The sequence below is a fragment of the Dermacentor andersoni genome, chromosome 1 (assembly GCF_023375885.2).
Source record: "Dermacentor andersoni chromosome 1, qqDerAnde1_hic_scaffold, whole genome shotgun sequence".
NCBI classification, from domain to species: Eukaryota; Metazoa; Arthropoda; class Arachnida; order Ixodida; family Ixodidae; genus Dermacentor; species Dermacentor andersoni.
Window position 1 is genome coordinate 61,416,524 of NC_092814.1, and position 72,089 is coordinate 61,488,612.

Here is a 72,089-nt window from a genome sequence, read left to right on the forward strand (position 1 = left end):
TCTTAATCATGCCAGCATTGTGACAGCGAGTGTTTGCGGTCATTGGGTGAGATCTGTTCATGTTTGCCTGTGCATGCATGACACCATGCTTGTCCATTTAATTAGTAAGCAGATGTTTACTACAATTAATGCGGCCAATAAAATTACAAAACTTACTTTATGTAGTTGCCTAATACTTTGCTATCGGTATAATGCATTGCCTTTCAGGCAAAACTGCAACATTTTATTTTCAATGGAACAATTAAGTAAATGCCGTAATTAAATTCAAAATAATTTAGAGGAATCTCGCTTGCGGTGGTCTTCTGTGTACAAAATTGCACTGTAAGCAAGGCTGTGTACAACAGAGAAGCGTTTGTATGCATGTCTCCATAGCGACGCAATGAAGTGCATGACGCAGTTCTAGTTTATTTACACAGCAGCGACGACAGTTCAATTTTTAACAAATATTGTGAACTGCAAAGCAAGATCATTAAGGCATAAGTTGACTCCTGGGAAGCAGCCCTGCACATGGGCAGCCACAACTATCAAGGAAGTTTGATTTGTGGTAGCTTTTCGTGACACCTGCCTCACGATTGACTTGCGCCGCACTCTCTGGGTGCTATCCATGACATCCGCAAATTTCAACATATTGTCAAATTCTCCATCTTGTCAGCACTGATTACATCAGAGGGCTGCTACGGCGTATCTGAATAGCTCAAAATGCCGCCATTACAAATTTGGACAATATGGCAAAATTCGCTGATGTCTATAGCACCTTCGACATGCTCTCCATGCTCGAGGCGGCTAGAAATTGCCACTTGGCTATTATATGGTGAGGGCACATTTCCCATTAGCTTTGCTATTTTTTTTAACTACTCTTCAAAATTGTCACATGATGCTCCCTTTAGTGTGTTAAAGCATTATCTTTTTTTAGCTCGTTTCTCAGTTTCGTGTTGTCAGCGTCGGCATAGTCGACTGCTGAGCAGATGTTGGCGGCATGCCAGAAGGCGCTCCTATTCTTCTAGATCATCATCAGAGATGAACTCCGCAAAACTATTTTACAAATGTTTTAAAGTCGTTACGATTGCACTATTGTCATCGTACCACAGTTGCCCTCATCATCAATGTCATGCTGTTAACAGTTCTGAACAGTAATTAAATTTGCACTATCTTATTTTTATATTTATTCATTACGCTTCTTTTAATTTCTTTGCAAATCGTTTCTGTTGGACATTTGCTAACTGACCTTTATATTAAAACAAGTGCACTGCTGTCGGAACCACAAACCACAACAAAGCTGCCAGAAGCTGCTCGTTTTCATTACTTTATAGCAGCTTAGGTTTATGTTATGTTCTTTCTTCGTATGTCGGGCCCAGGTATTATGGTTTAATTTTTATCAACAATGTGTGCCAGTGAGCGCAACCGTGCTCTGCGTAATCATACAATAAATCATACAAAATGTGTACATGGTATCACGTTGGCTCATGGGCATCTCTAAATCCCACAGACCTCTTAATAGAATAGCGCATGATATTCAGTGATTCCATTGATTTTCCTAAATTTCTTATATTTGGGTTACCCCATTCTTGAGCCACTGGGTATGTGTCCATTGTTGACCAATCCGCCAGCATGGGTGTACATGTGCAACTGTGACACAGGGGCAACAGAAGTCTTAAATGTATTTACATATGTGTAGTACATCTCCGTGTGTACTTCTTCCTTCGTGCCACACACCTCTCCTCACCATTCTTCCCTTAAGAAGCATCACCTTCATCTTCATGATATCTATGCATCGATGTTTCACAGCGTGTATCCATCTCAACAGGTGTATGCATTTCGGCATAGCTTCTGAGTGGTGTAGTGCATAAATATAAACATCACATGAGATTTAAGTTGTGACATGTGCAGTGCATAAACATTGCATGAGATTACATGTTTCATAGGATGAAAATAAAGGAAATTGTATGCGTCACATTTAGTTGTATAGCATTCAGTTAGCTGCTTCATGAAAGCTTCACTTTACATAGATTCGAACATGTGTATTGGATCTGCCTAATTTTTGTCTTACTTGACTGGACAAATAATTGAACAATAAACAACGCCCAGGTGGCTGATGACAGCTGCGTGCTTCGCATTATGTGTGTAGATGACCTAGGTATATGCCTTCCTTCGTTGTTTTCACTAACATCAAATCACTATAGCTACCTACTAATATGAAAAAACAAAAGAATTGTTTCACAAAAAGTTGAGTCTACCGTAAAAACTGGAATATAGGTTGAACTTTTTTTCAAGAAACCGCAGCAAAAAGTCGACCCCCGTCTTATATACCAGTCATTTCTCACCGGTCTATATCATTTTTTTTTTAAATTAAAGTTTGGGGGGTCAACCTATATTCTGGTCCGACCTATATTCAGGCTTTTACGGTAATATGGTTTCTGCACCTAAACATTTGTAGTTTGCAAAATCATCACAACGATCTTGTTGCACTTTACTTAATAATCCATTCTCTATCACGTTTGTCTCGGACATGGTTATTGGGCAATAAATATGACTTATATGGATTGCCGTGTAAATACTAATCTGAATATTGTAATGGCATTTTGTGCCGCAGTAATGGAAGTGCTGACCTCATCGACTTGCCCTTGACCTGCTCGTCTCTTGATATTTAACATATTTAACAATCTTCTGTGCAAATCCATTTGGCTAGAATTTCACCGCAGTGTTCTATCAGTTCATAGTTAAAACCACCATAGTGACATCCATTTATTGAGCGCCTTCAATTTGCCTGATATAAATTGTCACTAGCAAAAAAATAAAAAATAAGAAATCTTTCTTTATTGTTTTATTAGTGGCACTTTAGATCAGGCAAGTTTTTCAACATCTCAGGTGTCTTCAAGGCACTCTACATTTGGAATAGATTATTTTATTTCTGTACCCCTGAAATACTTCTTCAGGAGGGGGATACTTCTTCTAGGAGGGGGAGCGGTTGAGGTGTGCATTTCGCATTTATGGACCTACTGAAAAAAACTATAACAAAATATGACAGAAATATTTACTGCGTTCTGCTTTGTCTGTTTTTGAGGATGCCAATGATGAATGAAATATGTTAGCGTGAGCATAAATTGAAACTCGAACAGGAAATAACTGCTCAGAACAGCTGTTATGTGTAATTACATGGAGGTGTGGTATGTAATTGCTCAGTAGCCGGTTTCTAAGCACGGAGTTGAATTAAGCAAGTGTTACAAATGCTGGTTAACCTGGAAATAGAACAATGCATTGTAATAGTTTCAGACATTCACATTTCAAATTACGCTGCCATTATGTCTTGTAGTAACAGCACTGTCAACTTTGCATCATGTGCACCTTGTCTATGTGAAGCATTCAGTTGAACTATGAAGAATCCCCACATTGGTAAAGACTTTCAATAATGGTTAGTACATGCTAGATAGCATAGATCATTTGTCTTGGCAAATAACAGCAACAACAACAGTTGATTACCCTTACTTGCATCAAATGCATTAGCGTCTTCTATATGGGATGCCCAGCAAACTTTCAGAGCTAGATGCATGAATAAATGGCAGAATGTGACAGATTTATTAAATTATCCCCTTTTTGTTCTTTCTATCACAATGCCAGATCCTGTATGTTGGACATGTGCGAGTGCCTCCCATCAGACAAGTGTTACTGTGACTCGCTCAATGCCTATGCGCGGGAATGCAGCAGGGCCGGGATCAAGATAGACTGGAAGAACACCACAAACTGCGAAGGTAAGGGTACACGCGTCCTGCCTAGGATTAGGCTGGCCCAGCTGGGAAATCATTAAAATGTCCTGTAAAGACACATCGACCATCTGGAAAATTATATTTCTTCTCATGAGGAGTACTAATACACCACAAGTTTCGTTGTTCTTGAAAATCTAAAACTAACATCCCTTAAAACAGCAGTCGATCAACACACTTTGCGCAGACATATGCTTTGAAATTTAGCACATGGTGATGGAGAGAAAAGCTAGCTAAAGATTCATCTATTCCATTGCCCCAGGACCAAGAATTCTCTGCTTGTGAGAATGCAAATGTAGTAAGTGCTAAAAAGCATGTGTGTTGTCCTGTATACTTTGGTGAATAGTGAACCCCAAGTGGCTTCCCCAGAACCCCAGGTAGCTTCCCCAGAGTATATCTTTGCACCACCCTGTGTATAACTATAAAGTTACATGTAAAACCTGAATGAATTGACATTCCTGTGACAGCACCTGAAACATGGAGAGCACCACTGAAAGTGACATTTTTGCAATGATTACTGCATATAATATGGTCAATCTTGATATGTGAATCACAGCGAGTTACACCTTGTCAATGGCATCTAAATTGTATTCCCATGCAACTACCAATCAAAATACTGCAAGTCTGTGTGCACAAATATGCAATTCTGTGTACAGCCTTCAATACCGTCCAGCCTCATGAAGATTTGCATGTACTGTACATGCATGCATGCATGTGCGAGTTTTGCATTCTGACAACCTATGCAGGCAGGTGAATGAGTGTTCACATATGCATTTTTCTTCTCTCAGAATACCACAAAGGGCTCTCATTTCATGAAATTGAACCACGCCACTGTGCCAAAACAGTTTAAATTAACTCACATGTACAGCTCACTGAATGTGCCACATGGCTAAAAGCTCACTGCCACTGTGTGCAGGAATGCACTGCCCCAGAGGCTCGGACTATACGCCATGTGGGCCCCCATGCCGGCGGACATGCAAGAACCACCATCTGGAGCGGCCCTGCCGACGGAAGTGTCAGCCTGGGTGTCAGTGCAATCCAGGCCTCGTCTGGCACAGAGATCGCTGCGTTCCACCCAGCGAGTGCCCTGTGGCCTCGTGATGGGCCAGTTTCCTGGCCAGCAAACCTCCCCCCCCCCTCACCCCACTCCAACTCTGCCCCCGCCGAGGCCTGTGCACCGCCCCAAGCCATGACTGCAAGCTAGATCCAATCACAGGCTGTGCGAATACATACCCTGCTTATGGCTTTGACTTGAAATGCAAGTTGACGCATTAATGGGATGCAAGAGTAGTGCAGGTGCCAGTGTTCTTGGATAGAACGCTGCCCCACAGCTGGCAATTTGTAAGGCATGCAATGAGAGCCCCGTTTATTGTCTTGATATTGGCAGCACAGTGTACTCCTTGGTTGCAGAATATGCTGCATAAACGAGCAACATTCCACCGACACTATTCATCCGATGTGCTCGCGATGTTTCCTTCAAGTTAACCCCACCAAAAATTAGGTGAACATTACCTTGTTTAGAGATTTTTAACAGCATCAACAAAAGTTTAAATTTTCCTAGCAATACCTCAAAGACAACAAAACAGCATTAAAGAAAAATAAGTGCAGTAAACTAAGTTGTGTGTCTATTTATATCTAATTTCCAAGCATTCATGGTAGTCAAGTAATTCATGTTCCACCAACCAATCTGCGCAATGTGGTTTAGAGAGGAAGGGGGAATGCTGTGTGGCGTGGCTGCTGTTGGTCATACAACTTAGTGGCATGTTCAAGCCTCGGTGGGGCAGTCATAGTCTGTTGTTTGGTTCCTATCATTTCAACAAAGGTGCGTCCAGGTCCAATGCGAAAACATCAGGTCTGACCGCATTCAGACATTGGCATCAGCATTCTGGTCCAATTGACTCGGAGCAGCTTAGCTTGTTATTCACGTTCCGAGCCTGTTGATATTTATGTCTGTCAAAAGCTGTGTACTTGCACTGTTCTATGTGCTATTTGTTCTTATTGTACCTCATCAAATGTCATGTGTGTTTGTGGTTGGCTAGTAGCTGTAAGCATATGTACTAAGATTTAAGCTACCATACGTCATTTGTTTCATACTTGCACAATCAGTTTCTATAACCATTATGCTTGTGGCATTTGTTCAGTCTTGCATAAGTTCCAAAACAAAAGCTGTAAATATATGCAAGGCGAAAAATCAACAAATTCTAAGACCATGTTTCATTCTATGAGCGCTGTGTTCTCACTCTGCTTTATGTCTCTCTGAACCTTCGTGGTCCGCTCACACATATGAGAGATCTGAGCTAGTATCCACAAGATATTATTTTGTATTCACCATTCCTGTTTTATTATGCACCTAGGTGATGCTAGTGAATGTATTGTTTAAGCTTCAGTACAAGAAAATATTTATTACATTTATCATATTAAATGCTTACAGCTGAAAATATTCATGTGAATTTGCATCATGTCAGTTAACATCATGATTTTCATTTACAGAAGGAATTAGCAAAAAAGTGTCTTTAGTGCCAGCTAAATTGTCAGTATTGAAAAGTCTGAAAAATTTATTGTATGCTTCCTTTCGCACATTTTAACATGATCCATGTGTGCAGGGCATGGTATTTTAGCTAATTACTATGGCAGCTGTTATATATATTGCTGATTTGGTGATGAAGTATTGTTAATTTGTATTAGCCTACACCAAGTGACAACAGAGCTTTGGGTGCTGTAAAAATGATACGACACTGTCTCTTTAGCATTAGCTGCAGTGCTGTGCTAACTTCGTAATGTCAATGAGTTCACACACCTCAGTTGTTTCATTGTTTTGTACAGTTAGTTTTGCGTGCTACTTTTGCAGCATCTCATATGGTGTCCTTAAAGCTTTCTTCAGTTGAAAATTGTAAAACATCTGCAGCTGCCTAACTGTGTTTTAACAGTTATATATGTCATTATCTCAGTCCTTTCTATACGCATTCAGTCATCATACTCATTGCTTCCAATTGCCAGTATGAAATGCTTTTTTTTAATTATTATTATCATCATTTGCATTCATTAAAATACAGAAACCTCAGACATTGCATGAGCTAATAAAGTTTAAAGCTCTCTACATTATAATGTGATGACTTCAGCCCATTACAAAACCAGCTGTCACAATGTGGGTTAAATCAGAGATACTGAAACATAAAAAAGAACTCCTTTTAATACTACGAGCATAAACACACCATTATTTTTTATGTAGATTTTGAGGCTTGCCAATGACAGTGGGCTGAAAAATGCGGACAGAAATGCATTTCAGTCGGGCATACTTAGGCTACGTGAGATTGAAATGCTCTATTTAAAAACATAGCCCGTACAAAATTGAACAAATGTTTAAATTGGAAAAACTTTTTCTACTTGTCTAGGAAATGGTCATACAAATTGCTACCATACAAACAAGGATGTTCCTCCAATATATATCCTCCAAAGTGAAGCGCAGGGTCATACAGTGCAACTTTTCGCCTTTGAGTGACAGTGCCACCGCAAGGTGGAAGTGATAGGCATCAAGGTTTCTTTTTGTGCTCCCATTGGCACCATCCACCTCAGGACAAGTCTTTCCACGTGGTTTAGTCACTTGAAGCATCTTAATGCCACCTACAATGCAGCCTCCTATAGATGGCAATGATTAATTCAAGGTTATCAAACAGAACTTTTCGTTTGATTTCTCAATTCTTTGAAATATTCTTTTTATGGAGAATTACTCTTCGCAACATATTTACCTGACTTTTATTATTATTTTTGTAATCTAGAGAAGTGTCATCTTGTTTTCTTGAGGAAAAGAATCAAAGTATAAAATTCAAGCCAACCCATACAAGAAAGAAGTTGTATACTTAGCAAAAGGAAGTATGTGTAGGTCTGACGGGTTTGAAGAAACAAAAAATCGCAATAAGCCAACTAATTTTGGTGCCACAGCTTCAGTGTTGAGGAATTTGATCTTGCAATATTTCTTGTTAACCAAGAGGGCAACATACACGCTGGTTTTCGTACGTGCTTAAACTAGGGTGCCCCCGATCTTTGCCTCATGGGTACTCTTACCTTTGCTGTTGTGACACTTCAGTATTATAACAGATTGTATTTGTTGTCTACTAAGAAAAGTTTATGCTGCATGTTGTGGTTATACAGCAGACTCATTGCTTTTAAATGCATGCTGTGGTCCAGTTTTGGTGTCCTTCAATATCTTACCCTTGACTCTTCTTTTCGACCAGTTTGAGTTGACAAGCATTAGTCCTGTTTTTATGTGTACTGTTGTGTCAAGCACGAATGTTGTTGTGGCCGTATAATTTATTTAGGTTCTCTAGCACCATCTTTATGTGTATGTGTGTGCTTTGATCACAGTTCATTTTTATTCAGTGGAAAAACTTTTCAGTTATATCCATTCAAGCGATTACATTTGTTTTGCATTTCTTGCCTGCCAAGTGAAAGCATCATCCCTACTTTCAAATGCATCAACTTTGGTACCAATGTCTGCAGTGGCATTATAAAACCCATTTATGAGGTAGTGATGAGTTGCATTCATTTGCAGAAAGAGAGTTGAGAAAATTACTACATAAGTTTGCCCTGTGATAATATGCATTGTACTTAATGTTCAATCATTTAACTTATTTCACACACATTTGTGCATTTCGTAAAAATCTTAAAGGTGTCATACAAGCTGTTTTACACTGAACAACAGGTAAACTTGGCATTTTTCACATGGTTCTAAAATATGAGATGTGTTCAACTTGTTTGGCATCAATACGAGTTTGTTTTATGGAGTGTGACTCATGAATTCAACAACAGTTTAATGTATAAATCTGGCCATGTTTAGGAGGAAAGTGATCAGTAGCTTTGAACAATGTAAACTTGTAAACTGTGTTATTACACTGGACCAATTGGCATCGTGTACGATTGATTGCACAATCCTGTTGTGACAGTATAGTGTTCCTCACCATCTAAATGTGCACCACTAGTGTAGAAAATCTGTCTTTCCGCTTCATGCTTCTATAATAAATGCTTGCACAGTGTTAGTGCCACTTATATGTACATAATAGTTGATATAAAGAATGTTGTGGTTTCATGCTCAGAAATTCTGTCTTTAGTTTAGTTTACATTTCTAGTCTCAAGTATGCCATATGTATTAAAATGAAACAGCATTTTGAGTACACACATCACACAAGTTCTAAAATGGTGCACCAACCTTCTTCACTCCTTGGTGGTCTAATGCTATGTGGAGCAATAAGAATGTTTGATAGGTGCGAACCCCATAAATTCAGTGCAAAATTGAGGACAATAAAAAAATTCCAGCAGAACCCATCTCGCGATGACTTTCAAAGTTAATGCGATCATTATTCAAGCAATATGTAGTGACACACCGTATTGCCACCAACAAAACGCTGCATGTATGAGCCGTGTGCTGCAGCCGGGCGCCTCTGTCATGCTTCCCTCTGCACATGTTGTGCCATCTGGCGATACACTTGCGAAGCTCCTTTTGCATAGTGTCCAAGATTCTCCTTTTGTGTGGCCTGCGAGATTGCACCAGTGGTGCACCAGTGCGCGCAAACACAAAGAATTAATTCCACACTGCCCAGGGGTTTTTGTGGCACAGCACTAAAGCATCGGGCTAGTATGCTTGAGAAATTCGTATGACGTGGGTTTGAATCTGTCCTGCACCAGAGAAAATTTTACAACTTTTTTTAAAATTTAAGGCAGCACAAGAAAAACTAGACAGACAGACACAAAGTGGCTGAAGTAGGCTACGAATGCTAATCGCATTAAAAGGGTGACAAGATGAGATATAGAATCTCAGTTCTTCTGTGCTGAACTGACCAGATATAACAGTATGTACCAACTTGCCAAACTGTCTACCCTCTTCAGCAGGCATGTTTAAAACAAAAGCTTCAGTTTCATAATGGAATCTAGTCCCAAAACACACATGTCAAAGCTTATACACATCCAAGACAAATTCCAACTGCTTTTATTAATAGAACCTACTAAGCTTCTCTCTCAGTTCTGGTATGGAATTGGGGCATCGACCACCAGTTTTCTTATCTTTCTTTATGCAGAAAAATTGGAGGAATGCACTACCAGTTTGATAAGTAGAGACCCGATATTAGGCAAATGCCTATTTGTTTTTACACGCCGGAGACCCACCCTTTTGTTGTATGAGCATAAATTATTGTTTAAATGGTGGTTTAGTACCCACTTTATAGCATCTATTTCTGTTTTTTTGTGCCTATATATACATATTTTTACTTTTAGCACTTGAAAATGCTTTTTTGGGGCACTCTTCTTGTTTTGGAAGCACATTCAGTTCTTCTCAAAGACTTGGCAGCATTGGCATACATTGTTGCTAATGGCAACACACCTGTCAATGTGACCTAGCAAATAAGCGCTCGCATTGTCAACATTCGCCAAGCTTTTCAGGGCCTCTCACCATCTGCCTGACACTTGTTAGCAATGCCAGAGAAACAGATTATAAAATGTATTTCTCTTGAGCAATGGACTCCATGTTGTGCATTGCTGGCTGGGATTTAGGAGAGCAATTAAGGCACAGAATCTTGAGAAAGGTGTGTATAGTAGGCTGCAGATTGGGAAGAATGTTGACTTATAACACATTGGGCTACATATGTGTTAAGTGGAAGCATGCAAAGCTCCACTGGAAGTACTGTCAATTGTAGTTATGCAGTTTGCTTTTTGGAGCGCAGCTCTTAGGCGCCTCTTCCTGCGGTGAGTGTCGGCATTCCGCATGTAACTGGGCGAATGCGGCGTGCAGCAGGGGGATGAAAAAATAAGAGGCGCGAGGTAGAAAGTGGAAAGGGGGTGTAGCGGAACCATGAGGCGGAAGGCGGAGAAGGGTATGGCGAAAGCGTGAGAAGAAAAACGTAGTGCAGCGACGGTTGCTACGAGATGGCGCCAGAGTAGCACGCATCATCTGGGAGGTTTGTCGGCGGCAGCTTCTGTGAATTGCACCCACGCATAACCCATGCACTGGCACCCCGCAGTGGCTCTCGCGATCTCCAGATTAGCGAAGCAGTGGCGCTACGCTTTGCTCCATTTGCAACGAGCTGCACAAGATCAATTGTCGACGCCAGCCAATACATTGCGAAATGAAAACATGTATACAGCAGTATTCAAATTTTGCATTAAGGAGTATCGTAATAGTTGGTGAATTTTTTCGGTACGTCTGGTCCTTTTGTGGGTTTACAGACAAACCAGCCAATGATGGCTCGTCTAAACTCTGCAATAGAGGAGTAATAAACTCAGCTCCTCACTCTGCTCTCCCTCACTCTTTCTATTTAAATAGGTGTATGTGAGGAGATACATGCTCATGTGCTCCAATGTGTGAGAAAAAGATAAACATTTAGCAAAGAATAAAGCCATAGCTATATACAAAAAGTGCTAAAGGAAGAGTTATTGTGAACAGTTCACAAGTTGTGACACAGCTACCACGTCATAACACAAGTTTAGTGCATCCCATGTGTGTGGCAGCAGCTGCTGAAGATTGTGGAAAGGCATGCAGCCTATCATAGACAAAAAACATGGATTTTTTTCCGCTAAAAGAAATTTCTGAGGTTCTTGAAGGTGAGCTATCAAGAATCCGAGAGTGTGTACAAACATACGGAAATAAAAAACACCCCATTCACCTCTGTTAACATTGAGCACTCTTTTTCAGCCTACAAGCTCCTTCCAAGTGAAAAAAGGCACAATCTCAAACCCCAACACCTAGAGACAACAAAGATTTGTGAACATGCACTATTCAACACTTTTCTTACTGGAACATTTGTTGACTTCAATCCATTAGACACAGAGTTAAGCTTCTATGATTAACCATTTAGCAGATTTCCTGGCGTATTTCGTGTTTTTTCTGCTTGCTTTACTTAATGTACCATTGATAAGCAGGAAAGTGTTGGCTATTAAATGTACACTATCTACTCATAGTGTCAGAACAAATGTATTAAGCGTGCTGGCAGCAGTATGTGGATTGACAAAAAAGCGGCCACTCATGCACCGCAAAGCCCTGTCAAGTGATGGCTCGCGCAGTATCATTGCTGCCCTTCAGACCTCACAAGTGAACGCTATGCAAGTTTTCGACCCCAAAAATAGAGCTATCACAAATTCAATACATAAAGGGGTCATTTGCGAACAGGTTATATAACCTATTTCGAACCATGTCATGCCTAGAATTAGGTATTTAAGTGCATGATTTAGGCGCCCAAAGTCAACATTTTTAGTGCCTAAACATAGCATCTTGCGATAAGTATGGCAAGATATAGAAACAAAAATACAAGCACAACACCCTTACAACCACAATGAAAAAGTGCCAAATGGTAGAAGTAAAGGCTTTCAAGTACATGGTGTATGGCAAGCAAGGAATTGCTAGAGCAGTCTACAAGTTTTAAAAAAATTCTTTTAAACTTGAATAAAGGCGCTGCATATTACACACGACCACAAAAGCACAGGCATAAAATAGCAGTAGCCTGCAATATTATGATGACTGAAGTCTCAACATGTTTTCTTCTCTAGAGCTTACTTAGCTTAATTGATCAACAGAAATTAGCAATGTGTTGTTGCAGTGGCATGCATATAAAAAGCTGTGCAAATGCTTAGTTGGCACATGCCAAGAACATTGTGAAAGACCCATAAGCATCTCCAAATTCAAACTTCAGCTGACGGAGCCTTCATAAAGATCACTCAAGTTAGCAGAATTTTTCATGAAAGCTGTTAGAAACGTTGAGAAGGCTCGTTGCTGGCTGCACCAGAGCCTGACTGCTTTACCAAGGTTCATTGCAACTGGCATTTAATTTAGGATGCAACCACTCTCCTTAGAGCATTCACCATTATGTATGCAAGACGTGCTCATTACAGTGTAATAGGGTTCGAAACAAAGTAAGACCACCAGGTCAGAAAAGAGTGTGAAGAGGGCTCACTTCACTTTGTTTCATGTCCTATTACATCGAAATAAGTATGAACCATCCCAGCAACAAGTGGTGAAGCCATGCTCTGTGCCTGGAGAGTTTCACATCAATATGTCTTCACATCTGCCTGTGGCAATCATATTTTAAAACTGCCAGCAGGACGCAAGCTTAGGCAAGTTCTCAACAGCTGATGCTGCCACATGCCAAGATAGAGATGAACCCAAAGGGGACAAGATGGATATGCACTGAAACTCTCTTAACAGCTGATGCTGTAAAAGGAGGAACATGTTCCCCATTCTCCTTAACACACTTATCCCTCAAGGTGGTTTTTGCAGTGATGCAAGTGGAATCCAGCACCAACGATAAAGAATTAAGCCTGCTCTCGCTGCACCAATTCTAGCAGCTACTTACTGGAAAAAGCTCTTATTTCTATTATTTCATAAAGTGAAATGACAGATTGACAAATAAAATTTTGGGCCCACCATTCATCAAAGCCTTCACTCCTGTCACACAACAGTGATAGTCATTTGTGTGTATTTCCTTTCACTGCTGCTGCATACTCAGTACTTTCCTGTCGGGAACTCCCTGCACATCTAAGTGTCCTGTAACATTCTTGACAGGAAAGTGGTAGGTGCACAGTGTTAAGAAAATAAAATGCAGACATGATTGATGTTGGTTGTTACTATGATTGATGTTGGTTGTTACTGACGTGTGACAAAAATTTTACACTAAAGGCTGCACAGTAATGGCACCTACAGGGCAAATTTTGCTTTCCCAAAACTTGCCTGTTCTTGATGCCCTTATGGCCAGTCACGGCACGATCAATAGTAAACGGGTCGCTATATGCAGCCAGGCAGCCTGTATGAGCAATCACGTGTCAGCACACATAATGAAACAAGGCTCCTCAGTTGCCATGCTACAGCGCATATGTCACAGGAGGGTAAATGAGCTGCCTACTTTGGAGAGAATTAGGGGTGTGGGTGGAGGAATCGAATTAAGATGCATGAGTATTTACAAGGGGAATCTGAACAGCCAGAAAGGAAATCCAGGCACCTAAATACTCTGCAGACTGCATATGGGCTATGTATTTAAGACCCCTAGCTGAGGCCATGTTCTGGACATATCACTTTTGGGAATATCACTGGATGCTTATTGGCTAAGCCTGTGGGCAGAACGCTCATCGCACCAGACATAATTTCATGCAAAAATGAAAGTATCCCTGAAAGCTATCAACAAAGAATATAGCCCCAGCTACAGAGCTTTAATACAGTGAGGAAACCGTTCATCCTCAGTGTGTAGTTCCTTGGTGCACCAGGAACTTTAAGGTGCAAAAACAGGCTTTAAGCCACAATACACTGCAACTACTGTGGTCATGCATGCAGTTGCCTGCATATTCTCTTAAAAAACTGCATGTGCATGACCTAGAATGTCTATTAACAAATGTGTGTCACCACTTATTGTTAATTGACATTCCACGACATGTACATACAGTTTTTTAATACAGCATGCTTGAGTATTTGCTTGCAAGTTGGGGTGTGCAAGTAGCAATCTTCTAATAGTGCCAGAAGAGCATCAAATTGAATATCGAATAATTTTCTAATAGTTTTTGAATGAGGAACACTTATTTTCACAATAAAAACTATATTCACATTCTAGTATTCATTAACATTAGCAAGTTTCTATCATTACATTGTATGTTAAAGTGCTTATTACTAAAAGCAAACACATAGCATTAGAGTTTGTTCGCATGCACAGGCCTCTTCAGAGAGCACAGATGGGTGTACAGCCTGTAAAATGAATAAAGGGAAAATCAGACATCCACCCGTTCGTAGCAATTGCTACAAAGGAAACCCATACGGGTTCCTCGAAAGGAAAGCCTCAAAGTTGAAGAAAAATTCGTCCTGGTCCGGGACTCGAACCCAGGACCACCGCCTTTCCGGGGCAGCCGCTCTACCATCTGAGCTAACCAGGCGGCTAGCAGATGGCAGAGCGAAGTCGAATTTGTCGACAACACGAAGCAAAGGCAAGTGTTTGACGTAGTAGTTCTGCAGAAACCCGCAAGGTGGAGAGAAGTAATGAATAACGGGAAAATCAGACATCCACCTGTTCGTAGCAATTGCTACAAAGGAAACCCATACGGGTTCCTCGAAAGGAAAGCCTCAAAGTTGAAGAAAAATTCGTCCTGGTCCGGGACTCAACCCGGGACCACCGCCTTTCCGGGGCAGCCGCTCTACCATCTGAGCTAACCAGGCGGCTAGCAGATGGCAGAGCGAAGTCGAATTTGTCGGCAACACGAAGCAAAGGCAAGTGTTTGACGTAGTAGTTCTGCGGAAACCCGCAAGGTGGAGAGAAGTAATGAATAAAGGGAAAATCAGACATCCACCCGTTCGTAGCAATTGCTACAAAGGAAACCCATACGGGTTCCTCGAAAGGAAAGCCTCAAAGTTGAAGAAAAATTCGTCCTGGTCCGGGACTCGAACCCGGGACCACCGCCTTTCCGGGGCAGCCGCTCTACCATCTGAGCTAACCAGGCGGCTAGCAGATGGCAGAGCGAAGTCGAATTTGTCGACAACACGAAGCGAAGGCAAGTGTTTGACGTAGTAGTTCTGCGGAAACCCGCAAGGTGGAGAGAAGTAATGAATAAAGGGAAAATCAGACATCCACCCGTTCGTAGCAATTGCTACAAAGGAAACCCATACGGGTTCCTTGAAAGGAAAGCCTCAAAGTTGAAGAAAAATTCGTCCTGGTCCGGGACTCGAACCCGGGACGACCGCCTTTCCGGGGCAGCCGCTCTACCATCTGAGCTAACCAGGCGACTAGCAGAACTACTACGTCAAGCCTGTAAAATGTCGCTTCCTGAGCAACATAGCTTGCTTTACTATATAATTCCTCATCAAAGTTAAACACTCGGCAGATATGCCTGGTTGGGGACAATTGTATTAAAGAGATGGAAAACTCCAACCAAAATTTATTTTAAAAACCCAATGTTTCGGAGCCCGACCGGCTCCTTCTTCAGGGGTGAGATGGCATGAGGCATAGCAGTGCTTATATACATTTTTGCCATTTTGACAGGCATGCAGACACTTTTTCTATACCTTGCGTCTTCCGGATGTGCCAAGATTCTGAAAGGAGCCGCCTCCGGTAGCTTTTTCTCTCTCCAAGACGACAGCACCGACGGGGCTAATTTGATGATCAAAAAGCTCGCAATGTTCTGCCACAGCACTGCATTCTTTGTTTAGAGAATGCAGTGCTATACCAACAAAAGTTATGAGATATACAAAATGTATTGATGTCTAATAGGCACTATCTCCGAAAAAATCAAAATTTTTCATCGAATAGGTATTCCACTACAAAAAGTTAAGTGCAAGCATTACAGTTTAGCTTGCTGGGCAGCGGCCACCGATGTTCGGAGGTGGCTAGCGTGGTCGTCGCTCTCAGGTCAAACTCTGACGAAAAGGCGGCATCTTCAGGCTCGCTGCTGCTCAATCCATTGATAAAATCAGCCGCAGACACAGCGGAATCACAAGATCTGCGAACTTTCGAGGCGCCATTTTTGCTTTCTACTTTGACGATCACGAAACATACAAAAAGCACTCAAACATTAACACCTGGCAGGGAAAAAGTGAAGTGCTTAGAAAACAAAAATATAGTTCTCCTCCTTAATGTCCTTTATGGCGTAGAGTGTCCGTGAGCGGTGCAGAAGGTCTCGAAAATGGCATTCTAAACCATCGTTAGCAGGCTAACGATGTCCAATGGGTGCAGTACGGAAAGAGTTAACAAACACGAAAAGCTTGGAAGCAGGATGTAACAATTGCCTACATGGCTGTCTCGGCTTTCCAAAGGGGTCATCTTGCACAGGAACAATAGCTGAATCCCACTGTCCATGTTGTGATCTGTTATGAGTAAAGGAAGCAACCAACATACATAACAGACGTGGTTCAAAACAAGGATCACTTCTTGAGTGGCCATGAAAACACAAATTTAGGATTTTAGCAAGCCCTTGGCAAAGTTTGACTGACTGTCACAACGCAGGCACCACAGGTGATTCCACTACAGATCCTTCTGTGGATGCCATCTCCTCTCCAAATTTGGAACTGCATCCCTGAAATAGACTCCAAGAAGAATATACTTCAAACAGCTGAGACAGCACTGCCCAACATGAACATGAAGTACCCTACCACAAGGCATATATCTAATGATGGCTCCTCCAAACAGCATAGTTGTTCCTGTACATGGTCTCTTCATTCATTCGACAGGTCAGATGTTTTCATGACGTTAGAGAGAACAATGTCACCAAGGTTGGCCAAGCTATATGCAATGAAACAGGCAATCAAATACATGTTATGGCTTCAACATGAATAGAAAATTTTCACACTCAAAAATAGCACTGCAACGCCTTCGCCTTAAAAAGCACAAGATCAAACAATTACATTTTCACCTATCAGATAGCCGACCTACACAACTTGGCATCTCACATTGGAAATGTAACATTTCAGCAGCTTCGAGGACGCTACAGTATTACAGTTAATGAGAAGGCAAATGAAGCAGCTCACAAGTGTCATGATCGCATAAGATTTATAAAAGTGTTCTTCACTAAGAGTGAGGCTTCAGCTTTGGCAAAGCATAAAATGGAACAGAAGCCTTCACTTTTAAGTAATTATTAAATTTTTACATATACTTCGACTTGAAACTCGTATCAAGGCTACCGCAGTGTCTATCATGGTCATTGGAGGCCCTATATTACCAGTTTAGACTCATCTTTGCATACACGAACAGTCTTCTTTTTTGCACTGGCCAGACTACAAGTGCACGTTGAAACAACTGTGGCACTGTGGAGTCTCTCGAGCACATCTTGCTTGAGTACGCAACTTGCAAAGACAACTAAAATCAATATCAGCTGAACATGGAAAAGCTCTACTAAGAGCCCTTGACTTTGAAGTTGATGCTGGGTCCCTGGCCTTGCTAATCAAAATAGCGCAAAGCCCTCAACTTCTTGTTTTAATACAACAAATCAATGGGTTTGTTCTACAAACTGTGACCCATCTAGGCACACACTCGTAATTGCACAGCTCTCTATTACCTTGCCTGCATTTATTCATGACAACGAAATTCCACAACCATTCTGCACGGCACGGCATTACATATTATGTACTCAACCTCGATTTAACTCGTGCCATGTGGGCAAGAATAAAGGAAAGCTGACAGCATTTCCTACTATATTCATTTTTTGCAAGCTGAAGGAGCAAGCTGAGAGGAGCAGAGTGTCAAACTCTTCACCTTGCCAGGGAATTTTATGGATATGTAGTATAACTGTATACGATACCAATGTCTTCATAAGACAGGGAAGAGCCTGTTGGCTTTCCATGGTGCATATTCTTCTTGGCCACTATATGCACCCACCCATGGGAGTGGGGTTAATGGCAAGTAAGCTATTTGGACAGGTAAGGGAAACCCCTTTCCTAATATTTTTTTCAACCGACTTGTTCGCTGGGCAAGCCGTTTCCTCAGTTTCCAAGCCTGCTGATCTGGGCCGTTTGTGTGTGTGGCACATGACCACAGCACACTCGTTGTTGAATTACTGGGGTACCTCCTATTCATGCTGGCGTGATATGCAATGGAACTGTTTCTTCAAGTGCACAGGGATGAGGGGCAGGTGCACCTTGCTTTTTCGGGCAAAGGTTCTCCTGAAATCTTAATATGTCACTGACTATACTCAAAACACAGGTTTCAATCATGTTAACAGAGAGGCAAGAGGAAGCCCTATTAATTAGCACAACTTAAAGTTGACTGAAACAATGTTTAATACAAAGCAGGGCACCATCTCTGGGGCACTTGTAAATTTTAAGGCCACGCACGAAGTGTATACACAGCGACTATGATACAACCTGTACTTGGCCATAGGAGGCACCTCCAACTTCACTGCAACATAACTTTATTGCAGAATGGCACCAACCCTTATGATGATGTGTAGCAAAAAGCCCAAAGCACTGCAGTGCTGCCTACTTAATTGGCATACTAGACAACATGCCCATGACAATATGGCACTGAGAACATGATCAATGGATAGACATTGGTTAAGCAGACTGCAAATTAAATTCAGGGGTCTCACATGCCAAAACTTAAAAAAAAAAAAAAATCTGATTATGAGGCATGCTATAGAGGAGGACCCTAAATTAATTTTGTCCACCTGGGGTTCTTTACGTGTACTTAAATCTAAGTACACAAGCATTTTTGCATTTTTCTCTCACTGAAATATGGCTGCTACAGCCACGATCATACCCTTGACGTCAAGCTCAGCAGCACAACGCCATAGCCGTTGGGCTGTCGCAGCACGTTAAGCAGATTGCAATAACTATTCTTACCTTGGTAAGCCAGAGAGAGAAAGCTCAGCAATAACAGGTAGCAGTGCAACCGCTGGAAGTTCTGGCACCAACTCGCAACGACATCATGAATTTTGACAGCATAACTCATGCCCAGTTAAAAGTCAGTCTAGTTTTGAAAACTTTTCTTATACCAAAAAAGCCAAATATAAGAAAATACCTAGAAATATTACATGACACCGACATATCAGTGCAAAATTCAAGGAAGGGAAATGTAGCCTTTTTTTACTCCAGTAATAATCAACCTTCTTCTGCCAAATGAATGAAGATGCAAGTGACGGAATACTTTACCAGTATAAACTCATCATTTCTCTTTGTGCCCCTTCAAGTGATTCCCAACTACTAGCCATGTAAACATGTATGAACATAAAACAGTATATTTATATCAATGCATTTACTTCTTGGTACTCTCTGCATAGGAGGGAACATACTATTCTGAGGTCAGCTTTAAGCTTGCCCACATGTTTTTTTATTTCATTTCACAGCAGTTAGCAAAGTATACAGTAGACTCCCTTTAAGACGAACTCGAAGGGACCATGAAAATTTGCTCATCTTATCAGAGGAATATAATTGGCAACATGACCAGGTGCATCCAGATATCTTACTTCAAAATGGTAAATGAAGCAGACTTACAATGGGGGGGAAAAATGACATAAAAAGCATTTATTTAGCTGAAAATAGAAAACTGTCTTCAAGTGGTACTCTTGCTTTGTTTCATCCAGACCGTGATGGATGTTTGGCGTTTCTGTGCAAATCGGCGAGCAACCACAAACAATGCCATCTCATCTAATGACCTTAAAAATTCTTCTGTGCCTTATTACCGCTGGAAAAAGTTCACTAGGGAGTTCAAGCAGGCATCTGCTGTCTCACAAGTCATCGGTGCAGGTTCCAAGCTAGCGTAAGTATGCAGCAGCACGCTGAGCGTGCGGCAAAGCAACGCAACCTAGAGGAAAGTCTAAGTGACATTGAGCGAAGTGGGGAAGGAGAAACGAGGTGAAGCATCGCGGAGGAGGAAGGTAGGCGGAGGCACACTGGGTTGACCTCCTCTGGTAGTTGCTGCAGGTTTTGTTTGCGATATGGACGTACCAGGTTCGTCTCGTGATAACATCATCTTTGCGTGCTGTATGCTGTGTATCATCATCCTTGTATCATCATCCTTGCGTGCTGTATGCTGCGTCACACGCTGTGTAAGCGTGTGACGGCGAGCAGATGATGGCAGTTCAATCTCTCATGCGCAAAGGCAGGAAAAGGGGGTGGGGAGGCGCACAATCTTCCGTCATGTGCGTGGCACCGGGGAGGGGAGGGAGGGGGTGTTGTACTTTGGTCGCATGGGCTTCATCTTGAAAGCAATCTGCTTTTGGGGCACAGTTTAGGTGGGCCGATACCTCATAGCTTTGTGTGTGTTGTGTTCTCGTTGCTCAGTTTTGGCTGAAGCAATAGACAGCGTGAAGGTAACTTCGCTTGCTGCTGCTGCCACGATTCCTCATGCCAGCATTTTGACAGCAAGCATCCGCGGTCATCGAGTGTGATGTGTTCATGTTTGCCTGTGGGTGCTGACAGCATGCTTGTCAATTTAGTTAGTAAGCGAATGAAAGAGGCGTTCTACTGCAGCAGCTGCTGTGTAGGGCGTGGCTGCGCGAGCCCTGTCTTGAACACGATCTGCAATGCGGACAGTCCAGGCGCATCGAGGGCCAATAGTTTCGTGTGCGCTATAGCACCCATACGCTCGCGCGTCACCCGTGTTCATGAAGTGAAGTTTCACTGTCACTGTCTAGATGTGCTGCACCCCCAGGCGCAGCACATCGAGGTATCCTAGCCTGCAGTATCAGTAGCAGTGGCGGTTCATCTTGAGCAGATTTTTTTGCCATCGAGTCAATGGAAAACCAAACAAATGTTCCCATGTTGTTTATTATATGCGAGAATTCGGCTTAACCGAGTTCGTCTTAACGAGAATTCACTGTATAGTGCTCACTCGGAGCTCTCAATAGTAGCCTTTACAGCCATGTGAACCTGCAAGTTTGCAATGGAGAGATGTCGTTTCCATATTTTCCAGTCATCAAGCCCTTTGTCATGGGTCACCTGTAAATCGTTCTTTTCATAATAACCAAAAACACCGCTCCACCATCATGACTGTGAAATATATGGTAACTAGTGCTGGGCAAGTGATTAAACTTCAGATTAATTAATTAATGCATTAAGCAGAATTAATATATTTGATAATAATTAATATAGTGAGGCGACATGAGCAAAATCAGGCAAACGTCGACCCTGATGTCCCCGCTTTACTTTAACAGCAACGAAGGGAACCACATAGCCAGTGTTTCAACTAACAGAGCATCTGCATGCATGTCGCTCAGGAGTTGGAATAAAAGCCAATTGTGTGCTGCATTTTAAGTCAGTGGGACAAGTGGTCAAGTGTATAGTCTAACATGATTTTGTCAGAGTAAGCTTAATATGCTTGATGCATGTATGCTAAAGGTGACACTGACATGTATGTCAGTGTCACCAACGTGACACAAAACTCTGTTCAAATAGTAAGGTTTTTTTTTCTTTTTGTTTATGTACAAGTTTACAAAGCTTATGTACAAGGTTTATGTACAAAAATTATAAGTTCAATGTTTTTGCTTACTAGATAAATGTTTTTGCTCACTAGATCTGATTAAGTTAAAAGGCTTCAACCAAACATGTTAGAATTGTTGATGAATTTTAGTCTTAATGGCAAGTAATAAAATGGACTACATGGGTTTCTTAATGAGACTGCATGATGTGAACCTAAGGCCAAAAGCGTTTTGTGCATTCTGCGTAAGCGAAATGGAGTTACTGCTGCCGCAAATCATACCTTTTTTCACACTGCACTTGGCAGCAGAACACTATATCCACTGAACCACCAGTTTATGCACCACCAGTTTATGTTCATTCATGATAGAATGTGACAATTCGTTACCCTTTCCCTTTGCTTACAGTTCCAGGATGCCTCACTTCTGGCTGGTTCACACATCTGCGAGGCTTGAACATAATGAGTGAATGCATCAAGGCTGTAGTTTCAACTGAAGACTTGTACTGCATGCATGATGTCAAATTGTGGAATATGTAGAAGTACCTTTCATGAGAATCTGGTATTTGTATCCCAATCAAAATCAATTAGTATTTAGCAACAACAAATGTAAGGCCAGAAATAAATGTGGCCATCTGTGGTGTGCCCCACAGAGTTGCTAACGAGTATACAAGGTAAACATCACAGAGCCATAAACGAACGGAGTGCACTGCCTTGCTTACTATATACCATGCAGCATGTAAATTTCAATCATGCAAACCAGCCTTAGGAATAGAAAACGACAGCGTACTTATTAAATTTTACTTTTATTTCTCTATTGAGAATCGCAGGCTACTAATTACGCCTTTAAAATTGAACTAATAATCACTTACAGGGGCAGACACTGTGGAACTATGTTTTCTAGTCAGCAGCCAAAACAGCTCTTCGGTCTCTTCCCGCCTCCAAGTAAAATTCGGCTCCACTTGTGATATGACAAGGAGGTATCATCGCGGCAGCCACATTTCTGTCTTCCACGTTAAGAAAATTGAATGTTGAGCATGCGATGGCCGTAGGATGCATTTCGACGGCGATTTTCTTTTTTTTAAGGTGTTGTACCACCTTCATGTCTAACGTTTCACCGCTGTCACCAAGGCCTATAACCAAAACGTCAAGCTTCGGTTCAAGCAAGGTGAACAACGAGAATGATTCTTCAATGATGTCGTACGAAGACTTCACTCGCCACTGCAGGACACTTCTCGGGAAAAGAGCGATCGGACCAACAACAAACAAGCCGTTGTTTAGGCGGAACCCAGCGGTTGAATACGAGTCCACAAGTAACATGTCAATCCTCTCTTTGTTGAGTACAGAAACCGTCGTCTTTCCGTCGCCTTCATATGATGACCAGCGGACATGCAGACGAGGCTTCAACGCCTTGTTGAGAAGAGTCCTGCTCCTAGCCAACATGTTAATCTTCTACGCAGTCACAAGCTAATGAGGTCAAAATGTAATACAGAACTTCGTTTACGGTGCCCCACGCTTCAGGCCACGAATGAGTGCATTAGACTGTATTTGTACACATGCATAGGCACATGGCACATTTTGGGTCGTGTTTCGGGCACTGCACATCCCTGCATCCTACAAGTCAGATCCTCCTGCAAGAAACGTCAATCTTTCCACTTTTACAGACGGCGCTGCATTCAAATTGTTATATCTTTGTTATTTTTTTTACTTGTGACGCTGATTCTTCCTTTGTCTAAATGTTTAATTTTTCTAGCCTCACAACAAAATGTTGATGCTTGTATTTTTTGTGGCAATACACAAGAAATCAACTTTACGAAGCATTAAAAATTAAACAAATAAGCAACTTGTTTACAGCTCTCGTCTGTACCCACAATGCATTTGCGAAGCAGATAAAGAGAAGCGTAGCTCGAACGCGGTGCGTTTTGTGCGCTCTCTTGTTACTTTGTTATTACTTGAGAGGTAGTACGAAGCTACTCTAGCAGATACCTTGTTGTACATCAGAAAAGTGAAGGAAATGTCTGCTGTCGAAGAAGCTAGTGAGCTGAAAGGCGGCCATCCTCCTGCAGGTAACAAAGCATCTAGCAGGTTTCTTGTTCGCATACATATGGTCCCTGTGGTCGACACGTTGCAGCGCAGTGTGCACGCTCACAATCTGTGTACTTCCCTGCTGCGCAAATACTGATGGTGTTTACTACGTTCGTCTTCGTTTCGTTTGTCGCGTAACACCTGTTAAGATCTCTCTCCGCGCATCTTCTTTTGTATAGCAGTGCAGTTGTGTGTGCGCATGTGCGGCGGTGTTGTCTACGAGCATGGCGTAAACGGCCAGTGGGAACGCCTGGCGATGCCGTAGTTGAGGGAAACACCCTTCGTGTCATCCAAAATCTCGCGCATGACACATGCTGGCACCAATGTATTTTGAGTCGTGGCCCACTCAAACTTGCGTCCGGTTCCGCATGCTTTCAGTGTAACCTGTTCTGTCCGAATATGCCTTCGGTAGCCCTTGCCTGCCCACGTGGTGAAGAACCAGTTTCGGCGCGACGCGTTGCCTAGAATAACGGCACATCGCGCTTCGATGACCTTGAAAGTTGGGTGATTTTCAGCTGTCAACGCATTAGTAACAGGACGACCGCACCTTGAATACGTTGCATTGCGGCTAAAACTACCAAGTGACAGTCGACACAGAAATCTTGAGCGTTATGTTGCAGACATACTACGCTGCCTTTTTTTTTTCTTTTTCTTTCCCCAGCAGTGTTCGCCGACACATCAATTTCAATTGGTTGATTTACACGTAATTGATTCGTGGTATAAAAAATCCGTAATTTGCCATGGCAGCACTGGCACATAGTCATAATTCCTCATCTTATGACTAACTTGCTTTCATCAATACATGATAGTAGGAGTTACCATTAACCTTATGCACCCAAAGTTATGTGCTGGCATGCTTTAATTATGTGCTGGCACGCACTCTAAACAGTTTTTGTGACCGACACAGGCAAGATGGATTTTTGCTGAAGGCAGGTGCGTAACACATTCATGTTACATGCCTGGCTCGTAGTGTCGGAAACCAAGGCTTCAAAGCATCGAGAAGCCCTGCATACTATTCAACAGCATATTTGCAACTTGCAGATCTTGTGAAGTTGCCGCAGCAGTTCACACATTTCTAGTTTCTCATTCTTTACTAATTGCTAGATCAGTACCGTATATTTTTCCCGTGAACTTTCGATGCCAATTTATAGGCCATTCCATGCCAAATTCACCAATCGCTGTGCTCTGCAATCTTTGTTTATATAGGTATATATATATCATAAAAAGGCAACAGACACCAAGAACAGCAAAGGGGAAATTACTTGTACTTACTAATTAAATCAAACAAATGATAAATTAATGGCAATGAAAGTGGATGAAAATCTTGCCGCAGGTGGGGAACGATCTCATGTCTTCGCATTATGCGTGCGATTGCTCTAACCAATTCAGCAACCGTGGCGCTGTTTCCCCATCCATTTTCTTGTGTATTTATGTTTTTACTACTACAACTAACCTTTGAAGTGTTAACCAGGGTCACCACTCGCAAGCCTTGGTGGCAGATGTGGGACATCCTTTCTGCTGCAGCTGTCACGAGTATGTGATCTTTTTGGGTGAAGGCAACTGGTCAATAAACCCACACATGCTGCCTGAAGGCACCAATGTTACCGGATTCAAGACTCTTGTTATGTAATGAACAAGAGGAAAGGGAGTTAACTGAGGGGCCCGATTTTTATTAATCATATCATAAGAAGCCAACAAAGACACCAAGGACAACATAGAGGAAATTATGTTTATTTACTAATGGAATTAGAGTGGTAAAGTAATGGCAATGAAAGTGGATGACAAAGCAACTTGCCACAGGTGGTGAACGATCCCACATCTTCACATTTCACGTGCGATGCTCGCCATTTGAGCTACTGCGTTTCCCCATTCACTTTCTTGGGTATTTGTTTTTACTACTAGGACTAACCTTGGGAGTGTTAGCCAGCACCACCACTCACAAACCCTTACAGCAGATGAGGAACACCCTTTCTGCCATAGGCGTCACGAGTAGGTGACCTTTTTGGGTGAAGGCATCAGTGTTGCTGGATTTGAGACCCTCGTTATGTAATGAACGAGAAGAAAGGGGGTTAACCGAGGGACCTGATTTTTATTAATATTAGAAGCCAACAAACAATGACACCAAGGACGACATCCGCCACCAAGAGAGGCTACAAGAACTATTGCATCAAACTTTTGCGTTTGCTTCTGAGTTGATAAATTCGACTTCGCCTGCAATCTGCTAGCCGCCTGGTTAGCTCAGATGGTAGAGCGGCTGCCCCGGAAAGGCCCGGACCAAGTCCGGGCCTTTCCCAAACCAGGATGAATTTTTCTTCAACTGCGAAGCTTTTCTTTCAACGAACCAGTATGGGTTTCCTTTGTAGGACTTAGTTACGTTTGGGTGGATTTCTCATTTTCCCTTTATTAATTACTTCTCACCACATTGTGGATTTCTGCAGAATTATGACATCAAAAAAAAAAAAAAAGACATCCCTTATCATGGGACCTGGAAAGGTCTCGTGAGCTAACCTAATTGATTTCTCTTGACACACACCCCAAAACACTTCCAATATGGCCACGCAAATAATGCATCGGAATGCAAGAGGTCTAGTACACAATCTTGATGACATTATAAGGAACTCCTACACAAGTTTAATCCAAAGTTGCTGTGTGAGTAGGAGATGCACCTCAATCCTTCACACACTTTCTCAGATGGTATGTCATTTACCGCAATGACGCTCTCGCCTCATCAGGCGGTGTTGCTATAATAGTTGATAAGGGTGTCGCCTGTCAGCATTTACAGCTGCAAACTCCCCTAGAGGCAGTTGCATTCAGAGTAGTGCTTTTTGGTAAGCTTCTGACTGTTACTTCTTTATACAACTTGCCCAGCTATCAACTTTCCAAAACAGAATTTGAAAGCTTTATTGCACAGCTTCCGGAGCCCTACATTGTCGTTGGAGACCTAAATGCACACAATACCTTGTGGGGCGACTCTCGATGTGATGCCAGAGGACTCCTGATAGAAAGTTTTTGTACAGGTGCATGTTTGTTAAATAAGAAAACACTTTTTACAGTGTCGCAAACAAGACATTTTCTTACATGGACTTAAGCATTGCATCAAGTACAGTCGTGCCATACTTAGAATGGAAGGTTGTTAAAAATCTATATGGATGTGATCATTTTCCGATTATTTTAAAATTTACCAAACGGGACAAATGCACCCCACTTGTGCCCCAGTAGGAAGTCGGCTCAGCGGACTGGCAGCGATAGAGCTGACATGTTTGACTTGGGATGACATTCGTATGGCTACAATTGACAATATAGTTGCATATTTAACAGCAGTTATTGTCAATTCAGCGTCTATATGTATCCCATAGACAAATGGATCTCCTTCTAAACGATGTGTTCCCTGGTGGAACGATGAATGTAGGGAAGCATGAAGGAGACAGAAAGCTTGGAATCACCTCCGCGACTCTCCAACCACAGAAAACCTCATCTCCTTTAAGAAAATTAAGTCTGAAGGTAGAAGAACCCACCGCCGTCCCAAAAGAGAAAGCTTGAAAAAATACATCTCCGACATTAATTCTTATACAGACGAAAGAAAAGCCTAGAACAGGGTAAACAAAGTAAAAGGCCTAGGAAGTCATCCTCTGCCACTAGTAAACACACAAGGAGACACTCTTGAGGACCAGGTTGATTGTCTAGGGGCACATTTCAAGCAGATTGCCAGTATTTCCCATTACACTTGTACAATTCTAAGATATCAATGTCACCCGCCGTGGTTGCTCAGTGGCTATGGTGTTAGGCTGCTGAGCACGAGGTCGCGGGATCGAATCCCGGCCACAGCGGCCGCATTTCGATGGGGGCGAAATGCGAAAACACCCGTGTACTTAGATTTAGGTGCACGTTAAAGAACCCCAGGTGGTCGAAATTTCCGGAGCCCTCCACTACGGCGTGCCTCATAATCAGGAAGTGGTTTTGGCACGTAAAACCCCATAATTTAAATTTTTTTTAATATTAATGTCAAGTAGACAGACAGCCCCTGGGTCGCAAAGGCGCAGGCAATGAAGCACACAATCGCCCGTTTAGCATGGCGGAGTTCCAGGCTTCACTGAATTTAACAAGTCTGCTCCAGGAAGTGACAGAATACTATATGAAATGATCACATTTGTACCCTGAAACCCACAGAACCCTACTGTCTCTTTAAATCCCATGTTCTCTACCGGCTACATTCCGTCTGCCTGATCAGAAGCAATTGTAATTCCTATTCTCAAGGAGGGCAAGGGCCCTTCCTCCGCCAGTAGTTACAGGCCTATAGCTCTGACAAGTTGCATATGCAAACTCTGAGAAAATGATTAACTGGCACCTCATAGATTTTCTTGAAAGCAACAAAATACTCGGTCCCTTGCAGTGCTGTTTCAGGTAAGGTAGATCCACACTCGATCACCTTGTCCGCATTGAGACAAATATCTGTGATGCCTTTGTGCAGTTGTCAGTATTTTTAGACATGGAGAAGGCATACGACACATGGCGTTTTGGAATTCTCGGTGACCTGGCTGGAATGGGAGTTTGAGGCAACTTGCTTAACGTGATTCAGAGTTACCTCTCCTATCGCACTTTCTGTGTTAGAGTTGGTAACGTTCTGTCTTGTCCTTTTACGCAGAAGGCTGGTGTTCCATAAGGTGGTGTTCTGAGCTGCACTCTCTTTATTGTCAAAGTGAACTCGATCCAGACTGCCATACCACATACTGTTTTATTCCGTATATGTGGATGACATCCAAATAGGCTACAAATCATGTAATCTAAGTATCTGCAAGCGACAAGTACAGCTCTGTTTAAATAAGTTGTCTTTGTGGGCGGAAGAGAACGGTTTCGAACGAAACCCCCAAAAAAGTATGTGCGTCCTTTTCTCCAACAAGAGAGGCGTGCTACCAGACAGACCAGACCCTCTTATAGACCTTCATGGAGAACGACTATCTGTGAGCTCCGAACATAAATTCTTGGGTATTAGACAATAAACTAACCTTTATTTCCCATCTGAAGTATCTTAAATACAGTATGCCTCAAGACTAAACCTGTTTATGCTCCTGTCATGCACATCATGGGGAAGCGACAGGAGATGCCTCCTTAGCCTATACAAAAGCCTTATACGGTCACGCCTTGACTAGTATATAATTCTGCTGCACCTAGTGCTTTGAAAATGTTAGATCCTATCCACCACTTGGGTATCCACCTTGCAACAGCCTGCCTTCCGGACAAGTTCTGCACAAAGCCTGTATGTTGAATGTAATGAGTGATCTCTACACTTCCAAATGACATTTTAGCTTCTCCTATGCCTTGAAGGTACAGTCAGGTGTAGATCATCGGTTCCATTCAATTATTCGCAACTTCACCATGTCCAGGCTGTTCCATAACCGCCCAGCCACCAGGCCACCTCTATCCCTCCGATTGGAAACACTGTCAGAAGAAACGGGCGTCCCTCTTTTAGAGGATGTTCTAATGGCTCCTACTCGGCTTCCACCGCCCTGGTAGTGGCAGACTATCCAGTGTGACATCGTTCTTAGAAATATCAAAATGAGCACCTGAGGCACATATCCACTCTCATTTTCTTGAGCTTAAGGAGAAATATTCCTGTGCTGAATTTTACACAGGTGCTTCGAAGTCTCCTGCTGGTGTTGCTTACGCAGCTCTCGGACCCTCATTTTCAACATCTGGGGCACTAAATCCACAAACTAGTATCTTTACAGCAGAAACATACGCTCTACTCTCAGCTATCCAACACATAAGGATCACAAATGTCGCCAACGCTATTGTCTTCACAGACTTATTAAGTGTAGTGAGAGCCCTAATTAGTCTAAGAAAACACAAGAACTCTGTTTTGAATGAAGAATTATACAGCTTGTTGTGCTCTGCATATATGTGCAATCAAGTGATTCTTATGCTGGGTACCTGGCCACAACAGTATAAAAGGCAACGTAGCTGCTGACAAAAACACTACTTCAGTGAATTTTAGTGACGCAGATGGAAATATCCCCATTCTTCTCATAGACCTAAAGTCTTATCTACGCTGTAAACTGAGGAATCATTGGCAAGGAGAGTGGGATACACAAGCATTGAATAAGCTACACATGATAAAACCAAAGCTAGGGAACTGGATAAGTGAGAAAACAGCACGATACAAGGAAGTACTTCTTTGCCGATTAAGAATAGGACACACGTATGGTACTCGCTCATACCTTTATACTGGGGGGAATCCCCCCCCCGACTTGTAGTAAGTGCGGCAATAATCTCAGTCCTCCATTATTCATTGCCCTGCAATAGAAGCAGAGAGGAAAGAGTGTTTCCCTTCTGCATATCGCAAAAATATACCTCTTCACCTGGCATTTTTTCTTGGCAATGAACCGCCTTTTAACCTGAAATTCGTCTTATTTAGCTGAAACAGACACTCTGAAAATCATGTGGCCACATCATTTTTAGCACACGATTAACAGCCCTTGTATTCAACGGCTCCTTTGGAGCTCTAGTGTCACTCTTATGTTTTACTGCATCATATTTTAACGAAACCCAATTGTCATAGCCCACGTCACTAACGAGTCAGTCTCATTATATTAGTAACTATATACTTTACGCCATTTACAGCGACAGGTTTTAGGCCCTTTTACAGCCATGCCACATCTACCATAAGGAATTCACTGTCCACGCCATCCGCAATTCATCGTTACCATTTGTCATGGCACTCTTTGGCAATACCTGGCCCTTGCGCCATAAAATACCACATATCATCATATCAAATAATTGCAAAGAATTTTACTGGCAAGTTATTGCGGTTGTCATTAATGTAAAAGTGGCTGTTGGATGGGCAGTCACTTGTTCATTAATAAGTGAAAAAGATTGTGCAGCATCTTGGGCAATTATAAAATAAACTGATAAAAGTGACAATCCAGTGCAAAACCAGGTGCTCACAACGCTACTGCAGGTAAAAGCATGCCACTAATTGACTCTCTAAGCAACACCAAATAAGATACCAACAGTCAGTACAGAATTGCTTGTCGCAGCATGGTAGCGTGAGCACACAAAACAAATGTAATTAGGTGATCAGTGCTCAATTGAAAGTGGGAATTGGATGAGCCAAGAGATCTTAAGATTTATGGGCAGACTGCAGTGTGCTATTAAGTAAAATGTGCTGTGGTTCAATCACTCCAAATGCAGTGGTCAGCCAAGTTCAAAAATGTCTTTCCTCAGGGTGTCTACCAACCGGGAAAACCGGGAATTCTCAGGGATTTTTAGTAGTCTGGAAAAACTCGGGGAAAACTCGGGGATTTTGTGCCTCTATCAGGGAAAATTAGCTTTAATTTTATTGAAAGGGTCGAAAGTCGCGGTAATGCTGGCTCGAGTAACAGACAGGAATCGTAACGAATCATCTTTGATGCCCTGTCGTTGGCTGGAGGAGTTGCCAGTGTAGAATCAACGACCGACTTTCCGGATTTCCGATAATTTGAACGGCTTCGCGGCACCACCACGTACCTCATAAAGTCAATGTATCAGAACGTCTGAAATTTCGGACCCAAGAACTCTTTGCCGTCCGATTTTCCGGACGTTCTGCGTGACCGCAGGTAGACAACGGCATTAATCAAAGCCACCACCGCTGCCATTTTGATTACCTCGCCGCCTCGAACCGGCGCTATCGCACGCAGATCCGCTAGAAGCCGTAGCCACCACTGCGGCAACGCTACGCCTAGCTGCTTCGACGTTCACTATTAAGCTTCTTGCCGTTTGGTGCCGTGTTTCTTCATTTCTCCGCTGTCAGCAATAATTTTGGCTTCGAAGCTCGGAAAGCACGGCGCATCCATAATGCTGGTTCCTGAAAGTTAGTTTCGCCTTGGTACAGTTGTGTGACGCGGTGAAGCATTAGCAAAAGCATTGCAGTAAAGCTTAACAAGTGTAGAAAGGGGCAATTGTCACGGGACACAGTATGTATTCCTTAATTTTACACGCGTGCACCCGCCCTCTCCTGTCACAGTAGGAGCACCGCTATGCCTAATAAGTGTACTGACAGGCATTCAGAGCTTTTCCAGACGTGTCTGTGTCGATTTGAGCCCTTAAGAGCAGTAAAAGACATGCATTTATTTTTTCAGACTGCTTGATTTTTCGGAAGTATTCGCGGGCCCTAGGGGGTCCGAAAAATTGGACGTTGACTGTAAACTGACCAAGAATATGCTTCAAATGGTCCGTAGTGCGAACGCGCGACAAAAGGAGAACGAGAACAGAGAGGTCCGACGCATTGAGGAATGAACGGGGAATGAAGTATGCGAGTGCTTCTTTGAAGGAGCCTGAGCTCAATAAACACTCTTGGCTGACGCCGAAATGTAGGTGTCCATCATACAAACCAAAATAGACTCTTTAAAGCAGTGAAACACAACACTGAGGCGTCGTGCGCGGGCTGAGAGTATGTCAGGACATTTGAGGTTGATTTACGAGCTGTTGAGAGAGACTCTCAATTGTGACAAAATTCGGGCCTCATACCACTGAGCTTGCTATCAGTTCGTATAAATAGCTCATATTCGAAAATATTTGCTTCTGTATGCATCTCCTTTTTATTTGTGTTTGAGAATGTCTGACTCGATTTGCAATTTCTTTCGAAGACATCTTATTTGCTGTGCATTTTACTGACCCCTCCCTTCTATTCTTTTTTGAATAACATAAACTTAGTATTCAAATTGGATTAAGTCGGTTCCTTTAAAAAAATTTTTTTCATATTCTTACTAAAGAGTGACAGCATCGGGCGATATGGTTCCAGCCCGTCTTGCCATAAAACATAGTTCTACATCACTCAGGGAATTTCGCAAAGGCACTCGGAGAAAACCTGGAAAACTCAGGGAATTTGGAAATGTCAATTTGGTAGACACCCTGTTCCTGCTTATTATATATATAAAAAAGAAAATCTACTCTGATGATGTTTTATCGATAAAGTTACTTGACATCCAGCTATGAAATGTGCCATCTTATATTCCATACACAACAGCTAAATGTAGAGTAAGAATTAAATTTTCTGGAATTCAGGTTTACTTTTTTCATAGATTCAACTTTAAGTTGCCTCGTACTAAACATTTCATCCTGGCTCTAAACTTAGGAAAACTGAAAGAAACATTATTAAAGGCTATATCATAGCGTTAGCCTTTTATATGACCCTGAAGAAGGTTCTTGCACACCTGGGCACTCGTTTTTTGCTGATTTTCAATCTAAGACATGTTTTGCCCATAAGGACAGGGTTTGTCTGTAGAGTAATGAGACTGGGTCTGGTAAAAAGAATTTATTGATCGGATCAGTACATATTAAACTTTTCCAAAATAGTCTCCTTGACCGTCGATACACCCATTCCAACACTATTCCCACGCTGCAAAGGCTCCCTGGAAGGCAGCTGCTGTAGCCTCTTTCAGAGAGACTGTGACAGCCTGTTGGATGGCAGGAACATTGTTGAAACGGTGACCTTTCAGGCTTCTCTTAAGCTTTGGGAACAGGAAAAAGTCTGCCAGGCTCACATCGAGGTTGTACGGTGGCTGCGGCAAGGTTGCAACCCCTATCCGGGCCAAGTAGGCAGTCACAACGAAGGCGGTGTGAGCTGGAGAGATGTTTGGTGGAGCATCCAGTGAACTTTGTAGAACAGGGAGGGCATTGATGGTTCATCCCAGAGGTACAAATATTTTGTGAACCACCCCACGCTTGTCAAAAAAGAATAAACATTGCCTTTACCTTGGACTTCGACATTCTCACTTGGGGAGTGCAGGGGTTCACGGTGTGGCATTCGTACTTTGGCACTTGGTTTTGGGGTCGTACTGGAACACCCATGATTCGTCACTTGTTATTACCCCGTCAAAAAGTCCCGTTCACTTTCTAATTGAGCAATTTCACGGGAAACGTCAACTCGTCGTTTTTATTCATCACTCAATCCTTTTGGCACCAATTTTGATCAAACCTGGCTCAAATTTTCAGAAATAATCTTGTGAACCGTTGTTTTGCACATGTTGAAATCTTCAGCGATTGATCTGATACTCAAGTAACGGTTGGAGTCCAGGAGATCTTTTACTTTGGCCACATTTTTGTCCAGATCGCTCCATGTCTTCAGCAGTCCTGTGCGTTCTTGAACTCGCTCGACCACCTGTAAACCTGGGCCCTTGACAGGGTGTCGTCTTTGTAAGCCTCCTTTGAAAGCAAGGTGAAAGCAAAATTTGCGTACTGCTTCTCCAGTGAACGCTCCATTTTTGATGTTTTCTACCGTGACAAAAACTCGACAATAGCTTTCATGCCATTTCAGATCCTCACTGCGTCAGAGCTCTGATGTGACTGCCGCCCGGTGCTTTAATTATGTTGAATTCCAATGGTAGATCCAGATCAAGTTTTTCTGCTCTCTATGGAGCAATCCTATTCCAATGGCAGAATGAGAGTGAGGTGTGTGTTCCAATGACAGATTGAGACCAGCCACCAATTCCGGACCGCTCTGCGGAGTAAAAATATTTGCTCCGCTGAAACCTGCAGATTTGACCAGAAGTCTGCATGATGTATTTCCGTCACCCATCTCTGCTTCCTGTCAAGGTCACCTGTTTCCGGTTGCGGGTAGCTATGGACGACATGGAAAACATGGACGCTAAGTCGCACCATGCATTTTTGTTCCTGCTCCTGGATAGTGACAGCTCCGACTCTGACACTATCCGAATGATGATTCTTTTGACACGGAAGAAAAACAAACGCACAGAATGCTAGCCACCATAATGCTGGGATGGTCAAATTGATGATGGTGATGGTGATGAGGCCTACCCGATCCACCTCTAGTCTAGCACCATCTCACTTGATTTCCCTGTACTAAGCGCCCCCGCAGGAGCGCATGCATTTCATTCGCAGATTTGACGAGAGTGATTTCAGTCGGAGTGATGCGCTCCGTTCGTGATCCAGCCAAGCGCTCGCTAACTGTCATTGGAATTGAGCATTAGCTTAGAACCCCCACCACAAATCCCACCTTATAATGTGAAATCCCAGCATTATAATGTGATGTATAAGAAAAGCATTCGCCGTTCACTTGGCACTGGTTTGTAAAATAATTTAAGATCACTTTCACTACTCTTTTTCTTACGCTTGCAGTCAAGGCTGGTGGCATGCGGATTACACAGCACAAACCAGGAGGTGCTACTCATGAGAAAGCCCCTGAGCTTAAAAAGGATGAAGGGGATGATGCTGTTGAACAAGTCTCTGCAAGGCAAGTCAAGTATCATTGTCTGCTTGTTATCAAGTAGCTGCTAATTTTGTTTTCTTGGCTAGAATATGTGCTTGCTTAGCTAAGTAGTGTGAGCCATGCAGTTGCTTGTGTATCGTTACACAATTACTGGCTGCAGAGATGATCATTTGCAGTTCCACAAAGATTGCAGACTGTGGTGCAATGCTGTCTTAAATGTCTATGCCATCAAATCATAAGAAGCCAACAAACACTTGACACCAAGGACAACATAGGGGAAATTACTTGTGCTTAATAAATGAAATAAAGAAACGATAAATTAATGGAAATTAAGGTGGATGAAAAAACAACTTGCTGCAGGTGGGGAACGAACCCACAACCTTCGCATATCGCGTGCGATGCTTTACCAATTGAGCTACCACGCCACCGTTTCCCCATCCACTCTCTTGGGTATTTGTGTCCTAGTAGAACCCTGGGAGTGTCATCCAGTGCCACCACTCACAGACCTTGGCGGCGGACGTGGAACGTCCTTTTTTGACGCAGCGGTTCCCACCTGCGGCAAGTTGTTTTTTCATCCACTTTAATTTCCATTCATTTATCGTTTCTTTAATTTATTAAACACAAATAATTTCCCCTATGTTGTCCTTGGTGTCAGTGTTTGTTGGCTTCTTATATGACTAATAAAAATTGGGCCCCTCGGTTAACCCCCCTTTCTTCTCATTTATGCAATCAAATGTGACAGTGCTGACTGACCACAAATTTTGTTAATACAGCCAACCTTCGAACTAATGCAATTGACTGCTTGCATTAAATGTCATTGTTATTGCATTGCACTTTTGTTTATTTCACAGCCTGTAGGAACTTTTTGAGTGTTGCCTTTCGTTGTGTAACTACCATAACTTTTCTGTTCACAAAACAGAGCATGCTGATGTATGAGAAACAGTGTAAATTGCCTTGCTGACCTTGCTGTGCTGTAATGAGTTACAGTGGGCTTAGTAATTCCAAACATGACAAAAAATGTTACGTAGACAAGCTGCTGGCTCTTGCAGGGTGTCTACCAACCTGGAATTGTCAAGGAATTTGTCAAAAACCTGGCCAGGTCATGGAAATCGAGACTAGCTTATGCGAAGGTCCACGGAAATAATCTTAACCCTAGATCAAAGCTGATAAAAGTCGCTCTCTTAGCTTCACCCACAGTGAACGGCGGAGCAAAGGTGTACGAAGACGGCAAGGTAAAACTATTGTTTCTAGACACCATGCAGTAAATTCAACAATAAAGCAACACAACTAGTGCTGATTAATCGTTTGCATGTCTTAGCTTGGCTTGAAATTATTCTGGTTATGCCAATGTTTGCGCATTCTTATGAAATTATTGACGGACCAGATTAACACTGCTACAACGCTCACGGGCACATGGGCCTTCCTCCATGCCGGAAAAGAAAAAAAAAAATCTGCTTTCCTTTCTTCTGCAGGACCTAGCTGTAAAGTAGTTTTTGACTGCCCACTAAAAAAAGTATAGCCAAAGCAGCAATCCAAGTTCAACCCATAGCTTGCACTCTTGCTCTTGTTAAGTCAGTAACGCCAATACCTGCATCGAAGCACAGTTGCACAGCCAATTATGTCATATTTGAAACAAAACAGCGCGGTATTCACGGGGACAAGAAGGCAGAAACGACACGGACGAGCGCCGACTTGCAACTCGTCCGTGTCGTTTCTCCCTTCTTGTCCCCGTGAATACCGCGCTGTTTTGTTTCAAATATGTCTTACCAACTCGCCCAAACGTCTATTTTAACAATTATGACACCCACAACTTTCAACACCAGCATGGTGATTACTGAATGCTATCCTCAGCTGCACGAGAACAGTCAGGGAATATGCTTAGAATTGTCAGGGAAAACCTGGAAAATTCGGGGGAATTAGTAAATTGGTAGACTGGTTGAGACAGGTAGATTGGTCTTCGTAGTGCTAAAGTTTTCTGCAGAGGTTGCTTGTACTGTGCCACTTTTGTATTGATACCATGAGGCACTGCAAAGCATGTTTATAGCACTGTTCATTGAGTTCATACGTTGAGTGAACTAACGGAAACAACCTTGAGACGAGTATGCGTGGTAGAAAAGAAAATGTCCGGATGCACCATGCCATGCATGGATGTAATTTGTTTACTTCGTGTGTGCTGTAAAAGATATGACAAAGCTACAAACCCACAAATATTTCAGTAGAGAAGGCTGATGGTAACTATGGAAGCACTTTGTTTTTGGTATGGAATATTTTAGACATTTGAAGATCATAACAAAAGGAAATAAACATTCTAATGTTCCATGCCCTTCTGTTTAAAGCAGTAGCAAAAACCAGTGAAAGCGAAATCTGCAATATGTGTGGCTAAACATGGCTTTTCGCCTTGCCTCCTCCGGTGGCAAGTCAATGGTCAGTATATGAGAAGGGAAAATAACCGCTGATTTTCTCAAATGTTATTGTATCTTAAAGATTCTGCTTTGCCTAGGAAAGCATTGATGCACTCAGATCACTTAAAAGTAAGCTCTTCGGTTATGTCTTAAGAAGCAGTGACAAATGGGTGTGCATGTGACCCCCTTAGGCTAAAATTCCCCCTTGCCACGCTTGAGATAACGCCAGGCATTGAACTTGAGGAATTTTCCCAGAGCAATTTACTGCCTCTTTATGTCTCTTGCGCCATAAAACACCACACATCATCATCTGTCTCTCTGTCGCTACAAGGTAAGACAAAAAAGCAATGTTGTCATTGAGGTGAAATATAAAAATTTTCTTAATTTTGTGATTTTCTGGCACTTGTCTCTATGCTTAACTCTAGGTTGTAGCAGTACCCAAGCACAATGGCACTGTACTGGGGCCGTATAACGTAAAATTATTCCAATATGTTTTATTCCACTCTCCAGACATCAAATTTGCGTAACCACCGACGCAAGCATCGGGTGGTCACCCGCAGGGCTGTCTGAACAAACCAGTCAAATGCTCCGCTCGTTCATAGGAGGTCACTTTGTTTTCTTGAAAAACGAATAACATTGCCTGCACTGAGCGACTTGTCTTATCTAATTGGCTCACAAGAGGCGAGGAGCATGCTCAAGTGGAGAGGGATTCGATGGAGCCGAGCAACTGCACTGAATATTGATAACCGGATGAACGGGGTGGTGCCGGCTTCTGCGATTGGTCTGCTTTCTCTTACTTAGCTTGCGGTGGCTCGTCGACATTCGCTGCGGCATGCAACGGAAGCTTAAGAACGACGCTAAAACAGATCCTCAGCAAAGAAGAGTTGGCAGAATGAGGTCGTAAACGTGCTGAAAGTTCTCGAAAACATTACACGGCCACGCAAAAAGCTTTATTACACACAAATAAATCCATGCTCTCCGGCAGGGGCGAGTAGCCAGTGCCGGAGCGATCAGTGGCAGCCATCTTTTATTCCTTTTGGAACAGGGCGCCTGCGGCTATTCAAAAGAAAATTCAGTTTTGTTCGGCATATTAATGCATCTTTAACACGTACGCGTCACTTTGACGTAAGTTTTTGCGATTTTGTGACGTCTCGAGTGGGTGCAGCCCGAAAACTTTTGACCAATAGTCGAGGGCTAATGGCAAAGAGGCGTTGAATCTGAAATAATTATTTTTGTTTTGTTCGGTCAAATTATGCATTATCAGTGTGTACACGTCATAAGATTGGGAGCTATCGCGGTTTTCGTGACGTCGGGTGACAGACAGGTGAAGTGGGGGTGGTCCAGAAAAGTTTTTGACCAATCGCTGTGGGCTGATTGCAGAATTGGAATAGAAAAGTTTGGAATAGTTTTACGTTATAGCGCCCTGGAAAACGGCCAGCATCACAGAACCAGCAGAGTCCTCAAATGGGGCCATTAAACTCTTTACACACCTGTTCATTTGTTGACGATACTATGTGGACAACTGCCTAGGAGGCTATGGCCGAACAAGTTTCAATTACAATACACATTTTCATGTTTGCAGCCCACACTCAACACATTACATATTTCTAGACAATGCTGACATGGCAAAAGAGCTTCGCTTTTTTAAGTTAATGAACTTGGTAGAGTTCCATTTTATTTAATATTGGTTGCACATGTGTTCATAAACACTTTTACTGTGATTTTTAAAGGAATACTGAAGAACACCACTTGATCAGTTTAGACTGGTGAACTATTCCTTCAGAACTGTTTTCCTTGATTTGGCAGGAAAAGGTCAATTACCAGCAGAGAAAACGAAAGCCAAACTTTAATTTCACACAAACTTCAGTGCTGGCATGTCATGTGATATCGTAGATTTCCAAGTACTTTTCCACGTTTGGGCCATGACGCAGAAAAACTCGAAACTTGCTATAATGAGTCTAGTTCTTTTAGAATGCAATGCACCTCTTAAAAGATAAACAACTAACTAGAGACACATAGGTACTGTCAAGATCCATGATGTCGCAGCAAGCTGGTGCTGTAATTTCAGGGTGGTGTAGCCATCCATTTTGTTTTTGCATTTTTATGGCTTTCCAAGCCTCCTCTCACATTGAAAGTAACCATTTTGCTTTTACAGAAGTGCAATTAAGTAAATACGACAGTTTATCTTCACTATTCCTCATTATTGTCCCTTAAGAGCCTGTAAAATACATAGCTCTCCTGTTCTTACAGCAGTAGTGCACTGCATCCCTGCTGGCTCTCTGTGCGTTCTTACAGTGTGTTCTTTAACTTTGCATTTGAAGGGCCCCTGAAATGGTTCAAATTTTGTAGACGCGTAGGGTACAGCTAAAGTTAATAATTCGCACCACAATTTGTGTGAAACGTCTCACATTAAGAGAGCTATGGATCATTACAAGTTACCCTCCTCCATAGTCGTGCATTTTCTCCTCAACTCATATGTCGAGTGATCGGGGCTAAGCTCCGCCTTCGCTGGCTCTGCGTCACGATGGCATGTCGTGTCGTCGACTTCCGGTTCTCTAGGAGCGCGCGCGCGCGAAGCCTCTCCCAACTCTCCGCCAGCTGCTTGGCAGTCAACCCCAAGCGAGAGCTATCGAAGAAGCGTGCATTGTGAGCATTCTGTTGCAGCGCCGAACTTGTCTGGTATTCCGGTAACCAGAGGCTAGCTGGGCGTTTCGACGGAACAGTGGAGGCATAAACTCAAGCTGATGAAGAAACTTTAGTGTAGACGTACGTGAGCTGCCTGATACGTCTCCACGGTCCAGCCACCCGTTTGAGCAGAGCTTAACCAGCCAAACAAAGAGCTAATATTGCTCTAACCAAGTGTGAAACATTTTAAACGTTTACAAAAACGTGTTAATGATTACACTCCTGCGAAAAATTTACACCAGCAGCAAGGAATATATTTTGTTACTGCTACTGTGTACGATTGAGCTCTGTGCCACCAGCTGGCTGCACCATGCAGACCATCCACATTTGCACTTCTGCTCATCCCGTGAAACGACACGCACGGGGACACAGCCAGGCCCTGTCACCTTGCGCAATTGCTCTTGCGTTTACCCTAATGCCGGACTCTCGAAACGCTATTGCGTTAGTAATCTTCCGGTGTAAAGTGACGGCCGCAAATGCAAAAATCCTGGCGCCGATTAGATAGTTGCAGCCAGTCCACTCGTCTGCTGCCTTGTAGAGGGACACGATGTCGCAGCTTGACATATTTCCAGTCTCTACGTTTGCAGTCCACAATGCAACAAAGTCGAATCATGGTGCTCGCGAAAAGACTGAGACAGACTCTGACCGCGGAGCTCTCGTCAAAATGGAGCACGTTGTAACACAAGCAGATGATGCTTGCTGTGTGCCGCAAGTGCTTAAGTGTAGTGAGAAATTGTTCTTGTGCATTCTCTTTCTGTTGCTTTCTTTTTATAGAAACAAATTAACTAACGTTCCAACTATTAGGAACATCATTTTTTTCATCATAAGGGTGGAAAACTTATAGATGACGCGCCCTGGGAAGCTAATTGGATAGCTCACCCAAATGACATCAATTGGGTGATTTACGTCGTATGGGTAGGGGCGGCTGAAAATTCCGCTGACCACTGTGCTGGGATAGGCAGCGATGTAGATTTTTAAAAACCCTAATAATAAATTGCATGCTTTACGCGGAGCACTTAATGCGTCATTTAATGATCAGGACCTACTCTAACGACTCAGTACGTTTGTAGAAAATTGTCAAAATTGTTTCAGGGTCCCTTTAACTAAGGTTCTTTTTTTTGCGTGTGTGTAAGTTGATCTTCTTATGAAAGGTTTATATTTTTAATGAGTGACTTGCACATTTTCTTCATTTGCAGCCCTCCGAAGCAGCACCTTGTCATTTCGGGAGTAGTTGCCAGGGTATGTATGTCCTCTATCTCCACGGCACACATTGGCAGGGCATAGTTCTATACATAGCCATGCTTTCTGTTCTTACCCTTTCTTTAACTTTCCTAATGTTTAACTATACTCGTGGACAACTTTCTGTGGCAATGAAGGGAAAGCTACAGAGGCAAAGCGCACACAAGGGAGAGCGCTTCTGAAAAGAGTTCTCATTTTAATCCACGTCAATTTAAGCTGGGGAAGGCAAAGCAAAAATACCCTATTATTAAATACAGTTAAGGGGAGATGTGGGTCCCAAAACCAACTTTGTTAATTTTAGTGTGAACGGGATATTTAACAGTATTGTTCAGCTTTTTCTGCTGATTGCAAATATCTAATTAGATTTTGTATATCTTCATTAGAACAAATGATGCAAATTTTTTAATACAGAAATTCAATCAATTTCTTCGGGACTTTTCAAAAACTTAACTTTGTCAAGAGGAAAAACAAAGTATACGGCCAGAACGCCAGAGAGTAGCTCTAGCCGGTGATGCTATTTTTATTGTTCTGAGTGCAATTATAATGCAAAAATACCTGATGTAAACACAATTTCAATATCTTTGCTAATTTTCATTTGTATTTAGTGGCAATTAAAATTTAGCCGGCAACTTTAGAAATAAATAAATAGCATCACCGGCTAGATGGATTCGACACAAATATATTGATACCAAACATTTTGCTGGTACTTAGAAAGAACATATGAATATCCCCCATAAGGCAGTGTGCGGTGTCCAAAAAAATGAAGCTGAGAAAAACGAGTTTGAACTTTCAGTTCACTATAACTTTTAATGGACTAACAATATGGGAATATAAATTGCACCACCATGTAGCCCTGTCTTTCAGCAACAAGTTCATGACATATATATGGCCATTTTGCAAAAATAACATTGAGATATTGGTTGCAAAATCATGCATAGTCACTGAAAGCAATGCCAGAAAGCTAGTACCACGAGCTTCACATTCCTATTTTAGTTCCTTGTTGTACAGAAGGCACACAAATGGCATCCCTATGCAAATAAAGTTGCGCAAAGTTCATGGCCACAACAAAATATGTCCTTTCCACAAAGTTTATGGCTACAACAAAAAATTTTAATGAAATCCCAGTGGTGGTCACCATATTTCAATGGAGCTGAAATGCAAAAAAGTTCCTGTGCTTGTGTTGTAGCGCTTCCCAAGTGGTCAAAATTGGTCCAGGATCATATCACGGTTTTGGAACGTAAAATCCCAGAACTCAAATTAAAAAAAAAAAAAATTATCTCTTGCACACACTCACAATTGTGCATTCAGCAAAAGGTCACACCTATACCTATAAAAGCCCAGGACTGTAGGCAGAGACTGTTGGTGGCTTGTGCCTCTTTGCAAGCTTGTTTATCAAAGCATTTCTGTTTGTGTGATCCTTGTTGGACATGTGAAGCCTCCGACGATCCTTTCGCGCATGCCACACGTGGAGCACTCCAGCACAAGCTTGGCACAGAGCCCGTACTCCTTGGCGGGGTCCTTCGAAAGCATCAGCGTTTTCTTGGCGCACACGGGACACGGCATAAGTCCAAAAAAGTCTTGCACCACGGATAAATCCAAGATCGCAAGTTCCGTTCCGCTGTCGCTGACGTCCTCTTTCGTGTCAACACCCAGCAGCTCAAACTTTCGCTCCGTTGCAGACTGAGACGCCAGGCGCGTTTGCGCCTTATCGGCGATCGCTGCGCGCTTGCTTCTTTCTTCGGTCGTGAAGAAAACGTATCTACACGGTCTGCGCCAACACGCAAGCCGTGGGTGGACGAAGTGTTGATGCTAGACGTACTGGGTTGCAGCTCTGAACTCGATCCGGCAGAATCTGCAGGCAGACCAGCAGCCGGCAACTCCGGGTACACGACAGGCTTATCCGTCTTCTGTCGCGCATTCCATGGCCGCCTTCGCGCCTTGCCGAACACTTGACGCGTAGTAGTTTTCATACGACGGTGTCCTCCAGCCATTCGGGCAGCGAAAAAGACACTTCATTGAACGTTGTCGAGCAGCGAGCGGCCGAATGTTCACAGCGGCGCGATGAAACCACACAAACACGCAGCGCGCACGAGAGCGACCAGCCTGTCAGGAACGCGGAAATCGGCACTCAAACGGCGCCAGACCAATAGGAGCGAGGCGCGCGGAGGGCGTGCGTGCTTTGGCCAATCAGCGGCACGGGCGCATCCTTCAGAAATGACGCGATAGCGTCGGTTCCTCCACACCTACGCCATATTGAACCGGCGCAAAATACGCACAAAGAAAGCAGCTTCCAAACAAGCTCAAAATGGCGCCCGCCGGCCAACGCGTTCGCAAATGACGACGGCGCGAAGTTCGAACATTTTTGGCGATTTTTTGCTAATTCTGCGGCCACCCTGGCCCGTATAACTGTGTTTTTTTATTATTTTCCGATTAAATTTAGGTTCTAGATTTCGCGGAGGGATTCTTGAATGTGTAAACGTAGCGAAAACGCACTTTTCCGAAAATCAACTTTTTTGCGATTTTTTGACATTTCAAGACCCGCGTCTCCCCTTAAATAAGGCAGAACACACCACTGGGTGCAATGGTTTACTTATTTTGCTACTTTTTCCTTCCGCGTCTGAGGAGACTCGAAAGCGTCGCACATTGAAGCTGCGTCGATTCAGCATGTGTTCTGAACAACCAAAGGCACTGTCAAACGCTGCCGGACTACTTGGCGCGGTAACACGTGTGCAGCAGCCATGCGCCCATAGCTTTCCCTTCAGAGCCACAGAAAGTTATCCGCAAATATAGCCCTCCACAGGCTTCAACATTTTGGGTGAGCAAGAAGTACACACATAATACATGTGGTCGAAATGATTTTGGCTGATTGTTGCAGCATCATGGGTTTAAGTATGCAGTATTCTGTTCTTCATACACAGTTAAACTACAATAACTACTACTTGACAAATATAGTAGCGAAATTCCCACAACTCTATGTTCGAAATAGTGCTGGAGTAGCCGGCATGTACAGGCTGTTTCACACTTCAGAGAAAACTCTGAGCACATTGCATCATGATGCGGCGAGCGCTGGAGTCAGGCGGCGGCAGCAGCTCCCGCAAGCGTACTCGTCTGCTCGAGCGGCGGAGTCTTTATCTGCATCGTCTTCTACGGTGGCGCGTGCTGGCCGCATTGTCGGGAAGCATGCTACACTGCGTTGTACGACGCCAACCTCCGAGTCTTCATTGGCGATAATGGAGTTCCACGAACTTCTTTTGACAGCATGCTTTGTTTATCTTTTGAAAGGCCGGGGTACTGATTGTGTGCACATATATTTCTTCACTGTGTGTGCTACCGTAATACGCACCAACAAGAAAGACTCGCCAAAATGTGCACACAACATGCTCAGTCTTTGACTCCTAAGGAAAACAAAGCACTCAACAATGATAACTACGTGGGTCAAACACGATGAAACAAATGGATACGAATAAAGGAATGTTATAGGTCAAGACAATGAGCTGGAAGTGATTTTTTTTCCGGCAATAGTTCATTACACCAGACAGACCCTGCCCGCTGGCGACGAAATGGACGCGTCGCACTCCAAACTTACTTAGTATCTCATAATGTCCCCAGTGGTAGCGATGACAATGTTCATTCTGGAGGGAAGTGAGGTGTAAAGTCACTCAGTCAGCGATGGGTTCGTTCACAGCACGTCCCACTCAATGATGATGGTGGGCCAAAGCCTATCCTCCGTTAACCCATGGGGAGGATGGCACGCCAGCAATACTTTCAATGAGCCCTAGACATTTTCAAGGATGTTGAGGTCCGGGAATTGGGGCGGCCACTCCAAAAAAGTGACGCCGTGCTCTTCAAGCAGTTCTTGCACAAAAGAGCAGTGTGGATTGGTGACCTATCGTGTTGAAATATATAGTCGCCTTCCGGGAATGAGTCGTGAAGAATGCACAGAATCAGTACATCGTCTGTGATTGCTCCGTACCTTTCAGCATTGAACTTGCCTTCAAGGCGTATCAGTTGGCGTCGCACAGCACTTAGTAAAGAGTATCGGTTCAGTTCACGCAGTAACAATGAAGTCTACACACTGCCTCTGACAGTAGCACGCTTCCCATCAATGTGGCCAGCCCTCGCCGCATCCCGATGCAATGCACTCTGAGCTTTTCCCTAAGTGTGAAACAGCTTGTACATCCCTAGTGAAATTGTGGCATGCAATATGTTAATGCCTGCCAGCAACTTCAGTGATTGTGCATCCGGCAGAAAAAAACCAAGTCGGTGAAAATTTTGCAGTCACTCTTTTTCAAATTGCTGAACGAGATAAATCGGTTCTCGCAAAAAAATTCACCCACAGTGATATCCTCCATTTCCAAGCTCCTGCCTGCAAAAAAAAATGTATTAGAGGACTTGCATAAAGCTGACAACCCTGTGCTGCAGTCAGGACACATTGGTTTTTGGCAGCCATCATGAGAGATAGAGAGGGGCAGGTTCTAGCAGCTGGTTACCTGCCCTGCCACTTGCGCATATGTATTGTGCTGTTTCTCCAGCGTTCCTTCACTGAAATTTGACATGCCAACATATCTGGTATGTAAGCAGTTTATGTGTACAGTTACGGCCATTGATATATGTAACTGGCACGAAATTCAATATGGCACTCAGTGCACAAACTTCACTGGTAAAATTTGCTGTTTTGCGGCTGTGCCAACCATCCATCAGTATTTCGCGCTACCGTATTTACTCGTATAATGATAACACTCGTGTAGTGATCGCACCCCTAAATTTTGGCATCAAAATTTAATTTTTTTTCTTCTTTCCCGTGTAATGATCGCACCCTGAACTTGTCGCAGCGATATGTCGTGTGCCAAGTCTAGCTAATCATGATCGCGCTTACCATCTGTTGAATGCTACGTGAACGACTCTTGAAGACATACCAAGTGGTCTGCACGCACCCAACATTCTTAAGCAGATGCCCCATTTCATTCCTTTCATCACTTTCCACACTTCCATGAATAAAAATAGCTACAACCAAACATGCCTCGGCTTTATTATGTGTAGGCTTCATAATGGTTTTGGTCAAGGATAACAGCATAAAGGGCGCCTTTCGATTCTTCTCATCTGAACTCGTCACACAACAAATCGTGCGCGGCAACAATAATGGTCACATTTACACTGATGCGTTAGAAGTGTACCCTATTCATAGCTTGTAACGCAGCTAAGATATTCGCCCACCCTTAGCGGAAACGTGCTGTATTAGGAAATCGGTGAAGACAAATGCCGCAGTTTCCGCAGCATGCCCGCCATGTGTTTCTATGTCACTGGCAGCTAAGCGCGCCCATCTCCATTTCTGTCCCTTCAAAGTGTACATGGCTACAATATTGTCACAAACTTGCCGATGGAGAGCTGATGGACATAAACTCCCTCCTTATATGATATTTAAAAGGAAGACAGTGCCTGCTCAAGAAAGTTTCCCAAGAAATGTCATTGTGTGGGCAAATGTGAACGGGTGGATGACGGGTGCGATGGTGGGAGAGTGGGTTAAGATTGTGTGGCGATGGCGTCCAGGAGCCCTTTTGACAAAGAACTCTCTCCTTGTTGTCAATTCTTACCGTGGGCACTTGACCGACAACATAAAGGCTGCGCTTGCCCAAGCGAACACGGACCTCGCTGTCATACCGGGCGGCATGACGGGCCAGTTGCAGCCACTTGATGTCTGCATCAACAAACCTTTCAAGGATCGTCTGCGGAAATATTACACGGACTGGTTGACTGACGAAGACCACATGCTAACGGCAGCAGGCTGCATCAAACACTCATCGCTATTGCAGCTGGCGGGCTGGGTAGCTGCAGCGTGGGATGACATCCCAGGTACTTCGATCATGCGCACCTTTAAAAAGTGCAGCATATCTAATGCGCTTGACGGTACCGAAGATGGTGCACTGTTTGAAGGTGACAGTGACAAGGACCACAGCGACGACGACGTTGAATAAGCTCTGCACATTCAGATTTTTTTGTTCGGCCTATATTCGAGGCAATTTTTTTTTTCTTCGGACTTTACGGGGTTGGCTTGGAATCGGGGTCGGCCTAGATTTGAGTAAATACGGTACATTTGCAAAATCTTTCTCAGATTAAACATAGCCACAATAAAGCACATCAGGCTTTTTACTTCTGGTGGTCTTGTGAATGCATTTTGTGCCCTAAAGAAACTTTAGCTGACCTTGGAAGGTTTGTGTGGAATGTTGCTTTGGTAGAAAAAGTATGTTGTGGGGAAAATTAAGGCCAAACTCCCTTTCCATAAGTTCCACTCCAAAGCCCTATTTCTGGTATGTTAGTGCAATGACGCAGGTTTCAAAGTATTTTCTCACAATTGGGCTGCCCTGACACAGGAAAAACGTGCTGCTTTGAGTCTCTTGTTGCTTTAGAATGACCTCCATTTCCAATAATGAGTTACACTCCGTTTCTTAGGTACATAGCAGGCAACGCTGCCGAAGCTACGCAAATAATGCGGTCATAGGGACCTCTCCTCATGCATTCTGTATTGCAGTTGCTCCTGACCTGCAGTGCTTCCTAAAGAATAAACTATTTCATATCTACAACTTGTAACGCAAGTTTGTGTCAAGTTGCGTATTATATTGTGTGCCTTTGTGCTTCCCATATGTGGTGTACTATGTTTTGGTTGGGAGTACAAATGATGCGCTGTGGCCGCTGGTCGCAGAAGCATGCCATTCCGCTTGTTTGGTGGTAAATATAGTAGGTTCAGAGCTTTGGCACCTTTCATGTAATGAATACAACATATTTTGCTACATAACAGTGAGACTTAAATTTACATTGAATTGCATAATGCAAGCCTATATCTTTCTTTTATATATGACGCACTATTTTTTGTCGCGGATGCAAACAGCGACGTGCGCGTGCAAAAAGGCAAATGCAGACATGGGCCTTTTTGTCCAATACCGTTGAGTTAGTAGTACAGTGCCATTTTGTTGATACGGTCTTCGCGGGAACCAAAAAATAAAACGTATCAGTTGAGAACCATACTATACAAAGAAAGCTCAATAATCTATGAAAATAGGCATACTCAGTGATAAACTCAATACCAAAAGTTCATGTATTTCACCATCATCAACCACCCTATTCGGATCGGCAGTGTAGCAGTGGCTCTCTCCCGGTGGCGATTTCTATGCGCTGCTGCTGCAGAGTCTGCACAGCTGCTGGCGTGTAACACGTCTATGGGTTGGAATGTTTTTTAAGCTAGTACACTGAAATATAAAACTACAAGATTTAAACATACAAATAAAAGCCCACTTTTGGCACTCGTATTATCCACTTTCGGGTGAGAACATGTTTGCATTAGTCGTACATACATTGCTCCTATAGGACGCTGGCCAGGAAAATAGAAAAAAAAAGTATCCCAAAAAATGTATTATGCAGAATCGTATCTACAAGATTCCACAGTATTTGTACAAGGGACGTTGCAAAAGTTAGTTTCGTAATTCTTTTTTGAAAGAGAAGATGAGGTCAAACAATCGCTATAAGAATCCACATCCGTTGTTGGTTCAACAATGGAAGGAGCGTCGGCGAAGGAGGAATTACGCATGCGCAAAGTGCCAAAGAGAGTGTAGCAGCAGACAGACGTGTTGGCAATGTGGTCACCAATGGAAGTGTGTGCTGTTATCCTGTATGAATGGGCACACGGGACTAGTGTGTCCGTCATCCATGAACGCCTACAGATTGTTTTGTGAAGAGGTGTCGTGTCTCGGGCCTTGCATCATAGGGCACAGAGTTTTACCAGAGTGGTTTCTTCAAACTGATTGCACGTCATGGCAAATGTCTCAATGTCTGTGGTGACTAGTGGAAAAATAGTGCAAGGTGTATAGTTCATGATGCCTTTTTTTTTTTTCAATAAAGTTCTTTTTTATGAAAATGAATGACAAAACTTGCTTTCGGAACATCCCTCGTATTAATTGGATTTGAGAGAGTCAAGCAGCTGTGTTATCTGATGCCGAGTGGTCTTGCAGTGCCCCTTGAATATGGGTTACTGATAAAAGCAGCCCATGCTTTTTTCTGGCAACAGTTTCCATCTGCCAACCTCTCGTATATGCAAGCGTGGCCTTAGCCCAAGGACTGGTGAAAATTCTAGATGAGCTGGTGCAGTCTCGGCCAGTGCTAGAGCTTGTTTGTACTTACACCGGGGAAGCTCGCCATCTAGGCAAAACATTTAATTGTAATTTTTATCAGTCAAGCATCAATGGAAAAATAAAGCTCCTACAGCTACTATGCCTGAATGAAAATCATTTTTCGCAGTCTTTTGGTTGGAGAAACGCTTGGATCTTTATATATTTTTTCTTTTCGAATGAAAATAGAATGTTGAAGCGTGATCTTGGAACCAACATCTGGAAACTTTATTTCAAAGACATGCATTTTCAACCCAGATTTCCCCTTAGTTGTGCTCGCAGGATGCAGAGAGCCTAGGAGCCATGGAACGCAAGTTAAATAATGTCAGTGTTGCAGGGTATTGCCGTTAGAAGTCTGTGGCCCACATGGTCTTTAAACTTCACCAGTAATAATGTATTTGGCCTAAAATACCTAGGTATTTATATACAGAAGAATCGAGCAATACAGACATCTCAAGTCTGGTTTTTTTGTGTCCTTGCTGCTTTTATCATTACTTGGTTTTCAATTTAAAAAATTGCACAAAGCATGACTTAAAACACTTTGTTTATCACTGGAAGCTCGGGTTTTTTTCGTGCCCATATTAAGATGGTGCTTGCAAATGAGTTCCGAGTAAATCTGCAAGGTGGGAAAAGTTTAATGATAGGGAAAGTTGTCATCCACTCAAGAGTATCCCAGTCTTGGAAGGAAGCCCACTCTTCTTTCACAGTTAGTCACTTGAAGCTTCTTTCAGGGCACATTCTTCCGTCTAGGCGTTTGGAAACATCTGGTAAACTGAACTTTTTTAATGCAACAGTACAGTTTATTCATTGATTTTTTGTAGTGGACAAGTTGTCAACCCTTTCAAAGCACCTTAGGATTCTATTGCAAAACTATTTTCCACTTGGATGCACCTTTACAGGTCTTCTGCGTTCTCGGGGAGGCATTTTAAGTATGCCCAGCATGCGCAATGCTTAAGGGAGCTAGAGCAGTGAAATAAATCCCCCGTTCATTGACTGAATGCTAGAAATTTGGTCAACGCTGAGAACCTATGGCTTACTGGTTTTAGCATCAGCGTTACTGTCGTCTTTGTCTGGCCTTTTCAGGGGGATGCTGACTTTCCTGCAGAGGCAGTACAGGCTTTCCACAACAAGCCACACCCATCGCATGAGTATAGGGCCTCCTCCTCCAAGCCAACTATTATCCAGCAGCCTAGGAAGTAGGCATTTCTGTGCTTATGACAGTGTATTGTGTCATTTGCCAGTCTTGATGCAGTAACAGAGAATGTTTGCGCTTTATCGTTCGGACCAATTTCAGTTTGTTCTTCAGTGCACAGTCACTGCTGGTGCCTCTTATTTTTTCGCTATGAATGTTTTGCTTTTGCAGGTATATTGTTTTGGTTTATTTTTTCTATTGACCATGCTGTGTCAAATTGATTCGGGGCAATTATAATCTTTGGCACTTACGCTTTCTTATCCTTCTGTATGGCAGGGCTCTTTCTATTCCCCTGATATATTTTTTTGAGCGAAACCTCCTGCAGGGTTTCTTGTACCACTGTTTTCATTTTAATAAACTTATGGTCTTGGCACTTCCTGGTGGTGCTCTGTTATGCATGCAGCAATTGTGTATATTTTGGCATGCTGCACTGCATAAACGCAGACATGGCACCTGCCAACATGATTGCAAATATATAGCGGAGTACATAAATTACGGTGTGCTGTTCATTTTTCAGCAGCTTTTTTGCAAAAGATTCCAGTATAAGCCTATAGAATTTGCCATTTGAGTCAGAGTTATGTGTTATTGGTGGCAGAAGTTGGATCAGTCATCTTGTGCAAATGGTTTTCAGGATGCAGCATGGCAGTGCGCCATACACAGAGCGAGATAGGATCCCAGATGCCCCCTCGTAAATTGTTGACTAGTGTCTGATTAGACAGACTCTGTATAGACCTTTTTGGCAGAGCAGTTTGCTCTAGAGGAACGATATGGCGCTTTCGACGGCACGCCGCATGTTGCCTCGGTGACAGTGCACGAATACGAAACCACTGCCGCTTGTGCCCTGCTACTGTGCGATCAGCTGTCTGAAATGCAACTGGGTGTTCGCTAACGCACTGTGGTCCATTCATGGTTTCAAAACGTGGAACAGTAGAGGCACGACGTATCCAGTGGTTTGCTGCAAAAATAGTTATTGGTACATGAAAGGGACACTAAAAAGAAAATTTTCTTTCCCATTTCTTTTTCTTGATGACATCTTAGTTGAAATCAAGAAATAGAAATGGGCATGGGCAGGACATGTAATGAGGAGGGAAGATAACCGATGGTCGTTAAGGGTTACGGACTGGATTCCAAGGGAAGGGAAGCGTAGCAGGGGGCGGCAGAAAGTTAGGTGGGCGAATGAGATTAAGAAGTTTGCAGGGACGACATGGCCCGCAATTAGTACATGACCGGGGTTGTTGGAGAAGTATGGGAGAGGCCTTTGCCCTGCAGTGGGCGTAACCAGGCTGATGATGATGATGAAAAAAATTATTTCTTCTGCATCAGTAAATTACCGTTCTACAACACCAAAAAAAGCACTCTTGCCACCATAAGAGGCTTGGTAAGCCAGAAAAAGCGCAAGAACGAAAGACGGGTGGCGACGCCTCCTTGAAGTTCCCGCACCTGATCGCTGTGGCGTCATGGATATTGATGGCATCTTCTAAGGCCTACTTAATTATATAGCGGTACAGATTGGCTACATTGTGTTCTAAAGGAACCAAGTATTAAACACAGCAAGTTTCGTGAACCTTCCAAGTGCGAAAATGTACTTTGGAATCGCTGATGTACAGGCGTCGTGGTTTAGGCGCGAAATTCAAATACTGATACGTCGACCTTCATTTTCTCATCTAATAAACTGTTATTTTGAAATGACTGCCTGCAGGGTTCTCGAACAATGCTTTTTTTAGTCTAAACTTATTTATTTACTTCAGTGGTCCCTTTAAGGAATGGAATTAATCTGTGTGACCAAGTCGATGGACTGCTGCTACATAAGGACTGCCTGTGTTGCTAGCCCTTTGTTATTCAGGGCTTTCGTCTGGAATACGAAAATTCACTCATCCATCAGCATCGTATCAGTTGTATTCGCTAACATCCAATGACTTCAACCTCGTAATCATTAGTTACGCAGTGATTGGGAGTAGCACCGCTTCCTGGCATAGATTTCTCGTGCGTTATCTACACGCATCAACCCCATCTCGCACGAACCCTTGCGCCCGCTCTATCGCCAACGTATCAATAACTAAATGGGCGCACAGTCGAATCAAATCGCTGAAGCATGCATGATTGCAACTACAGCAACAACGCACGAATGTTCGAAGCTGAACGTTTTGTGATGATCCACCGAGCAAGCGAGGGACTAGCTGTATTACGTTATAAGCTACGACAAAGTACAGGACATCTAGGACATCTTCCAGTTGAAATTTGTCAGCACCAGCACCTTTTCCCACCTGGTTCACTTTCATGCTCTTTTTTTTTTTTCTTCAAGTACAACCTCGTCATTGCCTTGGAAAGATTCGGCTGTTATTTTTCGGATGTAATTTATTGCCGCTTCCCCTTCCAGTTTGTTTCCATCTTAGTTTAGGATATGTTGTATTGTTGACTTCCTGCCTAATAATTTTATGCGGTTCCAAAATATTCTAGGTGCGGCCTTCTTTTTCTCACGTATCTCTTGACAACCAGCGTTCACTTTCACATTTTATCTTTGCTTAGACCAGTATTTGAACCATAGACTTTTTCTCCCGGTATATTTCCCGTTTACTGGCTACTTCATCCTGCGGCAACTGCGCCTTCTTTGCCTGCCTGTGCTCTCGGGATGCTTTCTGCCGTTAGGCGATCGCTTCTCGTATCTCTGTTCCACCATCTTTTCGGTTTCTTTTTTCGTTTCCAAAGAACATGTTTCTCTTTCCGTATTTATGTCGTTATTACACTTCGAAGCTCACTATATTCCCACTCTTGGCCATTTGCCAAGTTCTTCCTGAACTCTATATAGTGCCTGTATATTTGGACTGGCCATTTTGCACTCCTTGCTCTTTCCCAACTACATATCCCATATTCAAAATGATGCGTTTATGGTCACTCCCTATACTGCTACACCCTTCCTCATCAATGACCATTTCTCTCAACTTATGAATACATTCTGTCATCAGACAGTATTTCAATGGTAGATTGCCGGTTTCTCACTTCCCGCATGATCTGCCCTTCACACTTAGGCCCTGTATTCACGATAACGAGGTTATGTTGCTCACAAAGGTCTAGCATTGACTTCCCGTTGTCGGTATAGCCATCTAAATCATGTATGTGGGCATTCATGTCACCTAATAGGACAATTTCAGCACCATTCCTGAAACCCTTAATATCAGCTTTTACGCACTCCACTAACTCGTTATTCTTCTCTGTGCAATTATTGCCGGTTTCCCACTTCCCACGTGATCTGCCCTTCACACTTGGGCCCTGTATTCACGATAACGAGGTTATGTTGCTCACAAAGGTCTAGCATTGATTTCCCGTTGTCGGTATAGCCATCTAAATCATGTATGTGGGCATTCATGTCACCTAATAGGACAATTTCAGCACCATTCCCGAAACCCTTAATATCAGCTCTTACGCACTCCACTAACTCTTTATTCTCTGTGCAATTATTGCCGGTCCACAAATACGTAACGCCCAGCCAAGTTTTCCCACTCATTGTACCTGATAACCAAAGATGCTCTTAAACTTTTTAATTAGCTCTTTTCCATTTGGCTCCCTGGTGGATGAGCATTCCGCCTCCCCCTCCCTTTCTTTCCGACTTAGTTCTCTTGCTCCCTTCCCAAACATAATTCTCAATCACTGGCGGCTCTTCCGAGTCTCTAAGGTGCGTTTCTGTAACCGCATACACCCCTATTTGTTCTCTATTTAACTGCTCCTCAATCTCTGCTCACTTTTTCTTTCTTCTGCCGCCCTGCATGTTTATGTAGCCTACTGCGCGGGGAGCTCTCTTGCTTTCCTCCTTTTTCTGTTATTGACGGCGATGCTATGCTGAGCTTCCGTTAGGGGACCTTCTTCATTATTACCTACTCTGGCCTCCTGAGCGCCCGCGGGCCCCCTAAAAAAGCAACAGTGTGACCAGCAAGTTGCCAGCCCACTTCTCGTTCAAGCCTGTAATTGAAGTGGATCCCGTCTCGTTTAACATCACACCTTCTCACTTCCCTGTTTACTTCGACAATCTCGAAGCCTTTCCCTCCGCTCTTTGTATGTTACTGCCACGTACAGGCACCTCCGGCACCGTGCACACCACGATCTGCACCTGAGGGGACAGCTCGCGAAAGCCGTCCACCCCCTTCGCCAAACGCTGGGCTAGTCCTGTCGCTTTCCTGTTTAGGACGTCATTTAGCCCACCTGCTACTATGACAAGGTTGCGCACGTGGGCATTTTCCGCGAGCTTTGCTTTTGCTCGCTCCATGACAGAACCCAGCGTCCGCCCCGGAAATATCCCTACCGCCACTCTTTTATCGCCTTTCATCCTCTCCACAATTGCTTCTGAGCACCTACCCATGTTTGAGTCGCCGGCGATAATCACCATTTCACTCTCTCCTACCTCTCCCTGCTTCCCTTTGTCCTTTTGCGCGTGATTCGGTGTTGACGGGCATTGATCCATGCGCTCCTGCTTTTTCCGCGTGGCGGCCTCAAGGTAAGTGCCGCTCTTTCCAGCTAACCCCTCACCACGTTACCCGCATTCCCCGTACTTTGCTGGCATTCCCTCTCCTGTCACGTCGGTGGACTGCGTTCTATTGTCACGACCATGCTCGTTCACAATGGCGGCCATGTTCAGCTTTTCCTCGGTTGCATCAAGTCTTTTCTCCACTACCTTCCGTGCATCACGCTCCCTATTTAGCTCATTTTTGAGCTCTTCAACCTGTTTGACAAGCTCTTCCTGGAAAGCCTCCATTTTCTTCAGCCTCAAATCGACATCACAGTGTGTGCCGTTTGAGTCGATTCTGCAGAATGCCCTCTGTAGCTCCCTGGGCGTCGCCACATTAGACTGTTGACAGCTGTAATTATCCATGACCCCCCTCAAAACCACTGCACAAGCTGCAGCGCTTCCCTTTCTGCGTGTGAGTCTAAAGAGGAAATAGAAATGTAAAGAGGAGGGAGGAGAAAAGGCAGCTCCTATACAAAGGTAGTGGGGGGGTGAGGTGACGTGAGAAGGCAGGGAGCGGTTGCGGGGAACTGGATAAGCTTAAGTTCAAGGTACGGTACAGTACGTTCCTGCTATTTCTGAAAGATAAACACCATGCAAATATGTAAAGCGCACAAATTACGCAGGGTGTGCAGAAGCAGAGCCGCATTATTTAAAGCGCATCGCAGGGTCCAGACAGGCGACTATACGGAAGAGGTCGACGGTCATATCAAGTCCGTGCCCACCGCGATAGCTTTGCGGCTATGGCATTGCTAGAGGTCGCGGATTTGATCCCGACCGCGGCAGCTGCATTTCGACGGGGGCGTAATAGAAAACACACGTGCACTTCAATTTCGGGACACGTTAAAGAACGTCACGGTGTCAAAATTAATCCGGAGTCCGCCACTACGGCGTGTCTCATAATCCGATTGTGGTTTTGCCACGTACAGCCCCATAATCCAAGTTTAATGCTTCTGCCACAATGCGATGTGCCATGTGAGGCAATGACAATGCTCAACCCTCTAAGAGGTTATGAAATATGACGCTCAACAACGCCTCAAGCAAGCACCTCTCCCAGTGTGTTCTGTGTACTACGCATACAAACGGCAGTGGTGCACGCAAGGTAACATCAACTCGCCACTCTCGTATTAGACTAAACGTTGAAGAAATTAAGCTTTCGCCGTCAACATCACCGCTAACTGTCCTCAGTCAAAGCCACCAGCAGAGAAAACTTCGCTTACATCGATTCCCACAGTGCGTGGGATCAGCATATATTTTACCGCGCATGCGCACGGCGTTGCACAGGATGTTTTTGGCGTACAGGCGACAGACGGACGGACGAATCGGCTAGCCATATACAGCTTCGCTGTAAAATCAATTCGACCATTTGTTTTTTGAACACAATTGGATCCAATTGGTCTCTGAATTGAATTCGTTGAGACCAACATGAAAAACAGGAAATGAAAAAAAGAAAACCAGATGGGCCCTCACCTTGACATGACACTGATACACTCGAAACTCCTTTCGAGAAGCATACTCGTGCATCAACACACTACGGCAATAGACTTCTCCCTGTTTTCAAACAGCGTGACGTCACTGGGAGCGCCCCTCCCATTTGCCCCGCCTCCGAAGTGGGCGCTGGTTGGCAAAAATCGTTCAGCCGACCGGTTCTCTGCCATAGGAGCGCTGCGTGCATCTAAGCGGCTCCGATCGAAAATTTTGCATATTGCTATTTTCTGAAGTTTCAGCATCTATGAACTGTGCTCAGAAAGTGACCATCCTCATTTTACTGCTACAACAACCTAGCGTTGTTGCCAAGTGCACGGCACCTATAAGTCAGCGTATGGTGATTTCATAATAATGCCTCTTCCGTAGATCAAACAGCCACAAAAAAATTACATTACTTTTGTAAAGCGAATGTATTGTCGCAGGTCACAAAGCACATGGGCTTTATTGCGGCGAGTATCAGTACCGCTTTGTACTCGAGAAGGACGTGCAGGATGCAGGCCAGCACAAAAGAATGTCCTTTTGTTTATCGTGCTCGTACTCTCGAGCGGCCCGATCGTCTTTGTCGTCGTCAGGGTGTAGTTTGAACAAATAGTGACGCGGCATTACCCTCCCTCGAATAAAGGGAAAATCGGCGGTGGTCCCGGGTCCGAGTCCCGGACCAGGACGAATTTTTCTTCGACTCTGAGGCTTCTCTTTCGAGGAACCCGTATGGGTTTCCTTTGTAGCAATTGCTACGAACGGGTGGTTGTCTGATTTTTCCTTTATTGATTACTTCTCTCCACCTTGCGGGTTTCCGCAGAACTACCACATCAAACCCTCCCTCGAGAGCGAGCATCGTCCCGATGCTCATCAACTGGTAGTCGTTGGACTCGATAAACAGCTTGTCGGTGTCCACATCGTTCAGAAAGATACGGCTTCATGCACACCACGTGCACTACCTCAGGCACCTGTTGATGGCGTATGGAGCAGCATGAACCGTCACCCACGATCTCATATTTCACGTTGCTAATACGGCGCAGAACCTTGTATGGTCCGAAGTATCGGCATAGAAGTTTCTCAGAAAGGCCTCGGCGTCGTACCGGATACCAAACGCAGACCCTTTCCCCGGTTGTATAAGCGACGAATTGGTGGCGGAGATGTATCGTCGGGCGTCACGTTCTTGCTGTGTAGTTATTGTGACGTGCGCGAGCTGTCGTGCTTCCTCGGCGCGCTCAGTGAATTCTGCGGCGTCTGCGTCTGAATCATTATACTCATGAGGCAGCATAGCATCAAGCATCGTAGTGACTTCTCGAGCGTGGATCAAACTAAACAATGTAATTTGGTTGTTTCCTGGCGAGCCGTATTATATGCGAATGTGACGTACGGCAATATTTTGTCCCAATTGTGCTCCACATCGACGTACATGCAAACCATGTTTGCGATAGTCTTGTTGAGGCGTTCTGTAAGCCCATTCGATTTCACAGCCTGAGTGAAATCGAACTGTATCCTGCTATGAGGTCTTGTATATAGTCATATAACGCCGTCACTTCAGCGATCAATTCTTCGAGGTCACAAGAAGTTTCTTCAAGTGGAAGAATTATATATATTCAGGAAGCTGCTCGGGCCCCAGCCCCCTCCGGAAAAATGAAAACTCTCCGCCTATGGTGGTCGCTTACGACTTGAAAAGAAGCGCGGTCGTATAAGTACGGGCGAAACTTCGCGAATGCCCATACGACAGCCAGACATTCCTTCTCCGTGGTTGAATAGTTGGACTTAGCACGTGACAATGTTCTGCTCGCATAGGCAACTACTCTCTCGGCACTGTCTTGCCACTGAACGAGAACAGCGCCAAGGGCCACGTTGCTTGCACCTGTGTGGATCGCTGTTGATGCATCCTCGCCAAAGTGAGCGAGCACAGGCAGAGTTTGTAGATGCTGCCGTAAATCGTACCCATACAAACGCAACGTCTTCTCTTGTGAGGCGGGTGAGTGGAGAGGCGAGGTGCGCAAAATCCGCGATAAATCGCCGGTAATAGGCGCAGAGACCCAGGAAGCGTCTGACTGACTTCGTATCCGTAGGCCGTTGCGACGGCTGCAATTTTATCCGGGTCAGGCCTAACACCGTCTTGACTGACGACAGGACCTAGGAACTGAAGTTCTTCAAACCCAAAGTGATTTTTCTGGTTTCAGTGTAAGCCTCGTGGACCGTATGGCTTGAAGAACTGACAGCAGCCGTTTTAGATGTTCTTCAAAAGTGGCAGAAAAAACGATCACGTCGTCGAGGTACACCAGGCAAGTCTTCCACGTTAGACCGGATAGGACAGTGTTCATGAGTCTTTGAAACGTGGCTGGGGCCGAGCATAAGCCGAAAGGCAGAACCTTAAATTCGTAAAGCCCATCAGGCGTCACAAAAGCAGTCTTCTGCCGATCGCGCTCACCCACCTCTATTTGCCAGTATCCACTTTTAAGGCATAGAGGAGAAGTAACGCGCATGCCGTAGCCTGTCTAAAGAGTCATCGATCCGGGACAACGGATAAACACCTTTCTTTGTAATGTGATTCAACTTGCGATAATCAACGCAGAACCTCAACGTGCCATCTTTTTTTTTTTACAAGCACCACAGGAGATGCCCAAGGGCTCCCTGATGGCTGAATTACATGACCCTGTAGCATCTTCTCGACCTGCTGTTGTATTGCCTCACGTTCTTTCTGAGCCACACGATACGGGTTCTGTCGAATGGGTCTTGCTGTCTCCTCCGTGATGATGCGGTGCTTTGGCAGCGGCGTTTGACCTATATGCATAGAGTTTCTAAAAATACCCTAGAGGGAAATGTGGCGCTAGTGTCTACGGGGGTTCTCATGCGCGTTGCCTCAACCTACATGGGAATGATGGGAAGTACAGGCTTCGGATTGACTTCGGTCTTTAGACTAGTGGCGTTTGTTTCTGGCGCAGTAAACAAAGCTATACTCAAATATTATCGCGTAAAATCTAATTCTATTTCTGCAGTATGTTATATAATGTACAACACGCTGCATAAACTTTGTATGACTTTGAGATGGAAGCATGGTTTACTATGGTTTGTCACCAGGACACACCAGGGTATGCATACTTGTGCGATTCTGTTCCTAATTTAACGCCAAAGAATAATTATTTATTCATTTTTTTCAACAGCAAAACAACCGTGCAAGTACTTATATAAAAATACTCATCATGTATTTCTGGAAATAAAAATGTTGTATTGTGACAAAGTGTTGCGCCCTTGAGTGGAATGCTACAAGTGTCGTGTGCTACGACGCCTGCTCGCTGCAAACGCGAGTCTTTTCTCGCAGACGACAGGCACTTGCGAACTCTCTCGCTCTTTCGAAAGGTTGCGTCGGCTGTCACGATTGCTGAACGTCTTCAAGTACTTTTAAGCACATCTGCTGCAGTGCTAGCTAGGACGCTAGTGGCCTCCTACGAGTATGCTGCATCATATTTTATATTGGCGTACCGCTTCCGAAGCGTTACAGCGTGGCTTTGCGGGTACCCATTGTGCGACACTAGACTACAGCTAGGAAGCAGCTATCTTTCCTACCACAAGTAAGTTTGTGTTCTCAAAGTCCTAAGACACGCATTTCAATGAGCACATAAATGAGCACATAATGAAGCCCTCAATAAAATTTGATTGTCAAGCCACTAGAAGTACAACTGTATATGTTTTGTATCAGTAGTGCCTTCTTTGTCCTATTCTGAAGTTTCATAAAGCACGTAACGCTACAGTGCCAACGTAACACAACAAACAAAGGTCCAAACGCTCAAAACATGTTCTTTCAACGTTTACGATGCCGCCGCTTTCTCGTCACGGCTTCGACGCCACACCGCGACACAAGCATCGTCCCAGTCGCTGGCCCAGCGCGCTATCGCCACTCCGAGCAACATAACAAAGGCAGATAGCTTTGCGTTGCACTGTCCAACTGCAGGTTATAGCAATTGCGCTTGGAGCGAAACCAAAACTGCCAAAAAAATACTTGTACACTAGTTCGCCAGTCAATAGAATGCCAATCCGAAGCCTGTACTTCCCATCATTCCCATGATGGTTGAACGATCGCAGCGCCAGATTTGCCTCTAGGTATACTAATATGAAACTCTATGCCTATATGTATACACTCGCGACGTAGAGGGGAAGCAGTCCTTAAACTCTTTGATTTGAGCAGTTCCATAAGATGGTGTCGTTCTGTTGGCGTTGAGCCCGGACCAACGTCAACAGCGTGTATACATGGTGGTGTACGAGCCTTGGCTTCTTGCATGGCAAAAGTCTTTGAGCACGGTCGATTTCATCTAGGTATGCGACAACGGTGCCATTACTGATGTGCCGACGTTCGTTTGTGAAATTTGTCAAGAGTACCTCCGCTCTCCCGTCGACTAAGCTGACGATGCCACGGGCCATGGCAACACCTTGGCGGAACAGGAGGGCAGTTACATGTTCCGCTACTGCGTCTTCTTTATACAGTGCGCCGCGACTGACGGAAACAAGTCTGCATGTATGATAGAGGCGGTATGCACACTTCCTCGTCGATAAGACGTAAGGCTCGGCGTTGGGGTTCTGTGCCATGCGTCGTGTCTGTATCAGGGGAAAATGTTACCACGCCGTCGTGTATGTTGACAACGGCACCGTATTCCCTTAAGAAGTCAATTTCTGATATAAGTGATTTGCAGCAGAATCACGAATGTGGCGACAAAAGCTACGTTCCCGATCGTGAGTCTTGCAGTACACGTACCTGTAGGGGTCATTATCTGGCCTCCAGCATTTCGAATGTAAGGGCCCATCCATTCCATTCTGATTTTCTTGAGTTTGTTCGCCAGCGGCTCGCTCATTATAGAAAAGTCCGCGCCGGTGTAGACTAAAGCCGTCACTTCGCGCCCGTCAATCGTTACAGCGAGCTCGGCAGTCACAGTTTTGTCGGCGTCGTCCTTTTTCGGCAACAGTGGGGAATTTTCGGCAACTTGAGTACTTGCAACCTTCCCCCCAGAGGTCGCTGCTTTCAGTTTCCCCGCCGTTGCCTGAGAGACCGACCTCTGGCGACGTCACGAAAACTTCGGCTGTTCGGCGAGGAAAAACGTGCTGGAGACGGTGAGCGCGACCGTAGAATAGATGGGCCCGCTTGCCGGCCACCATGGCTGTCGTCGAAGGAGGCACGGCTTTCATCAAACAGGCGGTGCGTAGCGGCATGTGGACTTCCCTGGTAGCCAGATGGACGATGAGGGCAAAAACGATAAATGTGTCCTGGCTCTCCACAATTGTAACACAGTGGTAGCCGATCTGCAGTGCGCCATATATCGGTCTTGCGTAGCCGGGGTCGCCTTACAGGTTCCCGTTGGGCCCAGGCTGCGACGGGAGGCCGTTGACGGTACCGTGATGCCGCGGTATGGAAGACAAGGGACGACAAATAGTGTCCGCATAGCTGTATGCGTTCGGCTGGTATGGCAGCTTGGAAAGCGATGGACGACGAACCTCGTCTGCGTAGCTGTAGGCGTTCGGCTGGTATGACATCTCAGGACATGGCTCGGAAGGGACAAACGCCTGTCGGAGTTCCTGGCGCACACGCCTGCAGTGCCGGAGTTCCTGGCGCACCACTTCAGCGACGGAGACAACCGTGAACTCCTGCGGCGGTGGTGCATGTTCTGATGGTGCATGCCTAGCGTTCTCTTTTGCAATTTCCTCGCGCACAATCTGTCGGATCAGTTGGCGTAAGCAGATCCCATCGGCCGTGGCGAATGCTGCGGCTCTTGTCGGTGCCTCAGCGACCAAGCGATCGTACTGTTGGTACCGTTGCTGGAGCGCCCGCTCGATTGCAGTGGCCTCCTTAATGAACTCGTCCACGGTTGTCGGCGGATTGCGCACAAGGCCAGCGAACAGCTGTTCTTTGACACCCCGCATGAAATGGCTCAGCTTCTTTGCCTCGGGCATATTGGGATCTGCGCGGCGAAACAAACGCGCCATATCTTCGGCAAGCATGGCGACACTTTCATTTGGCTGTTGGATGCGTGACTCAAGCAGGCGTTGTGCGTTTTCACGTCGATTTGTGTTCCCGAACGTATCGGGTAACCGACGGGAAAACTCTCCCACGTCGCCAAACCTCCCTCGCGGTTTTGAAACCAAGTCCTTCCACTCCCTTCAAGGCGGAAATAGACATTGAAAAGCTTCTGGTCGGGGCGCCAGTGATTAAATCTATCTACCCGTTCATACTGCTCAAGCCAGTCTTCCGCATCTTCGTGCAAGTCACCGCGAAAGGGGTCGGGATCCCGAAGGTTTTGCACGGTTAACTATGTTGGGCTGCTTGAAAGTGCCATCTCTGGAGTTGGGGTGGCCGTTGACAGAGCTGTTCCTCGTAAGAGACCAAATTCTGGGCTCAAACCTTGCAGGCGGCGGCTCGTGCGGTGTACAGGCATCTCGACGCGTACACCGTGCTGTCTTGTGAGGCTGGATGCAGGGCTGCTCGAAGGAGTACCAGTCATGAGGCGATGGCACCCAGCACCTCCACCAGTGTCGCAGCTCACAAAGCACAGGGGCTTTATTGCGGCAAGTATAGCAGTACTGCGTTGTACTCGAGAAGGACGTGCAGGATGCAGGCCAGCACAAAAGAACATCTTTTTATTTTCTTTATCTTGCTCGTGCTCTCGAGCGGCCCGGTCGTCGTCTTTGTCGTCGTCAGGGTGTAGTTGGCACATATAGTGACACGGCAATATTATCAAAGAAGAACATTTTCCCCGTGCCGAAACGGCACTTCGCTTAAATGCGTGGTCGTCGGAAAAAATTTGCATTGCGTTGACGTGAATGTACTTAATTTGCGTCCATTTGAACTGTAATCTTAAACGCTATGCAAGAATAATTCGGTCTACAACCATCAGCAATACCCGGTGGTGGCGCCTAAATTCCGGTAGGGGCGGAAGGCAAAAACAGTCGTTACCTTGCTTTAGGTGCACGGTGAAAAACCCCAGGTGTTCAAAATTAATCCGGAGCTCTCGCGTACAGCGTTCTTCATAAGCCACTCTGCTGAATAGGAATGTTAAACACCATATTTTCATTAATTTTACCTCTTAGTCATTGGAATGCGAACGCACGGAACGTGTATAAATCGTGCTGAATTCGTTGCGCGTTAACTTCGCTGTGCCTGCGGCCTCCCTTTGCTGGCTTTAATTTTAGTAGACCCAGTTTTACGTGTTTATGTGCATCATCACAGCATAAATTTTGTGTCGTAAAGAGAATTATAAGAACAAGAAATAAAACAAGCAAGTTCACTCTGTTAGCTAGAACCCACGATATCTGCTATAAAGCGCGATAAGGTTTTAGTGGGTCGCCTTTTGTGCAATCCCCGTGGCGAAGCGTGCACACGGAGCTTCGGCAATGGTAAAAACATGCTTATAGCGCACGCACGTTCCTTTTGGCGAGGCGTGCGCTGTTCCGGGAACGGTAAAAAAATAGAAATGCGAGGAGCTCGTTTACAGTCGTACCTTTAGGCCGATAGATTATACTGAAAGAAAATTTTTTTTTTCTCCACACAGCGCAGGTGGCACTGAGATAAGCGCGCTCACAGAACATCGCGTCTCATTCATTCACACCTGTACAAAAATGACGGGTCCTGAACTTCTGCCGATGCCTGGTCACTAATCAGCTACTATATATGCATAAGCAATATTTGGTTTACCAAGTGGTTTACCAAGTGGCCAGTGGTTCATGAGAAATTGGTAAAATTTCAAGATATTTTTACTTGATAAAAGCTAAATGATTCTCTCCATTGATCACACGAAAATACAAAGATCTACTTGAAAACAAACATTATAATTCTGCTATTATAAACTATTATGTTGTTTCATGAGGTTACTCGTGACTTCCAATTGGGTCCAGTTGGGACCAATTGGCATACCAAGCTCCAGTGATGTCCAACTGGAACCAACTGGACTTCTCATGATGCCCAATTTGAACCAAGTGGACTTTGCATGAAGCCCAATTGGAACTTAGCCTTTCTGTGATGTCCAATCGGGAACAGTTAGGTCCCATTCAAAAATCCAACTGGACTCAATCTTTTTTTTTTTTTTTTTACTGGGTGATTTATTTCATTTGCGGAAAATTTGGACAGCTTGGAATACAATTCTAACGCCGCTTTTAGTGCAAGCACATATATACGCTGCTCGCGACATTTAAACAAGGCGTAATGAGCTCCGCAAGCGCTTACATGTCCTCTGAAGCAGTGGCCAGAGCTTCGTGTCGTTCACCCAGTCGGCATCCGCGATATCCACCGAACCAGATGTTTGCTGAGCCACGCCGGGCGTCATGCACATGCATTGCAAACACGGAGGCAGCTGAGGCAAGTAATGGACGCGTCACCACGCCACCAGACATGGTGGCGCCCAGGGGATCGCCGCGAAAGACGGTCTATAGGTAAATGCCTATTTTCCGCGCATCAGGGCTGCACCCTTTTGGTGTATGAGCACGAAATAGGAGTTAAAAGTCGTTTAGCACTGACTCTATAATTTGGACATCAATAAACGCCCTTGGCCATCCGGTATCACAATGTAGTCCCTTCAAAAGCCTTGCTACAGCTCCTGGCATATCTGAACGCGAAATCGCAAACACGTTCTACGCAACACTAGTAAATTTCGCAAATCCTGTATCAATTCAAGATCAATCTATCTCTTCGGTGCAGCAACAGATTGAAAATGCTTGCAATTTACCTCATACGTCCCAATTGGATATATTCTGTTCTCTCTAAAAGAACTGCAGCACACTCTCTCGAAGAGATGCCAAAGAACAGCGACTGGTCCTGACATCTCTTATTGTACCTTGAAAAACCTTGGCCCAACAGGCACGTCCACTCTCCTACACGCCTTCAACAAGATGTGGGAGGAAGCACATGTTCCTATGAATTGGAGGATCGCTAACGTAGTCCCATTGCTAAAACCTGGCAAAACGTCACTGTCTCTTGATTCCTTGCGTCCTGTTGGTTTAACGAGCTGTGTTTCAAAGGTGATGGAAAAGATGATCGATATTAGACTGCAATGGTGGATAGACTCCCGCAGTTGTCTACCAGATCAAATGGCTGGCTTCAGAAAACACAGATGTACAATGGACTGCATCTTTGACTCGGTAACGTTTGTTGACCACGAGATTAGCTGTGGGAACATTGCTGTTGCTGTGTTTATTGATATAATTAAGAAGGCCTTTGACTCAGTCAGTCACCTTCACGTTCTGCTTGGACTGTCAACTCTCGGAGTGCATGGCCGAGTTCTCAAGTGTATCGCTAACTTCGTGAAAGGCAGAAAGATATATAAAAATACAAATGACGGACAAAGCGACGCTTACACCATAAACAAAGGAGTTCCGCAAGGAAGTGTATTAAGTCCACTTCTCTTCAATGCAGCAATAACAGGTTTACCAGCAGTACTTCCAGCAGACATAAACATATTGCCACCTGGTGTTATGAGCCAGCGACCATTCAGCATTGCGTGCCCAGCAAAACGGCGAAGAAGACGACGAGGTCAAGGATCCCGCGCCAGCTGGAGAACCGTCGCTTAGTGCTTGGCATTTTTCGTCTCTGGCTGCTCGTACTGTCACTTACTCCTGTGTTAGCACGTGACAAACTGGTGGAGGTGCGGGGTAATCTAATCTATGCACAACACCCCTCCGAGCAGCAGGAGCTCCAGCCCCGTACCGGTGGTTACGCCTGTGCACCGCGCCAGCAGAAGGATCCGTGGACAAGCCCCTGAGTTTGGACTCCTCGCAGAGAAAATGGCAGCTCCGACCACGCCAACAGGTATGGAAGGCCCAACGCCGATTCAGTGTACGCTACTGAATCCGCGAACGCCAAATCCCTTCCGCGGCGCCATACATGAGGATGTTGAAGATTGGCTGGTCCACTATGAACGCGTTGCCGCGTTCAACAAGTGGAATGACGCAGAGAAACTGAAAAACGTATATTTCACCCTGAACGATGGTGCACGTGTTTGGTACGAGAACCGCGCAGATGCCCTAAATTCATGGGCAGAATTCAAATGCCGGATTCTTGAGACGTATGCGAGCCCTGATCGCCGGGAGCGAGCTGAGCGTGATCTCCAGTCCCGTATACAAATGCCGAACGAAGGTGTCGCAATGTATGTCGAGGACATGACGCGTCTCTTTCGACGAGCCGACCCCAGCATGTCGGAAGAAAAGAAGGTGCGGTACCTGATGCGCGGAGTGAAAGAGCAGCTGTTCGGCGGTCTCGTGCGCAGTTCTCCCAAGACTGTGTCAGAATTTCTTTCCGAGGCCGTCACCATGGAACAGACGCTTCGGCAGCGGGCACCATCATACGAACGCCAAGTGAACGCTGCCTCACCTACGGACTTCTTCGGAGCTCTCGGGGGCCACGTCGATTTCTTTCGAGAGCTCATTCGCTCCGTAATCCGCGAAGAACTCAAGAAGCTGTCGGTACCCTCACAGCCGACGCTCAACTCCTTGTCCAGCGTTCTCCGTGACGAAGTCCAGCAAGCGCTAAGAGAACCACCCTTCAACACAGAAGCTCGACCGCTAAGAACTGACAGCTCCCGTATGTCGTATGCGCAAGCTTTGAGGCAACCTGCCCCACCTCCCTCCCCGCTTCGCACCGCGTGCCCGGCCATGCTACAGCCCGTCCAAGCGGCCTCGTATTACCAGGGCCACCGACAGGCCCCAAGGAAATCAGTCGTGTGGCGGGCACCTGATCGCCGTCCCCTTTGCTTTCACTGTGGCGAAACTGGGCACGTCTACCGACAGTGCTCCTATCGAGAGCTCGGACTACGCGGATTTTCAGCAAACTCGCCGCGACCTAGGTTCGGCCAGCGTCCTCCTGAAATTGAACAATACGTTGCCCAGCAGTGCGGATCCCCATCAACTCGACACCAGTCACGCTCCCCTTCGCCGCGGCGGTTTTCTCCGACTCGCCGTACGTATTCGAGCGTGGTGCGGGGTCGGTCGCTCAGCCCGCGCCGGGAAAACTAACCACAGCGACCTTCGGGGGCGAGGCCGCTCAGTCTGGACGTACTCAAGGACCCCTACTGACGCGTACACGGACCGACGATACACCGACTACGACAGTACCCGCTGATTACAGAAAAAGAATTTCCTTGGACATTCCTGTACTGCTCGACGGTCGTGAATTGACTGCTTTAGTGGACACTGGAGCGGATTATTCTATAATCAGCGAAAAACTGGCCACCCTTCTGAAGAAAGTGACGACGCCTTGGAATCAAACGCCAGTTCGTACAGCTGGCGGGCACATCATCACCCCACTCGGCATGTGCACGGCAAGAATACAGATTCGCGGCTCCACGTTTGTTGCCAGCTTAAGCATTCTCCCTCAGTGTTCTCGAGACCTAATCATCGGTATGGACTTTCTCAGGAACACGGAGCTATCATCGACATTCGAGAACGCCTCGTCACTTTCTCGACAAAGAGCGCCGCAGCGACGACCAACACCATCCACCCTCGAGCACCTCTTCGTGTCATCGACGACGCTGTCACGTTACCACCACGTGCAAGTGTCGTGGTTCAGGTGGCATGTGACAGACTCTTATACGGTGAAGCGGTCGCAGAAAGCAATCGCTCTATCCTGCTTTCTCAAGGTGTTTGCGTAGCAAGAAGCCTTATTGATCTCCATGATGGCCACTGTGAGGTTCTTATCACGAACTTCAGCTACGAACACCGGCACCTTTTCCCCGGTACTGTCATCGCCTACGCCGACCCGATCGCCGATGTCACTGAGTGTTTTGTTTCCGAGGCAATCGACAATGCTGAACCACCTATACGCAACGTCGACATTAGTCCAATGCTTCCTGAAGAGAACAAACAACCCCTACGCGAGCTGTTGCTCGAGTTCCACTCTTGCTTTGCACGGTCGTCGAAGATACGTCAAACGTCGATTACGAAACACCGTATCATCACTTATGACGACGTGCCCCCCATACGGCAACAGCCTTATCGTGTTTCCCCGACAGAACGACATGCGATTCAAACGCAGGTGAAGGAAATGCTTCAAGACGGCGTAATACAGCCTTCATGCAGTCCCTGGTCATCGCCAGTCGTTCTCGTTAAAAAGAAAGATGGCACGCTTCGGTTTTGTGTGGACTACCGGAAGCTAAACAACGTCACAAAGAAAGACGTGTACCCGTTGCCTCGTGTCGACGATTCTCTGGATAGATTGAGGCGCGCGAAGTATTTCTCCTCTATCGATCTGAAAAGTGGCTACTGCCAAATTGAAGTAGATGAGCGGGACCGCGAGAAAACTGCGTTTGTGACTCCGGACGGCCTTTACGAATTTAGAGTACTCCCTTTCGGCCTCTGTTCCGCGCCAGCCACATTCCAGCGAATGATGGATACCGTTCTCGCTGACCTCAAATGGAAAAGCTGCCTCGTCTATCTCGATGATGTCGTTATCTTTTCGGAGACTTTTGACGAACACCTTCGACGCCTTCGGAATGTACTCGAAGCCATTCGATTGGCTGACCTTACACTCAAGCCAGAGAAATGCCATTTCGGTTACGAGGAACTGAAGTTCCTTGGTCACGTCGTGAGCGCGGCAGGTGTTCGGCCCGATCCCGAGAAGACTGATGCCGTAGCTGCTTTTCCCACTCCAACCGACAAGAAAAGTGTCCGACGGTTTTTGGGGTTGTGTGCCTATTATCGACGTTTCATTGAAAATTTTTCGAAGATTGCAGAGCCGCTATTTCGCCTTACACGTGACGACGTGCCATTCCTCTGGACTGATGAACAACAGACTGCCTTTGCGGAGCTACAACATCGATTGTCTTCTCCTCCTGTGCTCGGTCATTTTGATGAGGATGCTGACACAGAAGTACGCACTGACGCCAGCAATATCGGTCTTGGAGCTATCCTGGTGCAACGGCAAGACGGAACTGAACGAGTTATCGCCTACGCGAGCCGCACTCTGTCACGGGCAGAGTCCAATTATTCCACCACAGAGAAGGAGTGCCTCGCGGTTATTTGGGCTACTACAAAGTTTAGGCCGTATCTCTACGGGCGGCCATTTAAAGTTGTGACCGATCAACACGCTTTGTGCTGGTTGACCAACCTCCGAGACCCTTCTGGACGATTGGCACGTTGGAGTCCGCGACTCCAGGAATTTAACATCACCATCGTATACAAGTCAGGTAGGAAACATGAAGATGCTGACACGCTATCAAGAGCACCTGTTGAATCTCCGAATCCTGACGAGGAAGACGACAGCGCCTTCCTGGGAGCCCTCAGCAGACCGGACCTGCTCGCTACACAACGATCGGACGCTGAGTTAAGGCCCATAGTTGATCACTTAGAAGGCAGCATCGCGTCCATTCCTCGCCCACTTTCGCGACGGTTGTCATCATTTTGCCTTCGAGAGGGCATCTTATACAAAAGAAACACAGGTGCCGGCGACAAACCACATCTTCTAGTAGTGCCTCAAGCCCTTCGCGACGACATTCTATTAGCCTGCCACGACGAGCCGACATCTGGTCACTTGGGTTCCTCAAGGACTCTGGACAGGGTACGGCAACTGTACTACTGGCCTAGACTGACTGCTTGCGTCAAACGCTACGTGAAAGGATGCCGTGAATGCCTGCGCCGAAAGTCACCACCCTTCAAGCCTGCAGGCCTTCTACGACCCATCGACCCTCCGCGTACGCCGTTTGATCAAGTTGGAATGGACCTTCTTGGACCATTACCCTTGTCTTCCTCCGGCAATAAGTGGATCATTGTCGCAACTGACTACTTGACGCATTACGCTGAGACGAAGGCACTACCACGCGGGACAGCATCTGAAGTTGCCCAGTTTTTTATGCATCACATTGTGCTTCAGCATGGCGCACCATCATTCATCATCACTGACCGAGGGACGGCATTTACGGCGAAGCTTCTGGACGACATCTTCAAGTTGAGTTACACGAGTCATCGAAAGACCACTGCATACCACCCTCAGACTAATGGTTTGACAGAAAGACTAAACAAAACACTGGCAGACATGCTCTCTATGTACGTCGATGTGCAGCACAAAACGTGGGACGAAATCCTGCCGTACGTAACGTTTGCGTACAACACTGCCACACAGGAAACTACACGATTTACGCCGTTTCGCCTCGTTTATGGTCGAGATGTTCAAACTATGCTCGACGCCATGATTCCATATGAAGACATCGATCAGCTCGACCAGTTAGCTCCTGACGTCGAGGAGTACATTCAGCGTGCCGAGGAAGCCCGTCAACTGGCCCGTGTCCACATACGACAGCAGCAGTGTACCGATGCCATAAGGTACAATCTTCACCATCGACAAGTTACCTATGAGCCTGGTGACCAAGTTTGGGTTTGGACCCCCATTAGACGGCGAGGCCTCAGCGAGAAACTCCTGAGCAAGTACTTCGAACCATACACGGTACTAAGGCGTGTAAGCGACGTGAATTATGAAGTCGTTCCGGACGGAGACCTACCATCGCCCAAGCGCCGTTTACCACGCGCAGAGACTGTACATGTCGTCCGCCTCAAGCCGTATTTTGCCCGGTGATGTTAAGTCTACCGGTGAAACAAACTTTTGTTTTTTGCTGTCGTCGCGTCGTCCTCCAAAGAACTGCGAAGTGTTTTTTTTTCTCTTTTTTTGTTCCCGACGACAGAACCCAATTTTTTTTTTTGCCTCGTGTGCATGCCCGTATGTGTGCTAGCGCGTTTTCCCTTTTTTTTTTTTAATGTCTTACCTAATGTGCGTACTTTCCGTGTACGTCTTGTGTTTGAGCATCGAGTCGATGCTTCATAGGGAGGGGGAATAATGCCACCTGGTGTTATGAGCCAGCGACCATTCAGCATTGCGTGCCCAGCAAAACGGCGAAGAAGACGACGAGGTCAAGGATCCCGCGCCAGCTGGAGAACCGTCGCTTAGTGCTTGGAATTTTTCGTCTCTGGCTGCTCGTACTGTCACTTACTCCTGTGTTAGCACGTGACAATATTATGTATGCTGATGACATTTGCATATGGACATCGAACAAGTCTCTAGAAGTTGTCAAGCATCGGCTGCAGGAAGCTTTGAATGCAATAGGTGATTATTTAAGAGAACGGGGCATGACGATATCTTATGCCAAATCAGCGGTTCTGCCTTTCACAAGAAAAAAGGTTAGAAATTTTGGTCTTTCAACAGATGGCTATGAGATCAAGCTGGTTCGGAAACATCGTTTTCTCGGCGTGATTTTAGACCACCAGCTTCGATGGACTCATCATTTCACCGCCCTGGAGGACCAAATTAGCTGTGTTATAATTGTTCCCGGCAGAATCGCAGGCACGAAGTGGGGTGGAACAACTGCATCCCTGCTTCAAGTCCACTGAGCACTTGTGCGTCAGAGAATTGCTTACTCCGCCCCTATATTACACAAATTATCTGTGACGTCCCTCCATCGGCTACAGCTGTTGCAGGCTCGGAGTTTACGAGTGTGCCTAGGAGTCCCGCAAGCTACGTCCAGTCACCTCACTATTGCAGAAGCGCGGAAACCGCATTTCACGGTGATTCGCAGCTTGGAAACATGCCGA

The 72,089-nt window shown here is 44.8% G+C and overlaps 3 protein-coding genes across 4 annotated transcripts in view; 2 read left to right on the plus strand and 1 right to left on the minus strand.

Moving 5' to 3' along the window:
• cv-2 (crosveinless 2-secreting protein) overlaps positions 1 to 8,841 on the plus strand; it is a 240,203-nt gene extending 231,362 nt beyond the window's left edge. For both annotated transcript variants that reach the window (XM_050191325.3, XM_055061547.2), the window contains 2 exons: positions 3,616 to 3,746; positions 4,675 to 8,841. In XM_050191325.3, the coding sequence (XP_050047282.1) occupies positions 3,616 to 3,746; positions 4,675 to 4,859 (316 nt within the window). In that variant the 3' untranslated portion in view covers positions 4,860 to 8,841. The remainder of the gene's footprint in view (positions 1 to 3,615; positions 3,747 to 4,674) is intronic.
• A 13,559-nt stretch (positions 8,842 to 22,400) lies between these two features.
• On the minus strand, positions 22,401 to 23,244 carry LOC126544114 (NADH dehydrogenase [ubiquinone] 1 alpha subcomplex assembly factor 3). Its single transcript, XM_050191336.3, has one exon. The coding sequence runs from the start codon at positions 23,054 to 23,056 to the stop codon at positions 22,514 to 22,516; it is 543 nt and encodes a 180-aa protein (XP_050047293.1). The 5' UTR covers positions 23,057 to 23,244; the 3' UTR covers positions 22,401 to 22,513.
• Positions 23,245 to 23,487: 243 nt separating this feature from the next.
• On the plus strand, positions 23,488 to 50,948 carry LOC126544115 (death-associated protein 1). The gene is made up of 4 exons (XM_050191337.3): positions 23,488 to 23,679; positions 34,811 to 34,925; positions 41,185 to 41,227; positions 50,467 to 50,948. The coding sequence occupies exons 1-4, from the start codon at positions 23,628 to 23,630 to the stop codon at positions 50,581 to 50,583; spliced, it is 327 nt and encodes a 108-aa protein (XP_050047294.1). The 5' UTR covers positions 23,488 to 23,627; the 3' UTR covers positions 50,584 to 50,948.
• The last annotated feature ends 21,141 nt before the right edge of the window (positions 50,949 to 72,089 follow it).

Coding starts and splice junctions, on each gene's coding strand:
- LOC126544114 (XM_050191336.3), bottom strand. CDS start 23,056: ATGTTGGCTAGGAGCAGGACTCTTCTCAACAAGGCGTTGAAGCCTCGT.
- LOC126544115 (XM_050191337.3), top strand. CDS start 23,628: ATGTCTGCTGTCGAAGAAGCTAGTGAGCTGAAAGGCGGCCATCCTCCT. Junction 34,926..41,184: donor GTTGAACAAGTCTCTGCAAG/GCAAGTCAAGTA, acceptor CTTCATTTGCAG/CCCTCCGAAGCAGCACCTTG. Junction 41,228..50,466: donor TTTCGGGAGTAGTTGCCAGG/GTATGTATGTCC, acceptor TGGCCTTTTCAG/GGGGATGCTGACTTTCCTGC.